Genomic DNA, 60,948 nt, shown 5'->3' with positions numbered 1-60,948 from the left:
TGGAAGCATTGATTAGGCTGGAATCACACATGTCGTTTTCTTGGCAGATTTTTGAGCCAAAGACAGAAGTGGATCCAGGAGGAAGGAGAAGTATATGGGTCCACTTTACCCTTCTGTCAGGATCAACTCATGGATTTGGCATAAAAAACTGCCATAAAACCTCAATGTGTGATTCCAGGCTTATGGCTTTCCATAGTTGGAGTGTATTTCCTAGAGCGGTTCCTTCCTTTCATAGGCGACATCCTCCGTGAGACGTTTATGATTATTGGCGCACACACTGCTCGCTCTATCTCCCGGCTGCGCTTTATTTGTCGGGACGTCCTCCCTGGTGCGTCCTCCCGCCATATCCCGTTTCTCGCCTCCATGCTCCCCGTCTTTCCCCTCATCTTCATCCTTCCCGAGGCCTCTGTGCCCCGTGTAGTACGGACGCAGCCTCAGTAGCTCCCGCCGTGCTAGAGTCCCCTCCTCCAGCAGCAGGCCTCATCTCTCCTCCCTCTACTGCCTAGTCCCCTCCTCCTCTCCAGGCCCAGTCTTTCTCCGCCATGTTAGTTTCTCCGGGTCCCGGCCTACTGATCAGGCCAATTCCTGGTATGATCGTTTGGTTCCGAGCTGGGCAACGTCCCCGGTGGCTGTACGTGTGATCGGCAGACACAGGCGGGGGTAAGTGGGTAGCGGGGGCGCTGAGTAGAATATAACGTGTATGTGTACCCAGTCACTTGTGTAGATGTGCAGCTATTGGCACAGGAGTGGACTTGGGTATATGTGTGTACTCTTACCCCGTAGGTCTGTGCCATCAGCAGAGCTCTGTGTATGTGGTGTCTATTTACATACATTGCAGTCCGGGTGGTTCTGGAGATGCCCAGCCTGTGTGTCTATGTATGATGGAGTATATGGGAATTGTGCTGCATTTGTGTTGTCACATGTATATTGCGGAGACAGGGCACAGCGGGCACTTAGCATGGCACTTTACATATTGCTTCTGGGTATTGTCAGTGTTTTATTATGGAAGCAGCTCTTCTAGTCGCTGTCAGGGTTGTGTGGCTGATCTGTCATACAGAGGGGCTGCCTCCTATCTGTCTACACCATCAATTGGTAATTGTGCCTCCTCTGTTATGTCCAGCTATACTACCTCCATTATGTGGAACTAAAAGATCTATCTATCTATCTTTTCTTTCAGTTGTTCTTAATCAAGTAACTTTTTGTTATTATTTTTATTCCACGTTTGTGGGAAAGCTAGGTGACAACCAATATTGCCACCGTTACAGGCTCCATAGGTGCTGTCACGCAACTGTCCCAGACATCTGAATGGCAATTCTGCCTAGTCATGAGGCCATATAGAAATGTGTCCCTATGTAACTAGGCATATGTGTGACAACTCTGTATTTATGGCCATCTTGGTTGTCAGCGTACCTTCCCAGAGAGAGAGAGAACTTAGAAACTCAGAGCTTCAAGCTAAAAAAGAAATCACACACTTGGGTTCCTTTGACTTCTAAGTATAAAAATGTAGGAGCCAAATTATATTTTTTGGTCACCAAAATAAGGCTTCTTCATATCTGCGTTGGGACTCCGGTCATGGGTTCCGCCGGACCTTCCCGTCAGGGGAACCCATGAACGGAAGCCAAACTCAAACAAACAGAAACAATAGGTAGGTTTCCGTTTGTTTGGATTCCCTTCATGGGTTCCCCTGACGGGAAGGTCCGGTGGAACCCATAAACGGAGTCCCAACGCAGATGTGAACGAAGCCTAAAAAGCAATATAACATGTAAACTATAGAAATATTTACACTAGACTGTGGACTGACTGACAGCAGCGTTTACATTAATCACTGGACTGAGTAGCGTTTGCAGTTGACTGTGGACTGACAAGCGGCAGCGTTTACGCTAGACTATGGACTGACAGGCTGCAGCATTTACGCTAGGCTGTGGACTGACCGGCGGCAGCGTTTACGCTAGACTGTGGACTGACCGGCGGCAGCGTTTACGCTAGACTGTGGACTGAGCGGCGGCAGCGTTTACGCTAGACTGTGGGCTGACCGGCGGCAGCGTTTACGCTAGACTGTGGGCTGACCGGCGGCAGCGTTTACGCTAGACTGTGGGCTGACCGGCGGCAGCGTTTACGCTAGACTGTGGGCTGACCGGCGGCAGCGTTTACGCTAGACTGTGGGCTGACCGGCGGCAGCGTTTACGCTAGACTGTGGGCTGACCGGCGGCAGCGTTTACGCTAGACTGTGGGCTGACCGGCGGCAGCGTTTACGCTAGACTGTGGGCTGACCGGCGGCAGCGTTTACGCCAGACTGTGGGCTGACCGGCGGCAGCGTTTACGCCAGACTGTGGGCTGACCGGCGGCAGCGTTTACGCCAGACTGTGGACTGACCGGCGGCAGCGTTTACGCTAGACTGTGGACTGACCGTGGATTATTGTTCTATATGACCCGACTTCAGCCTAACAAGGAGCGCCGCAGGTGCAGGGCGCTCAGTTGAACGCTTCTGTACCTTAGTTTCAGTGACAGTGGTGGTCTCAGCACTCTGACCCCAAACTTCTGATATTTCCTTGCCATACCAAAAGTTTAATAAAAGTGCAGTTAGGCCCCATGCACACGACCGTAAAAACTGCCGTAATTACGGGCCCATAGACTTCTATTGGCCACGGGTACCTCCCTGTTTGCTTACGGGAAGGTGCCCGTGCCGTTGAAAAAGATAGAACATGTCCTATTTCAGGCTGTAATTACGGCACGGGCAGCCCATAGAAGTCTATGGGGCTCCCGTAATTACGGGTGACTACGTGTGTGCACCCGTAATTACAGGAGCGTTGCTAGGCGACGTCAGTAAATAGTCACTGTCCAGGGTGCTGAAAGAGTTAAACGATCGTCAGTAACTCTTTCAGCACCCTGGACAGTGGCTACCGATCACAATATAGATAAACCTGTAAAAAAAAATAGAAGTTCATACTTACCCAGAACTCCCTGCTTCTTCCTCCAGTCCGGCCTCCTGGGATGACGTTACAGCCCATGTGACCGCTGCAGCCAATCACAGGCCAATCACTGGCTGCAGCGGTCACATGGACTGCCGCGTCATCCAGGGAGGTCGGGCTGGATGTGAAGAGAGGGACGCGTCACCAAGACAACGGCCGGGTAAGTATGAATTTCTTTTACTTTTATTACGGAAAGGGCTGTCCCTTCTCTCTATCCTGCACTGATAGAGAGAAGGGGCTGCCGATTAGTGCAGTGCAATTTTGCAGCCAAAAACGTGCCTGTAAATACGGGTGGAATAATGGTGACACCGGACCCGTATTTACGGGCACAGGTCCATAAATACTGGTGCAATACGGGTCGAATACGTGTGACCAAGGACCCGTATTTACGGGTATACAAAAATACGGTGGTGTGCATGAGGCCTTACTCTGTAATGTTTTAGATCTGTATTTCTGTAGCAGGCTATTTAAAAAAATAAATAAATAATAAAATCACTGACGCCTGTGGCTCCTGTCTAAAAATGTAGGAGCCAGCTTATATTTTTTGGTCGCATTTGCAATCATTTTGGTTCATACATCGTTTTTTTTTTGTCGGGCAGAAAAACCTGCCCAGTATTATGAATTGGCCGCTTTTATTTTCGCGTTTTTTTTTTTAGCTGCTTACTATAATTAAAAAAAAATATGCACAAAACGAGCGCCACAGGTGTTTTTGTTTTTTTGCCTTCCTTTGATTTCAAAGGGAGGTCAGAGGCAGAAACCGCTCAAAGAAAGAGCATGCAGCTTTTTTTTTTTCGTGAGCGGCCAAAATCCGTCCAGGAAAAAAAAAACTCTGAAATCAATAGGGGGCGTTTCTCGGCGCTGATTCTGACATGGCTTCCGCATCAAAATCAGTGCCAAAAAAAGCTGTGTGAACTGCACCTTAATGGAGTTGTCTAGTCTCAAAAAATAGGCCATCAATAGCTAATCGGTCATGGTCCGTCTCCTGGCACCCACGCCTATCTGCTTTAAATGGGCCGCAGCGCTGGTACAAGCGCTGCTTCCCCTCCATTCCTTATCTGCTCATACTGTGAGTGGCCGACACACTTGTAGCGGCCGTTCACAGTATTACAGCCTTCTATTCATTTCAATAGGAGTAGGCTGTACAACTGAGCCGCCGCCGCAAGTGTGTCGGCGATTCACAGTGCGAGCAGGAAAGGAAATGAAGGGGAAACAGCGCTGCGGCACCTTCAAAACAGCTAATCGCCAGGTGTGCTGGGAGTCGGACCTTGACTGATTAGCTATTGATGGCCTATCCTGAGGATAGGCCATCAATTCTTGGGGGACTAGACAACCCCTTTAAGTCTCGATTCCTGATATTGTTGAACAGAAATATTTGTGAGTAGATAAGAACTTCTAGTTATTTTTACATGTAATTTTATTAAGAACAAATAGCAACAATGAATTGTAAATAAGGACAGAGGAAAAGGAACATATATATGTCTGTATCTGTTCTGCTCCAGGCTCATAATTCGTTTGGTAAATAAAGCTTTGGATACAGGCACAGCCTGTTCTTCTGCAGCTTGTCGCCTGCTTTATTCACCATTACACTCACTGCTTTTACTGCTTGTGGACCCGTTTCCACAAAGTGGAACAAATTCTTTTTCGCATGCCATATAGTGTCACATCTCATAGGTTACATATCTGCTGGGGTGATCTGCCAATAATCTCATTTTCACAAGGCTGCCAAATCCTTGGCCAATATCTGATAGTCCCAGAGGTGTCCAACTTCCGCTTAAAGACTATTTAAACCTTTGATGTAAATGTTTTGTTTTTTTTTGGTTTGTGGTTTTTGGTAAAACAATGTATTCTGTGATTTTATGCAAACAATAGGTTTTTATTATAGAATTTTTTTACTTTTGAAGATAGTTTTTATGTATTCCATATACATAGAAGCTGTATCATGCCATCAAATCCATCAGGTCTAATGGACTGACAGCTTGGCAAAAAGCTGGTCCTGCGTGTCGCTCAGCTGTTATTGATCTTACCTAAGTTCATGAACTTAGATGTGATCAATAACAGGTGGATCCTGTGTGTCAGAGACATGCAGGATCCGCTGTCACCAAAGCAGACATGAGAGCAAGATACAGCTTCTAAGTATCCAGGATACATAGAAGCTGTGTCTCAAAAAGTAAAGACATTTTTTCATATAAAACAATTAAAAAGTTGTTTAAAATACCATAATATGTTTTATTGAAGAACAAAATGTGCACAAAGGTTTACATAGCCTTTAAAGTCATCAGTATGGTCAGTATTCATATAGTGGATCTCTGACTTCCTGCTATCTGCATCACAACATCACTGTCTTGACGGTGGCAGAACTCCTTTTCTACAGTCTACATGGCATGCATGCAGAAGCCATATATTTATAGCCAATGCCTGGATCAGATCCTATACTGTGAGATCAGGAAAGCAAGTTTTGATCTAGGCTATCCTGCTCTAACTGGAGTTGGCACTAGGTCTTATACTATTTGCTGTAGTAGATCTGTGACATAGGATAGAAATCTCCACAATGACTAATCAGTGATTCACAATGACTGACATCCTGTCATATAGTCTGATCACTATGCATCAATGTCAGGCCCCATGCACACAACCGTAGAATTCATCCGTAATTACGGACCCATTCATTTCTAATTCCCACGGACACCTTTCTGTATATTTACGGGAAGGTGTCTGTGCCGTAGAAAGGCTCCGCAAAAGATAGGACATGTCCTATTTTTTTTCTTTTTACAGACCGAGCTCTCATACTTTATATGGGCGCACGGCCCGCAAATGCGGGAGGCTGTATGCTGCCGTGTCCGTAATCGCAGACCGTGATTGCGGGCACGGTCATGTGCATGGGGCCTAAGTTTATTCTTTGCTTTCTGCTACTTCGCATTTGTTTCTGTCTTGTAGCCATACCCCATTATACAGCCCTTCATGAATAGTGTGTTGCCTCCACTTCTCTGTGGCTCTATCAGAGGGGAAAAAAATCAACCAATCAGATTCCAGCTTTTACTTTTCTACTGCACATTTGAAAAAGAAACAACAGACCTGATTGGTTGCTATGAGCATCTGTACTAGTATTTACACATGAGGCCCACTGTGGTGTTCTCTACTAAGGGCCTTTTTACACTGGCAGAATATCGGTTAAGCGTACGCTCGTATGAACACTCGTTCCATCACTGCCTGTGTAAACAGGGAAGTGATCAGCCGACAAACGAGCAAACGCTAATTTGTCAACTGATCGCATTGTATATGCCGCCTAAAAAGTTATTGTCTGTTGGCAGTACATTTCCCTGTATAAACTGGATGTGCTGCCTACAATGTGCAAATTGTATGAGTATAAACTATAAAGGATAGTATTAAAGAGAACCTTTCACCTCCCCATACATGTGCAGCTGAGTGCAGCATGTAATGGGGATGGCTGAACAAACCCTGGGGCACTTTACATTTTTTTTCTACCTCCCTCCGTTATTTAGATATCGGTGCCGTTATATTTGGCACCCAATATTTAAAGAGGCTCTGTCTACATAATATGATCGACGCTGTAATGTAGATAACAGCAGTGGTTTTTATTTTGAAAAACTATCATTTTTGTGCAAGTTCTGAATAATTTTAGATTTATGCTAATTCGTTTCTTAATGACCAACTGGGAGTGTTTTTGCTTTTGACCAACAGAGCGTTGTTAAGAGAAGTGTATGACGCTGACCAATCAGCATCATACACTTCTCATTGTTCCAGCCCAGCTTCTTTCACTGCACAATCACACTGTAACAATGAGAAGTGTAGGACGCTGATTGGTCACTGATTGGTCAGCCTCATACACTCCTCTGTACAAAGCCCAGTTGGTAAAAAGTAAAAACACGCCCAGTTGGTCATTAAGAAACTCATTAGCATAAATCTAAAATTGCTCATAACTTGCTCAAAAATGATCTTTTTACAAAATAAAAACCACTGTTATCTACATTACAGCGCCGATCACATTATGTAGGAGGTAGGGCACTTTTAATGTGGTGACAGAGCCTCTTTAAATAACCCCCTGAACTGTCAATGGGGCGTGTACTGGCAAGGGGTCTTGTTAATATGGCTGTGACACTGTCCAATCAGATATGGACAGTGTTACAGCAAGAGCGAGGAGAGAGAGTGTGTGCTCGCACACGCTCTCACTCTTCAGCTTTCAAGATCAGTCTTCTGCCAAACTGGCAAGGGGGCATGCCACTGCTACGGACAGCGTAAGAGCTGGGGAGAGGAGAGCGGACATGCGCGCTCTCATCTCCATCTCTTGCGAGAGATCAGTCTTGTACTTTGTCTGCCGAGCTGGCAAGGGGGCGTGTCTCTGCTACGGACAGTGCAAGCGCTCCCCAGCTCTTACACTGTCCGTAGCAGTGACACGCCCCCTAGCCAGTTCGGCAGAAGACTGATCTTGAAAGCTGAAGAGTGAGAGCGAGCGTGCACACTCTCTCCTCTATCCTTGCTCTTGCCGTAACACTGTCCATATCTGACTGTCACAACCATAGTAACACAACCCCTTGCCAGTACAAGCCCCATTGACAGTTCAGGGGGTTATTTTAAATATCGGGTGCCAAATATAACGGCACCGATATCTAAAGAACGGAGGGAGGTAGTAAAAAAATGTAAAGTGCCCCAGGGTTTATGCAGCCCTCCTCATTACATGCTGCACATGTATGGGGAGGTGAAAGGTTCTCTTTACCAGTCTTTTGTCCCCATACTCCTGTTATAATGCTGTTGTCATGGATCGGCGCCCTTTACAGGGCAGAAAATCCGCCTCTGTAAAACCACCTTTAGTTGTGGTCTATCTTCCCCTCAACATTTAGCTCTTAACTAGGGATGCACGATGCATTGAAACTTCGATACTGTTTCGATACCGTGCGCCCTCAAACAGTTCGATACCGTGATTTCATGTATTTCGATACTAAGCTGTGCGGCCGCACAGCTAAGTATAGTAGTACATAAATGTATGAGAGCGGGGCTGCGGCTGCGGCTGTGTGATACATTTGTAATACAGCTCCTGAGAAGAGCGCGCGCGGTCAGCATGATGTGATGCGACCAGCACTGCACTAATGAGTGCCGGCACTGAAGACCGAACATGGCAGGTGCACTGCAAAACACCCCCATGTTCTGTCTTCAGTGCCTGCGCTGCCGCTCATTAGTGCAGCGCCGGCCGCATCACCTTATGCTGACCGCGTGTGCACTTGTCAGGAGCGGGGCAATGACTGTATTACACAGCTGCAGCCCGGCTCTATAATGGCGGAGATGAGAGAAACCTCTCATCTCCGCCACTATTCTCCTGAATGCTGCGATCAAAGCGGACCGCAGCATTCAGAGGTAAATGAGAAGGGGGGATGCCCCTTTGGATCGCGTCATGGGGAATTCAGGGCCATACCATATATGGGCAGACAGCCCAGGATCCATTGAAGGACCCCAGGGCTCTCTGACCATATTTCCTGTTAGGGCATACTTAGTACACAGGCAGTTGTTAGGACATACCTATCAGTACACAGGCTAATGTACTGGCATATAGATATATGCCAGTACATTAAAGTTTAAAAATAAAAAAAATAAAGTAATGTTAAATAAAAACACACACATTACAATAACATGTCTCGATACATAAAATATACACATTCGGTATCGCCGCGACCGTAATAACACATTTATAGCGTCATTCATGTTTACGCTGTTATAAAATAAAAAACATTAATAGTAATTAACCCCATCATGTACCTCACACATTAACCCAATGTTGTTTATTATGTGAGGCACGTGGAGGTTCAAAATTCGTGCCTCACATCAGAAAACGGAAGAACTTTTGTTATTATTATTGCCAAAAGTATCATTTTGGTATCGAGTATCGCAATACTACACGAAATGTCGGTATCGAAGTCCAAATTCTGCTATCGTGACATCCCTAGTCTTAACATTACTAGGCCTCCTATCATATAGTTTTATGGTATGTGTGCGTTTGTATTACTTGTACAGTTTTCTGTTTGTCATCCTTTGTGACTTGACATTATTATTCTGTTGTACAGATGTTTTCTCATGCCCTGATGCCCACTATACCCGTATGAGAATTCAAGACTACTATGAGTGCTAGATAGCATATGCATTTTCCTGGCTTCTAACGGTCAGTGACAGTACAGAGAATGAAGAAAAAGATGAGTAGCTGCCATGCCTGCACGAAAATATAAGCAAGTAATTGCACCCACTAAACAGCCCCTCCAAAGTGCAGCTGGACGGCCCTAAATCAATCGATGATATCTGTTGTAAAATCTCAGTAGATCTGCAGAACTAAGTCACAAAAGAAGCCATGCTTATACTGTATAGAGAATCATCCGCTATATCTTTTACGGTCTAGCTTCTAGTTGCTCAGTGTTACTATATCAAGTGAATCCGCAGTGGGATTATTCTATTAAAGGGATTGTCGATCTCGGACAGGCCCTTTTGTGTGGACAGGTCCCCATCATTTTCCATGTCGTCGTAGAGGGAACGGATAGACAACTGATAATCACCCTGCAGGGGCAAGTGACTCATTTCTAGGCTCCCATTAAAATCAGTAAGGTTTCCATGTAACGGTCAGACACGCTGGGTCCTCCAAAATGAACTTTCCACACTGCCTAATAGAGGGGTGAGGTCCTGAATGAGGGACATACCCACACACCATTGCCTCCATATGCCTATACAGTGGAGTTTTCTCGTGACAGGTCTACTGTAAAAGGTAATCTGTTATCTCTTTTTAGGGGTTTATGTAGTCTGTCTAAGGGAAGGATACAGAATATGAAAGCTATTCATTTATTTGATGAGGTATACATTCTTGAGTTGCATTGTATCACAAGTATATATTGTTTTTCAGTTTATATGATTTAAAATCTACCATGTGATATTCAATAATACCATTAGTTTGCTCAAACCAACTGTGCTGTTTTGCTCAAAGTTGTATTCTTTGTGAGCATTTTAATATGCAGTGCATAATGGGATTACCTTGCATGACTTTCACTTTTTTTCATCTCGGTTTATGTGTTCCAGGCTTTGTGTGCAGCATCTACATTAAGTGGAGCCATGCATTAGAACTACCAGGTAAGTCTTCAGTTTCCATTCACTCTATGGCTGTAAATGTACAATTTAAAAAAAAAGATCAGTGTGACGCTCTTTTTGTGCAACGTGTGAGCGTCCAGTGCATTGCACAGAGGGGAACGGGGCATGTACGGACCTGAGTTCCGCTGCAATGTTTACATGCCGCGGCACTCAGGTCAGCAAGAGCACAGTATCGAGGGAGTTTTTTTTTTTTTTTAAGAAAACAAGTAAGGCTAAAAGAAAAAAAAAACTAATTCTTGTGAAACCCTTCAATATATTTTAAAAAAATGGGTAAATAACCCAGAATTCTTAATTCTGTTTTGGGGGCAAGACACCATCTTCCATATGTAATGTTCACAATACCCAACTAATGGTGGATTATCAAAATGCCAAATAGAATGAATTAAAATGTATTTTGAGGGTATAGATCTACAATTCCGAAAATGCAAGTAATGTCATAAAATGTCCTAGTCTTATTTCTTGTACTTTTATTACAGATACCGTTACATTTCCAGTCATGGGGGACATGAAGACTCCAGACTTTGATGATCTTCTTGCTGCTTTTGATATCCCTGATGCCACAAGTTTGGATTCCAAAGAAGCTATCCAGGCCACAAGTGATGAACAAGAAAACCATCTTAAAGCATCAGGAATGTGTTTGGATGAGAATCTGTCTTTGGCTCAGTCTGTGCCTGCCCCTGATGTTCCAGCAGTTAGTGTTATTGTGAAAAACACTAGCCGACAGGAGTCGTTTGAGGCATCTGAGAAAGAAGGAAATCATATGGGTCCAGCTTTACTACAGAATGGATTTCGTGGACCTGAATTGGGCACTGATCCACATGCTGTTGGACCAGGCTATGGAAAATTTGAACCAGGATTTATCAATGGGGACAACTCACGGGGTTACACAGATAAGATTGAGTCACACAAGGCTGAACCATTGCCAACTTTTAGCCAGTTTAGCCCTATTTCTAGCCCTGAGCCAGAAGATTCAAAAGATAATGTGGTACTTAACAAGCAGAAGGCAGTGGAATCTCCATATTTCCCACAGCCTTCCATGTATGTTCCTGAAGAAGAATGTATGGTAGACTCTCTTAGAAAGTCCTCTGAACCAGAGCTTAGTATGTTTGATGAATACTGTAAAAAGGAGCAGAAATCAGACTGCCTGGAAGCAGATAAGGATAGATCTGAGCAAACCCCAGGTATAGACAAAAACAGCAGTTTCCTCGGGTCACCCTTGGCATTTAGGGATGTCCAGGACAGCAGCCTTTCTGAGGAGAAAGTATTTTCAGGGCCAGGGGAACCTTTTAGTAACGCAGCTGGTACATCAACTCTGTGTTCCTCATCTGTGCCACCTCGGCAGCGTATAAAACCTGCACATTCAAAATTATCGTCTTGTGTTGCTGCTTTGGTGGCCTTGCAGGCCAAAAAAGTTGCAGTGGTCCCTAAAGAGGAATCTCTGAATATTTCTAAAGAAGTTAGTGTCCCATTGAAAGAAAGTATTAAGGGTAGTCCTAAGATGCCAAAGTCTCCTAAAAGTCCAATAAGTCCCCTGGAGGTGGTAAAGAAAATAATTAAAAACCCAGACAGCCCCATGAGTGTCTGTAGTGACACCAGTAGTAAAGACTCTCCTTCGGTTTGTGCTGGTTCTCCTCCTGCAATTCCCAAAGTGAGGATTAAAACTATAAAAATGTCATCGGGTGAGATCAAAAGAACGGTAACCAGTATTTTGCCAGAAGTTGAACAAGATGATCTGGTAAAATCTCCAGAGGATGTTTTAGGGGAAAATTCATCTGGGGAAGATATCAAACCACCTGTGCCCTTGGAAGAAGTGACTGACTCAGAAAAGGAAAAAACTAAAATCTCTGGAAAAAGTAAAACCACAACTAGCGTCCAAGGACAAAATGCTGCTAGCACTCAAGTATCAAATTCTAAAGGGGATAAAAAGAAAGGAGTGCAAGGTTCAGGCCTTCACAATCCTGGTAGTGGATCAGCGAAGTCCTCCAACAGCTCTCCGAACAAGAAGCAGTCAACAACTTCCACCAAGACTGCACCTAACTCATCCACCTTGCTCCCCAAGGCTGTTCACCTTGCTAACCTTAACCTGGTCCCGAATAGTGTCACTTCCACTGTTGCAGCAAAGACTACAACAGTAAGGCAGACACAAGGACAAGGGACACCTATGGCAGTGCCACTGGTACACCAAGTTAAAATGGCAGCTCCTGTTATCGTGGATGCTTTTAATAAACTTCTGCACAGTGCTAATCCTGTCCCAACATATACTCCGAATTTGAGTCCTCCTCCTGACAGCAACATTACACTGCCACCTGCAGGTTACAATTGCCTGGAGTGTGGAGATTCATTTGCCTTGGAGAAGAGCCTTGCACAGCATCATAGTAGACGAAGTATCCATATAGAAGTAATGTGCACTCAGTGCACTAAAACGGTTCAGTTCTACAACAAATGCAGTTTGCTAAGTCATGCCAGGGAACACAAGAGCAAAGGACTGATCATGCAGTGTTCACAGCTGATGATGAAGCCCATTTCTGCAGAACAGATGCTGGCCCCTCCACCTTTAATTGCCTCTGTTCTGGCAGCTCAGCCTTCATCTTCCAAACAACGAATAGTATCCCCAACAACTCCACTTGGAGTGTGGTCTGGGACTTCCTCGTATGCCCCACCAGCTATGCCACTTTATGCCGATCCATATGGACTTATACGTCATGGGTTCAAGTGTTTGGAGTGTAGCAAGCAGGTTGAGGACTATACCTGTCTAGCAGGACATTATCAGAGAGTGGCAGAGGAGAAAGACGGACTTGTAAGTGAGCCATCACTCCTATTTATCACAGTCTCTCAAATTCTAGGTTCAATTTTACTCCTTTAGGAAAGCCTACATGTGCTAGTTTTTTTTGTTAGAATATCATTGTCTCTAAACTTACCGGAGAACTACTTGTACATTTACTTTTTTAGCCTTTGGCTAACCGACCAACCCTTTCAAATATTTAAATCTGTGAACCAAAGTATTTGTGAGCTGGTGTAAGTGTGACTGTACTGCCAAGTGAAGCTATTAAATTAGCATATTCACCTATATAATGGTACTACTTTGAACAAGAAAAAAGTTGTTTCCTGGCGTATATACTATTTTTTGTATTACTTCAAAGCGTACCTAACTTTTCTGGTGACTATTCAGAATAAGCTGTCATATGTGTGTACATGAGAAATAACACTATTTCTGACCATTATTATAGGTTTTGTATATGCCATTTTTTTAGCAGTTTTCTCCTCTGCAGGCCCTAGCTCTAACTCCGTTTTCTCTGAGCCTAATGGCTATCATGCCTTCTATACACAGCACACCGAGAAGAGGAGAATCCTGCTATCCTATACTAGTCCTTCTCCATGAATTAGAATATTATCAAAAAGTTAATTTATTTCAGTAATTTAATTCAAAAAGTGAAAAAAAAATCTTCCTTATCATAAAGGAGATGTAATGCTCCATGCAATAAATGTCAATTTTATATTGATGATATTAACATTTCTTTGCAGAGTGTAAAAGATGCTCCAAATTATTTCAATGCATGTGAGTGGTCTATTTCCCAGAAGGATAAATGTTAATCTCTGTGGGGTAATGACCCCTCCTATCCGTTCCGTAGTTTGTTAAAGTTCCGTTCCTATGGCTGGGGACTACGAAACCTCACTTGCTTCTTTCTTATAATTAGGCAATCAATCCTTGCCTTCTCCCATGGAGCATTACATCTCCTTTATGATAAGGAAGATATTTTTTTTGTTGTAAACAGTCTTGTCCTGGTGTGTCATTTGTTTTGCACACTTTTTTTAAATATGTTACGAGTAAAGGTTAAATTTTAAACGAAACTCTAGTCCTATTCCAGTGATCTGATTACAAATTCTTGGAGAGTATAGAAAATATCAAGTCCTGCGGTGGAAGGCTTCAAAATATACCACTAACACCTCAACTTAACAGTTAATGAAAACCCCAAATTTAGTCTCTCATAAATTATTTTTAATACCGAAATGTTGGCCTACTGAAAAGTATGTATAGTATATGCCCACAATACTTAGTCTGGGCTCCTTTTGCAGGAATTACTGCATCAATGCGGCGTGGCATGGAGGCGATCAGCCTGTGGGGCACTGCTGAGGCGTTATGGAAGCCCAGGTTGCTTTGATAGCGGCCTTCAGCTCATCTGCATTGTTGGGTCTGGCGTCTCCTCTTCCTCTTGACAATACTCCGTAGATTCTATTTCGGAGTGCTGCAGTATAGCTGAGAATCCAGCACTGGTGTGACATATAAATCTTATCAGCAGCTGCCCAAAAGCCGTGTCCTAATTTGTAGACCTCTCTCTGTCTGTCTTTGTTTTGTTTAACTTTTTATATTTAATTTCTTTCCATAGACCTGCCAGGTTTGCCAGATGATGCTTCCTAATAAATGTAGTTATGGGGCTCACCAGCGCATTCACACCCACAAGTCTCCATACTGCTGCCCAGAGTGTGGCGTCCTGTGTCGATCTGCATATTTCCAAACCCATGTTAAAGAGAATTGCCTGCACTACACTCGCAAAGTGGCATTCCGGTAATATCCATCCTTCAATATTGTCTCAAATTTTCTGTGTTGAGAACTAAAATGCACCTCATACTTCTAACTAATGTCAAGAGAAGCTCGGCTGTCTATGATGGCCTGGTATATATTACAAGGGTAGTCATGTTTACAAAGCTCTGTAGTTAACAATAGTTGTCAAAAGCAACCAACTAGTTTTTGTTTATCCTCTGAGTCTGGAGAAGTACTTTGTTGCTGAGTAGGGGTACAACCTTAGTACGCACTGTCCACTTGGGTACTTTTTATAGTGTTGCAAAAAATAAAATTCAACCGATCACACAGCTAAAGGAATAAAAATGGGTTGAGTGTTCATGGGGTGAGGTGAGAACTTTGGCCCAGACAGCACTCCTTCTCTGAATATGGCAGTGGTGCATTTTGTCATATACCATGACGTTTATCCATGTACTCTTCCATCTCCTGCCTCAGGCAGCTTTACATATTGCATAATTTTGGTTATGTAATCGAGCAATTATAAATATACAAGTTGAGCGGTTCATAAATTTTGGTTATTATGGATGGTTTATTTTTTTACCTCCTGATACTTTGTAAGATAAATTGTCAACTCTCTTGCACTTCACTACATTACAAAAGTAATTTCAAAAGGCATAAATAACAGTCTACCACTCTGCATGCAACTGTTTGGCTTGAATTGTTGAAATTTAGGACTGGTGGTCTTGGGGCAAACTGACGAGTAGTTAAGATACCCTATCATACTTACAATGAGAGACCATTATGGCGCTTCATTCCAGTTTATCAGGTTGATCGGATAGACTATTTTTACTGATAATTAGGTAAACAAGTCAAGTTCAAATGTAATGCTGCAACTGCTGTATACATAAAATGAAAGCGGACTGCCATTAGGTCTACTAACCTATTTTGTAAGCCACTTTCCCTTCAGCAATGTGGCACATAAGAGTTTAGCGATAGGAAGACTTGTCTATGGCTGTCCACTCAATCCCAGATAGCTGCTTCCCTGCATCTCCCCCTAGGAAACGACTGCCTGCTCGAGAGAGTAATATGCTCAGCACATACTGTACTCTCCTGGGAGAACATAATTCTGTAGTAACCCCATGTTTTGCCTTGAATAAAATATGGTATGGGACCTTCTTGAAAGAGAGGGTATTATTGTTATTATTACTACTTGTTTATATCAATACTTCACCTTTTAGCTGGTGTGTATAATTATTATTGTTATTGTAGCCTAGCTGGGTTGCAATATTGATTATCTTGTACTATTTCATCAGGTGCATTCACTGTGGCGTGGTTTTTATGTCTCTGGGTTTGCTGAAAGTTCATATCCAGGACAAACATTGTGAGGTGTTCCACAAGTGCTCCTTCTGTCCCATGGCCTTCAAGAGCACAGAAAGTACGGCTGCTCACATCACTGCCCAGCATCCCACTGCAAGTCACAAGAATGCACAGTAAGTGGCCCTCACCGCTCAGGATTCCATTGACGGCGTTTTCCCATCTTGGACAATTTATGCCATAGCTTACTCTGCTCTCGCTGCCTCCCAGCCACTTCCTGGTTAGGTGGTCGGGAGTTATGGAAATGGCTGAGCTACGCGGTTTCCGTAACTCCCATAGAAGTGAATGGGAGTTACGGAAACAGCGTAGCACGGCGAGCGCTCGGCTGTTTCCGTAACACCCGACCACCTAACCAGAAAGTGGTCGGGAGGCAGCAGAGTTGAGTGAGCTAGAACGGGGTTTAGGGGGCCTCGTTCTAGAGATAGGTGCGGGTCCCAGAGGTGGAATCCGCATCCATCAGACTTTTATGGCATATCCTGTGGATATGACATAAATGTCTAAGATGTGAAAACCCCTCTACTGTACCCAAAATAATGTTGTTTTTACTGAATATATGTAACTATTTTAGTTCTCCTAGTTCCAGGTTATAAGAGTAAGGGTTGCTGCACATTCGCAAGCAGCATATTTTGTATTTTCGTATATAGTATGATTATGTAGTTAGCGCATGTATGCAGTATCTGTAATAAGAGTTTAGACAAAGATCTAGAATCATCATTCGCTATAGAACTAGAAGATACATTTATATTGGAGCGCTTTTCACTTATTTGTTCCTCTATTCTCTTTGTTGCAGAATAATCTATAAATGCTCGTGTGAGACGGTCTTCAATAAAAAGAGACTTTTGCACCAGCATTTCTACCAAAATACAAACAGTCTACTAGTCAGTGTCTTCAAGTGTCCAGAATGTCAGCTTGCATACATGCAGAAACAGCTACTGGTGCAGCATCTTAAGGTGAGACATGAAAATTATATGCTTGTGATTTCTATGTAAACGAGGACCTGCCACCTGTTTCTTTAGTGTATTTTGTGGCATATTTGTATTCCTTTTGTACTCAGTGGTGGTAAAGAGCTGAAAGCGCCCTAGGTAAGCGAAGAAAACAAAAATGCAGGTCTTTATGGGGGTGCTGCTGTAGTTCCTGCATGGGGTCTGTGCTGGTTGTCACTCAACCAGCAAGGATGTAAAGAGGAGCTGTTTTATTGATAAAACACAACAATAGCATTGTCAAATACCTCAAGATTTCAGATCTAACTGATGTCTTCATTTGGCAATTTGGAGTTGGTAGATATTGCTAATGGTATGTGTTCTGTAAATGGCTGGATTAGACAGTCTTATGTATGTACCCCACACCTACAAAGGTAAACATACCGTCATGCCAGTACACTCTATTAGAACTGTGCATGTGTGGGACTCTCAAACCAGGAGGAGAGGTGGCCATCCAATTTTAGTACGAAAAATAGAATGTTGTGATTGATCCTAATTTTGTTCAAAAACATTGTTTCAAGACCTACGTTAAAATCAGTAAGTAGCATCATAACTTGGGTTACCCCAACTAGAGCATATGTACAGGGCTTGAGGACCATCTCTATTCACCAGAGGGGAGAGCTACTATAAAGAGTGGTTAACACTCCCTGGTGGACTCAGCATGACCAGGTACTAAATTGTTGGCTGTTCATTTAAGTGGGTTCCTTGTAATACTAGGGTGTAGATTAAATGTGTGATGTTCGGCAGTCAAACCCGCAGTGATCAGCTGACCGCCAGGGCGTCTTGCTTTAGAGAAGGGGTTGTTTAGTCAGAACAATCTCTTTCAGTGTCTACTTCATAGATCTATTGCTTCTTCCCCCTATATTTAAAACGCAGAATGCAAAAGCATTGCAAAGGGTTAAATCCGCAGCAAGTTCGCTGCGTTTCTGCATCCAAGTCCGCATGCAACGCATTCAGATACACTGTGGCCGATTCGGGGATGGTAACACTCCGTTGTCAATTTATTAATACATTTCTAGGCGGAATAACAGAAACTGCACAATGCAAAGTTCCAAGAAAAGATGCTCCAGCATTATTGTTTCATGGGAAATACAAGTCTTTACTAAAAGAGACAAGTCTGGGGAGCTGATAGATCCTCTTCGAGGCTACGTTCACATCACATTTCTGCCCTATGTTTAGCATTACGTCGCTAAAGCTCCTGACGTACACGCTAAATGTGTCCATAGGGCTCCATTAACCTGACAGATGCCAAAAAAGTTTCCTTTTGGCCTCGATCGAGCTGGTATATGTCAATATACCCTTTTTTTTTTTTTTTTTTTTTTTTTTTTTAAAGATGGAATAGTTTAGTAGAATGCACTTTTTCCAATTAACCAGATCCAGCAAAAAAAAAAAAAAAACATACACTGGGTGGTATACTTTTTTTTTTTTTTAACATTGGGTACAATGGGTGACAGATGCCACTGTATGACATTCGTCACAGGCCTTCGTTAAACACATGCTTCGGGAAGATCCAGTGACGTTACTGTCCAGAATTTGACAGTTATGACTGGAGCTTCCCGATGCAGTTGAGGCCACCCTGCCTCTTCATTATTGGGATACTCTGGTATCCAAAAAGAGAAACCCTTCACCCGCACAACGGACCTATTGTTCCTTACCAACAGCATTGGTGCACGGCTGTGGCCTCGGGAAGCTACATCACTGGAGCTCCCCTGGGATAGCCCTAGTGATGTTACTGACCAGTTACGTCACTGGGGCTACCCCAGGGAAGCTCCAATGACGTAGCTTTCCCAGCCCGCCTGTCTCCCCATGACAGCTTTGTGGACACCGCCACCTGCACAACGGCCCTATCACTCCTTCCCAACAGCTGGGGTCCTTGACAGCTATGAAAGCCTTTGTATTGGCCCGGGGAAGCTACATCACTGGAGCTTCACTGGGGTAGTACCTGTAACATAACTGGCGAGTAATGGGGTACTGTGGCTTGCAGTATGATGAGGCACTGTATCTGACAATATGAGGCACTGTGGCTTTGGTACTGTACTGTGTCTCGCAATAGTCACATTGGATTAAAAAGGGGCATATCAGGCCATGCAAATGAGATGTTTATCAAAGAATTTCCAAAAAAGCGGTGCTACATAACCATATAACCTGATGTAACATTACCGATAGAAATGTTTTTTCTTCTTTTTATGCCTATAATTATGTGAGCGTCTTCCGGTCCGAAGGGTCCTGTAGTTTAAATAATACAGTACATTTCCAATGCTAAATGTAGCTATAGAAAAAGAAAACCAACAAACTAACCGGCTCGATTTCTTAATGTAAATGCTATATTGTCATCTAGTAAATCAGCTGCAGCATGAATCAATCTTAGAATATATATTCCAGGCAAAATTCTAATCATTTATCCCCAGACCATACATGCCTTCGTAGGGCCAAACTAGAGCACCAGAATCACAGCCAACCCAGGCGTCTATTAGCAAAAAATACCATGAGATTGCAAAGCAAAAACACTAAGTTCAGTACAGCTTATCTCAAGCTGCGGTGTAACTGCGGAACTCTAAAGGGTCTAGCTTCCACTAGAGTCACGATTCTGGTCTTTAAACGAGACCGGAATCGTGGCTCTTGCCCCATTTTAGCCGGATCTAGAGCCGGTTGAAGCGGGAGCTGTAGATACTGAACTGGCATCTTTCACTTCAGCCTGTGTGGAGGAGGAGAGGGGGCAGTGGGGACGTGCTGACAGCATAGAGGAGAGGAAGAGGGGTCTGTTGTCCTCCTGTTCCTGTATGGCTTCAGATGACCCCAGAGGGAGGGGTAACATGGACATCTGTTCATAATATTACCCCCTTTACCTATTAGAGCGTTTTTAACTCCTTGACCCAGATGTTTAAATATATGGTTTATTTCATAGTTTACTTTTGCACAATAAATGTGAGTTTTATAGAAAAAAAAAAGATGTATAGTTGTTTTTGTTTTTCTGTTTTGCTTTTTTTTTTCAATCTACGTTGCCGAATGGGGGCTTTCTTTTTGCCAGATAAGGTGTAGTTTTTATTAGCACATGCCTGTGACATATTTCATCTGGTTTCCTTAGAGTGTCCATGGCCTTCCAAAATGCCCAGAAGATTCCTCAGGCACTCCGAAAAAGTCAGATACCACTTCAGAAAAGAATGATGACTCCACTTCAGCGTCACATCACAAGCAGAAACTTGCAGGCTACACGTGTGGAGAGTGCTCCGAGTGGATTCTGGACAGGGAGACATATGTCTTCCATATGAAGAAAAGCCATGGCAGGGTAAGCATATGTTATTATTATAAGTTATTCGGGATAAACAATCACACAACCAAGCTTGCTGTTTTTATAAACTCCTTGCTAGCGGGACCTACACAATATAAGGCAGGTGGGTTTAATGTTATGGCTGATGTGCGTTAGTGTATATTTCATTAGCAGAACAGTGGATTTCCTCAGTATTACTGGACACAGGTTCTACTTTCATTTTAGCAGAGTGTGGTCCAAATCTCGCCTGCACTTTGAAATTTCCTTCTCTGAGGAACCAATTCTGAGGGGGAGGTGTTGATTCTATATGGCATCTGAATGGTAAAATTGAGCTTTGTGGTCAGAACTAGTCATGATTTTGAGGTGAGCGCATCTATTTGTCTGTTTTGAAGTTTTGTTGATTCGTGGGTCTATTGAATATAATGGGAGAATGGATTCCCCTATTTCTCTCATAAATTCACAAAAAGCATATCTTAAACTTGGTGAATTAATTCACCAATGCATCCAAATAGGCAGCAAAATGCAAATCTGGTGAAAAAAAATTGGCTCAACTTTTGCCTGGAGTCTGAACTTTACTTCATACAGAATATTAATCAACAATGTAACAAGATTTTCTTGCGGAATATGTAGTCGAGCTGAAGCAGGACACGGCTGTTAGTAAAGGGCTAATCTGCTAGAGGAGGACGACACAGCTACTTGTAAAGGGTTAATCTACTAGTGGAGGAGTAGGCGATAGATGAACCCTTTACAAGCAGCTAAGGCTTCATTCACTTGCGCGCTAGGGCTTCGTTTTGACAGAATCAATAGCATAGTCGACTATGCTATTGATTCCATCAAGACTGCGGAACCCTTGCAGAGTGTAGACAAACGGAAACCATTGGCATCAGATCCGTCACCATTGAAATCAATGGAAACGGAAACCTATTGTCCGGCGGAACGGAGCCATAGCACAGATGTCAACGGAGCCGTAGTTTCTCTCCCACTTTCTCCTCAGTGCCTACTGCTGGTTCTGTGTGTATGGAGTGAGAAACGGACAGGATTTACCTCTGATGCTGGATCTCGTGAGAGACGCTTCAGATTACCCAACAGCCTTGTCTAGCTGTTCTTTAATACACAGGAGTTTCATCTTACATTGCTGCTAATGTAACATCCAGCATTAAACAAAATAGCAGCAGAGATCTTCACTGTGTACTCATGCTGTGCGCTCCGTTTCCCCCTCACTCACACAATGGGCTCTTAAAGCACAGAAGCAGGAATTGTCATAAAGCTGTCAAAATCTGATGAGACTTTGACTGCTCATCTCCGCTCTTAAAGGGACGTTGTTTTCCTAATCATATATTTGAGAAATGCTTTATATTTTGGTCTCCTATTACTTTGAGGTTTTCCAGGTGCTAGGTCCTCTTTAAGTATACACAATAAGTCCCTTTTGTTCATAGTTTTGTCTTTTTTCTTATTTTGTTTTTTATTGCTTTGATAGATTATCTTATGGAGACTGTATATGTGTAGGTCATAGCTGCCTTTCATAAGATCTGTGCCAGATATATGATATTGATGGTGTTGTACAATGTTTGATATTTTGTACATCTTGATGGCCATGATGTGTATAAGGTTTTACTTCTCTTTGTTTATGATAACAATTTTAATTAAAAAAACGATTGAAAGTATACACATTAATAGGATGGTGCAGAAAAGAAGATTGCCAACCATGTCTTTAAAAAAAAATAGATGCGTCTGATTTAGTTTTTTAAGCTGGAGGATTTTGTATCTAATTATCATCATTTTACAGGTCACAGTAAGCTTTGCTAAAGTGTTTATAGTAGTATCTTCGCTATCTACATATATTACTCATCTTTAGGATTTATTTGTCTGTAAACATTTTTTACAAAAATAGGCCGTATTCCATCTGCAGGTAATGAGTGGTCCCAGTAGCGTCCTGGAGCCAGCAGAGCTCCATACTTTGGCTGTGTATTGTCGACTTTGAATACAGAAGGAGGTCTGTAAAAAAAAAAACTCAGTGCCGTTGGCACCACCATGAATCTGAAGATTCATGGTGGTGGTTGGCAGTTAAAGCAGGAGCTCTCAAGATAAATATTTCCGGTCACTGATCGATCCAGCGATGCTCTCCTAGTTTTTATTTTAGATATATTTGAGCATAAAACAAAATGGGTGCAAATAGCCTTTAACCCCTCGCTATCGCAGCCATTTTTTGTTTATTCCTCCCAGTCTTTCAAAAGCCATAACTTTTTTTTTTTTTTTTTCCATCCACATAGCTTTATAAGGGCTTGTTGTTTGTGGGATGAGTTGTAGTTTTTAATTACACAATTTAATGTACCGGGAAACTGAAAGGAGCACAAAGATGGCAGACCTGGGGTCAGTCATTGGGTCTTCAGGCTGCCATGACAACCATCGGCACCTTCATTCTAATGGCTTAGATGCCGCGGTCACCATTGACCATCTAAGTGGTTAAATTGCCAGGATTGGAGTTAAATGTCGTCCGCTCTATACCCATGCTCCCCTTTTCCGGCCATGACATACCAGTAATAAACTGCTGACCGATAAAGGGGAAGGCAAATGCTTCTGCACTGCACACTGCCTGTTCCACCCCTCTGCTCTGTGACTACTTTAGTGGTCTCCTGATTGGCCGCTAGTGCCGTCACTCAGAGCAGGGAGTGTCACTTGCGACCGCCACGTGAGGGGAATGAAACTGGCATGACCCTAATAAAAGGTATACAACCCCCTGCCTTCCTCTATATCGCTCTATCAGCAGTTTTGAGGCCTCAAAACTGCTGACAGATTCCCTTTTAAATGTCTTTATATAATTCCCATGTCTTGTTAGTTTTCTGAATTATTAAACTTTTGGGTTCTGAACCTAACCAAGTTTTTTTTTTTTTTTTTTTTCCTGCTTCTCTATTAGGTCGTGCCTGTTTCCTTTTTGTTTAGTAGTGTTTTGTGCTTAGTTGACAGGTTGCAATATGACTTCAAACGCCGGTAGGAATATACTGCTCCCTTTAGCAAGGTGACAACTGCATTCCACCGGTCACCTTGCAGTCACATTGACTGCAGGGTCTTATGATTAAAAGTGCAGAATCTGATTAAGAATAATATTGCAAGAAAAGGCAGCAATTTAGGTACGTGGGAAAGAGGTAACGTAAAATACAGATAAAAAAAAAATCATCACCAGAATGTTTTTTTGAGTCTGTTCTGTAAAGTTGGTAATCCTGAAGTCTGCTAGGCAACTTTTTCTGGTAATTTGGACTACATACATTAAATAAGTTGTGGTCATTGAGATATTATTTTTATTTTTTTTTAATAATTCCCCGTGTGCTGAATAACAATAAACATTGTGTTACAATTACATTTTCAGGAAAACTTGATCCTCACCCTAATATGTTCTTTTTCCTGTAGAGCATGAAGAGGTACCCATGCCGGCAATGTGAGCGTTCCTTCAACTCTACAACCAGCTTACGACGACATGCTAGAAACAACCATGATACAAAAAAAGAGTACACCTGTTGGTAAGCCTTAGAATTACATTCCCGTAACGGTTACGGTCTTTTGAACAGCGATGTCTTCACTGATTAATTCTAGTTTGTTTTAAAGAATAAGCTATTTTTTATTCAATGTTTATATAATGTTGTCTTTATCTCCAGCAAATTATGGAGAACATATTCATTTACTTTGGTGTCTGATTTAATGGAACTTACATTTCATAGGTATCTGTCTGGCTTTGTCGAGAGAGAGAGGGAGAATTGGAATTCACTTTTGTGTTTAAAAACGACATGTTAATAAGTACCAAAGCAACTTTTATAGGCCTCTCTTTTAACCTAGAAATACCTGACATATTCTGCTTGAGATTTTCTGGAAGTCAAATTCAAGAAATTTGGACATAGAAAAGCATTAACTCCTTCAGGACTGAGCCTGTTTTGACCTCCAGGACGAAGCCGATTTTTAAAAAAATCTGACGTGTTAATTTATGTGGTAATAACTTTGGAATTCTTTTACCTATCCAAGTGATTCTGAGATTTTCTCGTATTGTACTTTATCTTAGTGAAAAAATTTGGTCGATTTTTAAATTCAATATTTATTTGTAAAAAAAAAACACCAAGATTTAGAGAAAATTTGCAAAAATTAGCATTTTTCTAAATTTAAATGTATCTGCTTGTAAAACAGATATATACCACACAAAATAGTTACTAGTTAACATTTCCCATATGTCTACTTTATATTTGCATCGTTTTCTGAACATTATTTTATTTTTCTAGGACGTTACAAGGCTTAGAACTTTAGCAGCAATTTCTCATATTTTCAAGAAAATTTCAAAAGGCCATTTTTTCAGGGACCAGTTCTTTTCTGAAGTGGCTCTGAGGGCCTTCTATATTAGAAAGTCCCCATAAATCACACCATTTTCAAAACTGCACCCCTCAAAGTATTCAAAACAGCATTCACAAAGTGTTTTAACCCTTTAGGCGTTTCACAGGAATTAAAGCAATGTAGAGGTGAAATGTACAAATTTCATTTGTAAATTAAAAAAAAATTCTGTACCATAAAAGGTTTTACCAGAGAAACGCAACTCAATACTTATTGGCCAGATTCTGCAGTTTTTAGGAATATCCCACATGTGGCGCTAGTCTGCTAATGGACTGAAGCACAGGCCTCAGAAGCAAAGGAGCACATAGTGGATTTTGTGGCCTCCTTTTTTTTTTTTTATATATATATATATTTTAGGCACCATGTCATGTTTGAAGAGGTCTTGTGCCAAAACAGTAAATACCCCCCCCCCCCCAAAAAAAAATGACTCCATTTTGGAAACTACACCCCTCAAGGAATTTATGTAGGGTTATAGTTAGCATTTTGAACCCACAGTTTTTTTGCTAAATTTTATTTGAATTAGTCTGAAGATGAAAATGTACTTTTTTTTTTCTGAAAAAAAGTATACATTTTTACAAGGGATAAAGGAGAAAAAAACACCCCAACATATGTAAAGCAATTGCTCCCGATTTGTAGCAATACCCCATATGTGGTAATAAACTGCTGTTTGGACCCACAGCAGGGCTCAGAAGGGAAGGAGCACCATTTAGATTTTGGATTTCTGATTTTGCTGGAATAGTTTTCAGTGCCGTGTCGCATTTGCAATGCACTGGAGGGACCAAAACAGTGGAAACCCCCCAAAAGTGACCCCATTTTGGAAACTACACCCCACAAGGAATTTTTCTAGGGGTAAAGTTAGCATTTTGACCCCACAGTTGTTTTGCTGAATTCATTGGAATTAGCCTGTAAAGGTGAAAATCTACTTTTTTTTTTCTGAAAAAACGTAGACATTTTTGCAAGAAATAAAGGAGAAAAAGCACCGCAACACTTGTAAAACAATTTCTCCCGATTACGGAAATATGCCATATGTGGTAATAAACTGCTGTTTGGACCCACTGCGGGGCTTAGAAGGGAAGGAGCGCTATTTGGATTTTGGAGCTCAAATTTATCTGAAATGGTTTTCGGGTGTCATGTCGCATTTGCAAAGCCCATGAGAGGTCAAAACCGTGGAAACCACACAAAAGTGACCTCATTTGGGAAACGACACCACTTAAGGAATCTATTTAGGGGTATAGTGAGCATTTAGACCCCAGGTCTTTTTCAGAGTTTATTAGAATTAGGCCGTGAAAACTCATATCAACATTATTTCCACTAAAATGTAGAATTTTTTCAATTTCATAAAGGAGGAAGAAGCACCCCAACATTTGTAAAGGAATTTCTCCCGAATACGGCAATACCCCACATGTGGCCATAAATGTTTTTTCATTAGAAATTAACCCTTTCCGGGCTGATCGATTTTTATTTTTTTTTTTCGTTTTTCCCTCCCCGCTTTCCAAGAGCCATAACTTTTTTTTATTTTTCCGTCAATAGAGCGGTGTTGGAGCTTCATTTTTGCGGGACGAGCTGTAGATTTTATTGGCGATTTTGCCATTTTACATTCTTTATCTATTCTAAATTCTTTATTCTTTATTTTCACGCCGTTCACCCTGCAAGTTAAATGGTATATTGTAATAGTTTAGACTTTTACAGACACAGCGATAACAATTTTGTGTATTTTTTTTTTTTTTTTTTTTTACATTACTTTAGAGAAAAAATGCGAAAAGGTTTTTTTTTTTTTTACTTTAAATATTTATTTAATTTTTTTCACTAATAATAACAATTTACTTTGGTTTTTACACATTTTATTAGTCACCCTAGGGGACTTTAACCAGCAATCAGTAGATGGCTGGTACAATACACTGCAATAATGATGTATTGCAGTATATTGTCATTTTTACAGGCTCCCGTAACCGCGCGATTGCTGTTCCTGTCCGTTAGTCCCAGGTGTAATACACAACTAACATCCGCAGCGTATGGCACAGGCTCAGCGCGTGAGCACGCTCCATACATCACACCCACACCACGACATGCTATTAAGTTGTGGTGCGCGAAGGGGTTAATGCGCGGCGGATGGTGCAGAGTGAAAATGTTTCCACTGATATGCCATTTTAAAGGACTATATGTTATGCCCAGTTTGTGCCACTGAAGACAAATACCTCATAAAATATTAACCAGGTTCTCCCGGGTATGGCAATGCTATGGTGGACGTAAATTGCTGTTTGGGCACGCTGCAGGGCTCAGAAGGGAGGGAGCAGCTTTTGGCTTTTGGAGCGCAGATTTAGCTTGGTAGTAGTTCTGTTTGGCGTTTTGCGGGTATTTCAGTTTATAATGTGGTGGCATATGTAATCTGTGCGGAGTACATCAGGGCATAATAAGAGGGTATAATAATGGGTTAAATAAATAATCGCAGATATGTGGCCAGTGTCGCACTGATAAATGGCGCCCAATCTTTATCCGCTTTTGGAGCACTGCACATTTTGCATCGCCATATTGTGAGAGCCGGAACGTCTTTATTTTTTCTTCACCGGAGCTGTGTGAGGGCTTATTTGTTGCAGGACAATCTGTAGATTTCATTGGCACCATTTTGGGGTACATGCGATTTTTTTTTTTTTTTTTTTTTTTTTTTTTTATTTTTTTTAAAAAACATTTTAGCACTTTTTATTCCATTTTTTGGCAAGCAAGGTGACCAAAAAACACCAAATTCTGACAATGTTTTTTATTCTTTTGTTGTTTTTTTTACGGCGTTCACCCTGGGCTGTAAATGACAATTTAACTTTATTTTGCGGGTCGATACGGCAATACCAAGTGTGTATAATTTTTTTTATGTTTTGCAGCGTTTGCGCAATAAAATCACTTATTTATAAAAAATATATATTCTTTGTGTCCCCATATTCTGAGAGCCATAACTTTTTTGTTTTTCAGTCAAAAAAGCTGTGTAAGGGCTTGTTTTTTGTGGGACGGGTTGTCGTTTTTTATTGGTACTATTTTGGTGTACATGTGACTTTTTGATCACTTTTTATTGCATATTTTGGGAGGGGTGGTGACCAAAAAATAGTGATTCTAGCATTGTTTTTTTGCGGTGTTCACCGTGCGGGAAAAATAATATTATAGTTGGGGTCGTTACGAACGCGGTGATACCAAGTATGTGTGTCTTTTTTTTAAACGTGTTCAATTTTTCCCTATAATAAAAGACTTATTATAGGAAGAAAAAACACTTTTTTGTTTATGTAAGTTATCATTTTTATTTTTACACTTTTTCAAAACATTTTTATTATCTTTCTTTACTTGTCCCACTAAGAAACATTTAGGCTTGCAGCACTGATTGCTGCTAGAACACATTACACTACCTACGTCATTGTGGGTCATTGTACGTCAGCCTGCGGCTGGTCCTCATAGGCTTCCGTACATGGCAGCCCGGAGGCCATTATCTCGCCTCTGGTTTCCGTGACAAGTATCGCCAGTCCCCGCAAATGCATGGGGGCTGGCGATCTGCTCTAAACCTCTTAAATGCGGCGATTGCAATAGACCGCCGCATCTAAGGGGTTAATCGCCGAAATCCGCGGCGATGGGCTGCTGATCGGCAACACAGAGCAGGGCAGACACCCTGCACAGTTAACCGCTGCGCGGCAGTTAACTGTTAAAGCGCAAAGTTACTCCTCACCTGGACGTGCATTTATGCTAAGGTGCGGGAAGAGGTTAATTATTTCATCTTGATATCTTTACAAAAATGTCCTACATTATAAACAATTAGAATAGAGTTGATGTCTGCTGGCAAAAAGTCAATAGCTTGTTGTATAGGGTGAATATGATGGGTAGTTATTGCGCACAAGGTATTCCCAGTCAGTGACGTAAGGTAATTTAAGAGTAATATGGTTGCGATCTCAGTGTTTCGGCATACCCGTATGTGTTCATAGCTCTCCACTCCTATTACTGCCTCACGTGCCATTGGTTGCTGCTAGTCACATAACCTGTACCATTGGTCCTGTCCAACGACTCCAAACACAGCTGTTAACTAGGACCTAATACATAGTGGAGACCAAATATGGGACATGAAACACATCTTAAAAAAGCATTAGTGTACAGTGACTTTTGTATGCACACACTAAAACTACCAGCAAAAAAAAAAAAGAAATCCATTTCTATGTAGACAGGCACATGTATTGGCATGGCTTATAAGATTGGCCATACACATGACTGTCCATACTACGTATAAATGTGCATGTTAAGATCATCTTGGAATAAGATAGTAATAGTTAGATAAGCTGCTTCTAGACATGCATAGAAGCGCTTATCTGCTAGTGGAGCAATGGATAAGACATGTTGAAATAAAAAAATGACAGATGTTGGTGGACAGTCAGGCTGCCCATACACGTTAGGTATTCAGCTAGTACTGCCATCTTTTATCTGTGTATGACCCTGTATCCATTCTTTTCCATGGTCATTAAGTGGGGCTCTCAGAGGTTTGTAGTTCTGCACATAATATTGTTAATACTTTAAGCTACGCCTATTATCTGGTCTACATGCTGTGGAATGGAAAGCACATCGCTCTCGGTAATAACAGTATTATGTGCAGAAAGCACATGGAGTCCGTGTGATGCAGCTTTAGCCAATAACTGCAGAGCACTGATTAATGTCAGAGAGGGATTGCAGTTATGGCAACTAGTTCCGTACAGCCTAGTACAATTCAGCAGTAGTTATTGCCTGTTGAGCTATGGGCCTATAGTGTACAGACTTGCTTTTTGGCTTGTTTTTTCTTTTTTTTTTCTTTTCTCCCTTCTCACTCATTGGCCCAAATGGTGAACAAAAATGAACCACGAGCAATAGTTTGCTTAAAGAATAAATTACATATATTATGTCATCATTCTATATCTTTCAGCTATTGCACCGAGAAGCCTACTTTTGGAAAGCCGTCCCTGCTGGCCAATCACATCATTTTAATGCATGGCATCAAAAACCCTGAACTTACTCAGTTGCCCTCTTCAAAGTCAACCGGTTCGCCTGCAGAACGAGACAAGGAGCAGGTACAATTTTTTTTGCCCCATACTTTATTTGTACATTCAAATCACTGGGTGGGAATATTATGGAGGATTTCTACCCCAAATTAGTTTTTGTTCATTAGCATTTACAAATACCAAACTAGTTCCTCAACAATATTCAATAATCAAAATACATGAAATCCAGCTCTTCCATTCCCCCACCTCCACAGCCCTCCCTAGTGCACAGGAATAAAATGTATTTGGCCATATAGTAGTAAAATGGAAGCAATTGCCTAACATATTTTCTTTTTACGTAAAGCAATATTGGCATTTTCCGGTTTTGTTGTGGCAACCATTTTTTAAAAGTGACAACATGAAGTACGGTCATATTGGCTGTCACTATTGTATTAGTATAACAGGAAAGAAAAAAATTCAGCATGTTGTATCAATCTCAGCAAATGAAAGTAAACTTACTTTGTTGCTTATTCAGAAGTGAAAACCAATATGGCTGCATTTCCTGTTGGCTGTTCACAACAATGGAACATGGCCGCTTCTTTACTAGTAAATGGGCATTAGTACATTATGGGTGAACTTCCTCTGTCGTGTCAAATGAGAAGCATAAGATATAGTTTGCTAACTGAGACTTTATTTCTGCTCTCTAGGCTGCTGGTCCAAAGAAAGCTGTCAAAAAGGAACTTAAGGACTCCGATACAAAAGATGCGCCAGATGCTAAGAAGCTGAAAGTGACGTATAAATGTGCAAAGTGTGGCTTTACTGCAGACAGGAGTAAAGAATTTCTAGAGCACATACCTCAGCACAAGAGTGACAACTCAACGTGCCAGTGTGTTCACTGTGGCTTGTGTTACACCTCCCAAATATCACTCAACAGACATCTCTTTATAGTGCACAAGGTCAAGGATGAAGAGGAAGATGAGAGGAAAGCAACCCCTGACAGAGAAAAGCAGGTTCTAAGTTCAAAGTTGAAGCAGTCGTGGGAGTGTGCCCAATGTGATTTAACCTTTGATCTTCAGAGTGCGCATGCCGCTCATGTACGGACTCACAAAGAGAGCCCTAATAGCAGACAGAAAACGGTTTCCCCTAAGGCGTAATAAATATTGGACTTCTAAAGAACATGTTTGAAGCAAAAGCATATGTTAATGACTAAAAAGAGCGAAATTAAAAATATTTTTACTGAGAAACAGAGGGATGTTCATTTAAATTAAAAAATAGTAATTAAAGAATTAAGGTACTGTATTTGTTTATGTGGACTGTTAAACCTTCATTTAGGACACGTTTGCCCCTTTTACACGGAACGGCAAGGCTCAGCAGTATGAGGGAGACAGCAGAAAGAACAAAAATGAGAAATGTAAGTTTTTCAGTTTGTTTTTTTAAGTTCTTTATCAGAGGGTCTGCTCATCTGTATTCCCGTATCACAGTATTCATCATCAGTTTAGACACTGTCTTTTGTGAAAATGAAAGGGGTAAATGGTCCTTTTCAAATGATTTTTTTTTATTTTCTTCACCATTCTGTTCAGACTTAAATGATGCAGCATTTTGTACATTTCAGAAAAACAGTATTTAACTGTGCAGTCATATGCAAACCAACCATCGACCTAAAAGAACAGCAAATAGAGGAAGGAAAATAGGAGAAAGGCAATTCCCAGATAAATTAAGTGAGCACTGATAGGTGGAAATTGTATTATATCAAATTCTTGTTGCAGATTTACTTAGTAAATTCAAAGAGGATCTATCACCTCTCCTGACATGACTCTTTTAGTAAATACTTGTATTCTGCATAAAATAACAATTCTGGGGTAACTTTTCTTAGAACTCTGCATTGTGCCGTGCCTCAGTTATTCCTCCTGGAATGAATTAAAAGAAAAGTAAAAAATGGGTGTTACCATTCTCCTTGTCAATGGGGTTTGTTCCAATACTGTCTGACATTGTCAGCACTGATTTGACAGTGTCACTATGTAGAAACACACCCTATTGTCAAATGGGAATGGTAACATGCAGTTGTCCATTTATTCATACATTTCCAGGAGGGATAACCGAGAACTGTCACGACAGAGTTCTAAAAAGACATTCTCCAGAGTGTTGTTTTATGGGGGAATACAAAGTATTTACTAATAACAGTCATGTCATGAGAGCAGACGTCCTCTATAGCAGTTAAGACTTTAAAATAACAAACATCCCAGATGGAGCATGATGTTCACCAGTTCACTTCTATGTAAAGCTTTTAAGGGTTTTTACAAAGTGCACTATTCATTGCATTAAATTAATTACTAATTTTTTTAGTAACCCATTTTTGAAGGGGGTTTCCCATAATCATTATTATCCACAGGATAGGTGGTAAATATTTGATTGTGGGGGTCTGACCACTCGGACACCCACCGATCCCGACAACGGGCTTACCTTGCCGTTCCTGGGAGCACCATAGGAATGCAACGGTAATGCCCGTGCTCTATCACCGCTCCATTCATTTCTATTGGGCTGCCGGGCGCTTTCTTCGGTAGCCCCATAGAAATGAATGGAGTGGTGGTTGAGCATTCGCACTGCCGCTCCATTTCTATGGGGCTCCCAGGAACGGCAAAGTAAGCCCGTTCTCGTGATCGGTGGGGGTCCCAGCGGTCGGACTCCCACCGATCAGATATTTATCAACTACCCTGTAGATAGGTGATTAAATATTTCTTATGGGAAAACCCCTTAAAGTACCATTTCAATCCTGGATTTTAAAAAAATAATAATAATATCGTCAAATACTTCATGCTGTCACATTAAACCTGCTGTTTGTTCTACAGGCAGCCTGTTATAGAGCAGGAGGAGATAAGCAGATTACTGTATGTAGTTTTTTATGTGCAAAAAGATTCAGGATAACCTGTAATTTATTGCTCATTGTGGGCTAAACAGTCCAGTGGGCAGTCTCACTCATTGTAATGCTGCCCACTGGCCTCTTAAAGGCTGTGTACATCAACTTAGGTGTGATTGATATTATGGTTGTTCTGTGTGTTCCCGAGCCGTCAGTTCAGATGAACTGATGGAATCGGTTCGTAGTGAACGATACAGCCTCTATATATAGCGGATTCATAGAAGGTTTATCTGGAAAAACTAAGCAAAATTTGTAATAAAAGTCCATTTAAAAAAATAAATCGCCTAATACAGTGATCCCCAACCACCAGGCCGCTGCCCAATACCGTTGATCACTTCGTACTGGGCTGCGGTATCTGGTATCCGCCCCGGTGGCCGCAGGGAATTCCGAGCGCAAAGCTGCACCGGATTGTGGTGCAGTTTTTCGCCCGGAATGTCAACTGTGGAAAACTGCTTATCATTTGGCCGGCCTCCTGGGATGACTTTTTATCCCAGAAGACTGCTGCAGCCAATGATTGGCTGCAGCGGCGGTCACACGGGATTAAGTGTCATCCCAGGGGGCCGGCCCTCTGACGTCATCCAGGTCGACTGTTTCATCCCATGTGACCGCTGCTACAGCCTGTGATTGGCTGCAGCGGCAGTCACACGGGATGAAGCGTCATTCCAGCGGGCCGGCCCTCTTACGTCATCCAGGTCGGCTGTTTCATCCAATGTGAACGCTGCTACAGCCTGTGATTTGGCTGCAGCGGTCACATGGGATGAATAGTCATACCAGGAGGCCGACCTGGAGAAGAAACACAAACTTCTGAGTAAATAGAAGATTTTTTTTGTTGTTTCTGAGTTGCGTTTTTTACAACTGCTATTTGTTGTGGGTTTTACCTCCCCATTAAATTAAATGAGAAAAACCTGCAACAAATAAGCAGCATTTATGCAAATACAATGGATATCCTGCGCAATAAAACTCTGCACAGCATGTCCATTTCTGAGCGTTTTTTCCGCTGCCTATTCACGCAGTGTGTGGATGAGATTTGCTCTAGCTCATCCACTTTGCTGCTACTGTATTATGCGGCGCATTTTCTGCAACGAATTACGCAACGTGTGACCTAACCCGAAACCCCCCCCCCCCCTACCTGGTCTGTGGAAAAACTGTCTTGCGTGAAACTGGTCCGTGGTTAAAAAAAGTTTGGGGACCGCTGACTTAATACATTGATTTAATAAAAAAAAGGCAAAAGTGTATACAGCCCTTAAGCCCAGAGTTAGCAGGGAGTTAAAAAAATAACACGGGGTTATTTTGTATCTTTTTAGCACATCACTATAGATCATTCTGCCCGGCTCCTATAACATGCTTCTCACAGATCAGACTGCAAGTTTGACTTGACCGGTTCCCTTTAAAAGGACTGTCCACTCTGTCATGTGACCAAGGTGACTTTCACATGACTATGCAGAAAGAGAAGGGATTGTCCAAATGTTTTTTCATTTAATGTAAAATTATATCATGATTATAAAAATGGCTTATTGGGCCACTACTGATTTATGTTTGGCCCAGTATATAGCGAGAAGAACTACAGAGTAGAAACTGTAATTGTCCAATATCCAATGAAGCACTCCTTTTGTTTATGCAAAAATGTTTACTTGAAATGATGATGCAATAATGACAATACTTCATCCGGAGTCATATTGCTCTACCTAGCAAGAGGAATCGTCCTTTTCTTATCTAATTTATATAATCCATTATATTTCATGATGGCACCAGGAAGGGTGGAAGGTATAATGTGTTAGATTATGCAGCTTGCATTTATTAGACATGTATGTTAAACAGTTAGCGGGTTGAAACCCGTCATAAATTCATCAAGTCGGAGAGAAGAGTAAGGTGCCTCTAATGTGAAAGTCTGGCAGCATGTGCAGCGGTTCCGTCGGGCTCCGTCTTTTTGACGGAATCAATAGATTAGTCTACTACGCTATTGATTCCGTCAAAACGACGGAACCCATGCACAACTGAGACAAACGGAAACCATTGGCACCGGATCCGTCACCATTGGAATCAAACCTTTAGTTTGTGTCAGTCAGGGCCCCGTTTTGTTTTTTTGAGTGTTCGTTTGTCAAACTAACAACAGTAGCCATCCCAAAGTAACCCAATATTTAAATAGGTATGCTCACCTTTGAACATTTTACAACTAGATATAATCTTTATAAATGGTTGAGTAACGTTGTAAATACACTACATTACTTATCTTGTACCAGTCCTGAATTACAGACTGTATTATAGTCCAGAGCTGCATTCACCATTCTGATGACCACTTTTGGAAACAGTCCAGTCTCTAACTTGGAGCAGATTACAGTAAAGTACCTTCTTTAACCCCTTAAGCACTGAGCTATTTTTTGCTTTTTGCCTTCCAAGAGCCATAACTGTTTTATTTTTCTGTCAATGGACTGGTGTGAGGGCTTATTTTTCGCAGGAGTTGTCATTTCTAATGGCACCATTTAAAGTACCATATAATGTACTGAGAAACTAATGATAAATTATTTGCGGGCTGAAATTGGAAAAAACTGATTCCTACATTATTTGGGGTTTTTATTTTTATGGCTTTCACCGTGTGGTAAAAACGACAACTTAACTTCTGTGACTCAATATGATTATGGTGATGCCAAATTTATAGTTTTTTTTAAATATTTTACTGCTTTTGCAAAAAGAAACCTTATTAAAAAAAAATTGTTTTGTTTCATCACATTCTGTGAGCCAGAACTTCTTTATTTTTTCGTCGATTCAGCGGTGTGAGAGCTTATTTTTTTGCGGGATGTAGTTATTATTGGTACATACAACTTTTTGATCCCTTTTTTATTACATTTTTATTTATTTTTTTGAAGCTCAGGTGACCAAAAAACAGCAATTTTGGTGGTATAAACTTTTTGGTTTTTATGGCGTTCACTGTGTTTTATGAATGCAGCGATACCAATTTTGTTTATTTTCCACATTACTTTAGAGGGAAAAGGGTTTTTTTGAGTTTTATTTTTTTTATTTTTTTAATTTCCCTACTAATAACTTTATTAAACTTTTTTTTTTTATACAGTTTGTCTCCCTAGGGGGGGGGGGGCGTAACTGTCTGAGAGGGCCACCTCTTTTCAACACCTCAGATGCTGAGGTTGCGATTGACCACCGCATTTGAGGGGTTATACGGCCAGGAACAGCGTGATCGCTGTTCTTGGCCGTTAGCTGTGTATTACAGCTGACTGACACCTGATGGGTATGGAGCGAGCTCAGCCCGTGAGCGGCCTCCATACTTCCCTTTAACGCTTGTCACGTAAATGTACTTGGTAATGCGTTAAGGGGTTAGAGAACAGACTTCCTAGAATTCAAATCACCTGAGCAAGCTCTGAAGCCTGCAGAATTGTTAATGCAGTGCCGGAGAATAATAGAGGTTGTAACTAATAAGTCCAATATTCGTAAATATATTAAATTAACCTTTTTATAAAGATTAATTGGGGTATTCCCAAAATCATAAATTATCACCTATCCACAGGACACCCAGCAATCCTGAGAATGGGGTTCCAGAACCGCCAGATCCTCCACATGGCACTCCCCGCAGTGGGAGCTTGAATAGAGCTGCGGTCAAGCATGTCCCTCCATTCACTGTCCATGAGAATGACGGAAACCGCCGTAATCGGCTTTTTCAGTCATTCTCATAGACTTTGAATGGAGCACCAGCATGCATGCTTGACCTCCGCTCCATTTAATGTCCTCTCCACTGCGGTTGAGGAGTGAAGAGGATCTGGGGGTTCAGGACCCTCGTTTTTACGATCGGGGGTCCGAGTCATAGGGCTCCCAGTGTTCAAAAAATGATCACTTATCCTGTGGGTAGGTGATCATTTTAAAATTTGGGAATACCCCTTTAGTTGTTCGTGTAAGCTGTAAAATTGTGTTCAAAGGTGGACATACACGTTAAATAAACTTAATCCACGGAAGTTTCGGGCAATGGATCACACTTTCACCTGACTCTTGATTTACTGGTTGATTCTTGTAGTTTAGTCATATATGCTGGATTGTAATGACTAGAACATATCTGACAGCACAGACTTCATGTATGGAGAGGTGGAAGTTAATAGGTGGTAAAATAAATCCGATATAGGACTATAAAATGGCAGTATGGTATAACAATAACTTTCTGATGCCGGTATCTATAATGGTTCGACTGAAAGGTTGCTGGTTGCAGATCCTGACTTCTTTGGGCCTTTAAATTCAGCTTTTTTTTGTACATGATGGTAATTGTGTACAATGGTGGAATCTGCCGACAGTTTAATGGTGCCCATACACACAGCAGTTTGGTGTGCGGCCGTGAACCGGGCGGCATATACTGCATCTGATTTACTGCAAATTGCCACTGTTTTGATGTGCCTCACCCTCCGCTGAAAATCGCATTGCAAAACCGATGCAATTTGCAGTAAAACTGTGTGCAGTTCTGTCTGTACAGGTATCAGCCGCACGCCACACGACTGCTGCGTGTATGGGCACCCTTGCATTACTTGATCCATTCGAGTCTATAGATTTTTTTTTTTAAATAAATAACAGATTGCACCCCATATGAACACATGCTTGTCAAATAAATCCGGAGGGAGTTATTCATTGCAATTCCTGCAGTTGTGACGGTTAATGTATAAAATATCTTGCGTATAAAATTACTGCAGGCAAAATAAAAGCTTGGATGTGATTTGGTTTCTATAGGTTACTGCACCACATTTTGATGGCACTAGTTTTTATACATTAGGGTATGTTCACACGGCTTAGCAAAATACGTCTTATTGGAGCTGTTTTTCAATGGAGTCAATGAAAAACTGCTCCAAAAACGTCCTAAGAAATGACCTGCGCTTCTTTTTACGCGCCGTATTTTGAAAACAACACGTAAAATTACGCCTCGTGGGAACAGAACACCGTAAATCCCATTACAAACAATGGCCAGATGTTTGGAGGCGTAATGGTGCCGTATTTTCAGGCGTAATTCGAGGCATAAACGCCCCGAATTACGTCTGAAAACACATTGTGTGAACATACCCTAAGGCCTAGGGCACTGCAGCTTTCAGAGGTTTGATACTGTACATTGATAGGCTATAATCATCATAACTGTGCTAGTAACTCTTGGACATGTTTTGGTGTAGAAAGATACATTGTCTGTTCAAGTCTATGATTCAAAGGAAATTCTAGGCTATCTAGGTAACCATTTCCCCAACAAATAAAACTACAAATGTCCGTAAATTGTAATGACCTGGATGATCTATGCATATTACCTTTTCTAGCCACGAAGATTATATAGAATTGACTACCTTTTTGCTTTTCCATTGGGAGTTCCCATCTAGGCAAGCTAGACTTCTGATCCATTTTGTTCTCCTATTTGGGCAGGTCTTTCATAATAACCCAAAGTCTTTGACCAAATCTGCATGTGCACAGCATCGCTCTTACGTGAAGGTATCACACATCCTATTACTCATTTAATTTGTGTCAGGGGATAATGTGTAGAATGGTTAGTCCCAGGTGTCTTAACTCTCTACAATTAGGTGGCAAACAGTTGTTGCCATTGATGGCTATGTATGATGTAATGCCCATGCTGGCTCAGTTTAGGAGTAGTCTAGCAACCTGACTCGAGTGGTGACCGATGGCAAAATTTGTAATCGGAGCATTTTCATTTGCCTGTTTTCTGTATCATTTAAATGTCAAATCTGAATCCAGGCATTGCATAGCGTGTTCTTGTATTTCCTAAGCCAGTATATGCAACATTACTTTCCATGTTGTCTGCAATGTGCTGCTGACTCCACCTTGTCCCCATGAGAAAGAGGTCCCTAATAGTATTCTGCCCACGTTCTAGACTAGCCTATTATCACCCAGTTTTCATTGTTCTTATGACTTATTGAAGATGGTTATTATTGTATTTAAATGTAGTCATATTGACTATGTATACATATATAAATATAAATAAATATATACTTTCACAACCCTTTTTTTTTTTTTTTATGGTGCTGTCTCACTTGTCATATATACATTATTATACAATATTTCAATGTTTTTATATGTACATATGTGCATGACTATGTATATAGAATACGATAGTTTATGTATTTGTGTGTGCATACATATATACAATCATTTCACCGATCCATAAACTGCCTTTATTTTCCATATTCTTGTAAACTGTGCACAATTTACTTCTATTAATATATAATATACACCACATGCAGCATTCAACAAACGTACATCACTTTGTTGTGATATTTGCTGGGTTTTGTACGACTTGGAATGCTAAAGCTTTAAAATGTTAAGGTCAGATACATTAGGAAGCTGTGCCCTCATTGTCTAGGAGCCATTCATGAACCCGTGTGAAGGCAGCTTAGTAAAGCAAATACGTGCACACAACTGTAGGGCTCTTCTACTTTTTTTTTTTTGTGTCGGCCAATCTTAGTCAACAGACGTCAGGGAAATAATCTAATAGCAAGTATTTTGATTTCTAACAAATTACTGCACATCAATCTGAGCACGCCGTAAGAATCCCCATCCATTACATTAAATCTCCTAAAACCTATTTTAAATTGACATTTTTCCTAAATGACATGGTATCTATCGTAGATGTCCGAAGATAAAAAATGCTTGAAGTCCATAGATTCTATATTGCAAACACTGTCAAATTTCCTTTTTAAATTAAAAACTGAATAGGAACCAGGTTAGAAATAATCCTAACAGTAAACCTATTTATGATAAAGCTGTGAATCACTACAGTCCTTTTATGTTTTCCAGTATTCCTGTTTGGTGGCCACATTTCTTTTGTTCACAGCTTATTAATATATTTCAGGGCAACAAAATCAATGTAACTGCCTGATATGTCTACATGTGAGACCGTTTTAGGGCACCTGTCACCAGGACCCTTTAGACCAGAGCACTTCTAATTTATCCCATCAAATCTGAACTAGCGAGTTTGATGACTCTTCCTGTCGCCTATGGAAAAATGTAATGAGGTCTTTCCTGGTTCACTCTAAATGACATGTAATGGAAACCTATAGCTTAGCATTCACTCCTATTCTGCCAGGACAAGTTGGATGTATGTCATGGCTCAATAGGAGAATGTGTTGGACATGCATTTGTGAATGCGTCAGTATTAGGTCCAATCCCCACACTGCCATACATATCATGCTGCTAAGTGGCACTGCACCTTCTCTAGCATTATTACATGTATTATCTGGAGTATGATTTGATTTCTTGCTGAGCCAAGTTTTCATCTACTGTTTAGGCTTCGTTCACATCTCGTCGGGGTTCCGTTCATGGGTTCCTTTAGACCTTTCCGTCAGGGCAACCCATGAACGGAAACCATAGCTTTCCGTTTGCATTACAATTTATTTCAATGGTAACTCTTCCATTGCTAATGGTTTCCGTTTGTCTCCGTTCCATAAGGTTTTCATTTTTTTGGTGCAATCAATAGTGTAGTGGAAACCTTGCGGAGTGGAGACAAATGGAAACCATTTGCAACGGAAGCATTACCATTGAAATCGATGGTAATGCAAACGGAAAGCTATGGTTTCCGTTCATGGGTTCCCCAGACGCAGATGTGAACAAAGCCTTACTTTGTTAAAGTAAGTCCTATAATTTAATGAAAAAAAAGAGAAATCATTGCTATTTATCGTGTTGCCTCTACAGATTAGGATTTTGTCTCCTTGTGTTTTGATACAGATAAATATGAATATTTCTATCCTCTTTTCTAACAATGTGCAGATTATGTACATAGTAACCTGTCCGTAGATTTCTGTTATGAGAAGGTCCTCTTACATTTGTTGAATCTGAGGATTGTATGTATGTTTGCTTCAGAATATTTCAAATAAAATACTTAAAACAGGAAGCCTGAGTGGCTGTCTATGTTTGAATGGAAATGCACTCCGATATTGCATAGGTATATTTACAAACTGCACATTAAAAGGCCTCATGTATACGGCTGCATGCGTTATGCACATTATCAAATTGTATTGTCAACGGTTTTGAAGTCTGTATGCTTCAGTATTGTGAGGCGTGTATCACTGCATACCCTAGAAGCTCTGAAACTAGTGGCTTATTCTTCAACTTTTCTCTTACACGGACTCCACTAACAAAAAAAGGCATATATTAATAAGATGGTATTCATGTCTCCATAACAATGCAGTACCACCATATTTATAGATCAGTGTCTCATTGATCCCAAATACGGTTGTGTGCCAAAGCTTTCGGCCACTTTCACACGGCAGTATTTTGGTCAGTAGTCTGCTTCAGTAGTAGTAAGCCAAAACCAGGAGTGGATCCAAACAAGAGGTGCAAATCTTTCCATTGTAGGTTCAACTCCTGGTTTTGTCTTACAAATACTGTTGAAAAATAGGCAAGTAAGGCTCTGTTCACATCTGCATTGGGGTCCCGTTCTGACGTTCCGTCTGAGCGGGACCCTGAACAGACATCAACTGACACGAACGGAAACCAGAGGATTGCGTTTCCATCACCATTGATTTCAATGGTGACGGATCCGGTGCCCACGGTTTCCGTTTGTGTCTGTTGTGTACTGGACCCGTCGTGTTGCCGGAAGCAATAGCGTATTGCTTCCGGCAAAACTACGGGTCCGGTGCACAACAGACACAAACGGAAACCGTGGGCACTGGATCCGTCACCATTGAAATCAATGGTGATGGAAACGCAATCCTCTGATTTCCATTCGTGTCTGTTCAGGATCTCGTTCTGACAGAAAGCTCAGACGAAACGTCAGAACGGGACCCCAATGCAGATGTGAACGAAGCCTAAGAAAGTGGTATAAGGCTAGATAATTTGTGGTGTCATGATTAATGCAAGTAGATAATGGAGACCCGCTCCAATATATTTCTCTTTTGACCTTTGTTGGAGTGAGATTTACACAGCGGTCTATTGTGCAAAACGGACATTGTCTATTGATAGGGCACTGCCTATCATTATTTTATTATGCATTTAAAGGGGGCCTACAAGAAGACAAATTTTAAATCTGCTACTTCTTTGCTGACGTATGATCACTTGAAGTTGCAAGCCCACCTTCTTGTGTGAATCCAGAAAATACACATTGTGTGTGTGTGTGTGTGACACGTGTATGTATAATATATATAATGTGTGTGTGTGTGTGTGTGTGTGTGTGTGTGTGTGTGTGTATATGTATATATATATAATATATACACACACCGCATTCCAAATTATTATGCAAATGTTATTTTTCGCTGATTTTCCTAAATATTCGATGCAAATGACAGTCAGTATAATCTTCAAGCCATCAACCGTTGGAGTATAATGCAAATTTTATTGTACAAATCTCCTAATGATAACAGATTATTTTTTTTAGAAGTAAAAAACTCAAAATGCACTGTTTCAAATTGTTATGCACAACAGAGATCAAAACATTTTAAAGGTTGTAAAGAGAACTAAAATGGTAATTTGTTGAATTTGCAGCATCAGGAGGTCATATTTACAGAAATCAAAAGCTCTTTCAATCAAAAAAAACTTCACAGGCCAAGTTACATGTTAACATAGGACCCCTTCTTTGATATCACCTTCACAATTCTTGCATCCATTGAATTTGTGAGTATTTGGACAGTTTCTGCTTGAATATCTTTGCAGGATGTCAGAATAACCTCCCAGAGCTTCTGTTTTGATGTGAACTGCCTCCCACCCTCATAGATATTTTGCTTGAGGATGCTCCAAAGGTTCTCAATAGGGTTGAGGTCAGGGGAACATGGGGGCCATACCATGAGTTTCTCTCCTTTTATGCCCATAGCAGCCAATGACAGAGGTATTCTTTGCAGCATGAGATGGTGCATTGTCATGCATGAAGATAATTTTGCTACGGAAGGCACGGTTCTTCTTTTTGGACCACGGAAGAAAGTGGTCAGTCATAAACTCTACGTACTTTGCAGAGGTCATTTTCACACCGTCAGGGACCCTAAAGGGGCCTACCAGCTCTCTCCCCATGAGTCCAGCACAAAACATGACTCTGCCACCTCCTTGCTGACGTCGCAGCCTTGTTTGGACATGGTGGCCATTCACGAACCATCCACTACTCCATGCATCTGGACCATCCAGGGTTGCACGGCACTCATCAGTAAACAACACGGTTTGAAAATTAGTCTTCATGTATTTCTGAGCCCACTGCAACCGTTTCTGCATGTGAGCATTGTTTAGGGGTGGCCGAATAATAGCTTTATGCACACTTGCAAACCTCTGGAGGATCCTACACCTTGAGGTTCGCGGGACTCCAGAGGCACCAGCGGCTTCAAATACCTGCTTGCTGCTTTGCAATGGCATTTTAGCAGCTGCTCTCTTAATCCTATTAATTTGTCTGACAGAAACCTTCCTCATTATGCCTTTATCTGAACGAACCCGTCTGTGCTCTGAATCAGCCACAAATCTTTTCACAGTACGATGATCACACTTGTTTTTTTTTTAAATATCCAATGTTTTCATACCTTGTCCAAGGTATTGCACTATTTCACGCTTTTCGGCAGCAGAGAGATCCTTTTTCTTTCCCATATTGCTTGAAACCTGTGGCCTGCTTAATAATGTGGAACGTCCTTCTTAAGTAGTTTTCCTTTGATTGGGCACATCTGGCAAACTAATTATCATAGGTGTCTGAGATTGATTACAATGATCCAAAGAGCCCTAAGACACAATACCATCCATGAGTTTAATTGATAAACTAATAATTAAATGTTTATGACACTTAAATCCAATGTGCATAATAATTTGGAACACGGTGTGTGTGTATATATGTGTGTGTGTGTGTGTGTGTGTGTGTATATATATATATATATATATATATATATATATATATATATATATATATATACACACGATAGATTGATATGGAAGAAAATCCCACAGCACTCCGTGTTAGCGAAAAAATGGTGGTTTATTAAGCCAGCACAAGCTGCAACGTTTCCATCCTGCTATAGGACCTTTATCAAGCATGCTTGATAAAGGTCCTATAGCATGACGGAAACGTTGCAGCTTGTGCTGGCTTAATAAACCACCATTTTTTTCACTAACACGGAATGCTGTGGGATTTTCTTCCATATCTATCCATATCCCCTGGGTCGGGATTACCTGCTTGCACCTGAGACCATCTTGGAATTGCATTTTGAGTGCTGCTGCTTTTCTATTTGTATATATGTGTATATGTATATATATATATATATATATATATATATATATATTTTATACACTCAACATTGAAATTGCAACACCAAGAAGGGCACGCCGTTAGGTAATGCAAATCGAGGAAGTAGCAGGTGTCGCTAAGATCTGCAAATGATCAAATTTTCAAGCACCTAGCTCCAATCTGTGGCATGTGGGAGGGACATGAAAACTAGATTGAAACCAACATTTTTTAGCCACATTAAACTTCGGATCGGATCAAATGGTGTGGAATGATTGTGCGATGCCTCGTGTTCGTTGTAGTGACAGTTATCGCCATTTATTGCAAACTGAGAGGGACAGAGAGACATTGGTTTATCACTCTGGCAGATCGCTACGCTCCTAGGCCAAGATGTTAGCCCTGTTCAACGTTGTGTGTCCCGGAGGTTGGGAGAACAACAACGAACGGGAAAGGACAGCGAGAGGTGTGCAAAGCCAAACCTCTGCACCGACAAATCGTCTGATTGGAAGAATGTTACGTTGTGATCCATTCTGTACTGAAAGTGAAATTGGACGCCACATTAGGGCAGCAACCAGTGTTGACATCAGAAGGCGTTTGCACGATATTGGGCTATGAACCAGACGTCCAGCTACTGGTGTTCCATTAACTACACGCCACTGCACTCAAAGGCTATCATGGTGCACAGCAAGACGGCAATGGAGGTCAACCCTTTTTAGCGACGAGTACCGCTTTTGTCTCAGATGCAATGATAGCCGTAGATTGGTCTGGAGACCACGTGGGCAATGCCATGAAGAGGCCTTCACAAGGGGATGTCACACCAGTCCTACTCCCGAGATTATGATGTGGGGTGGCATAATGTACGGTAGCCGGACCCCTTTAGTTTTCATTTAAGGTACACTAACCGTTCGGCATGTCTATCGATCCTGTGATTTCCGCAATTCCAAAACTTTTCCTTCTTGCTGTTGCAATTTCAATGTTGAGTGTAGTTCTGTTTTTGTTTTTTTTCCAAAGGTTAACCTAAACTATAAATACATGTTTTTAGCTTGTTTTGAACTGCCATAAAGCCTGTATCGGCAACAATCTGATTTGTATGTGGGTAGCCCAACTGTTTGCAGAGGTGTTTGGCAAAGACGTTAAGCTTGGGTAGTCATGCATATTTATTTCAACAGGAAGATAAGCCAATTGACCCTGTGATTTTCACAATTCCATAACCTTTCCTTCCTGGTGTTGAAATTTCAATGTTGACGAGTATGTGTGTGTGTATGTATGTATGTATGTAGGTGTGTGTGGGTGTATATATATATATATATATGTGTTCCAGTTCTTTACATTGACACAGTTTTAGTACAGAAAATAAAGTGAAATGGTTCAAACGCAACAATAGTCTGAATTTCTGATTTTAACCAAAAGGCTTTTTTCAGGTAAGACATCAAGGACAGCTGCTCTGCATCACAGAAGCAAATTATGGTTTGAAATTGGATGCAACCTATTCTTCCAGGTGTCTCAACTTTTGGAGATTACTTTCAAACCCTCTGATTTTATATAACCAGTGTTGGAACAGACTGCGTTACAACACCCTCTAGGGCAGGATTTGGACAGTTTTGCTCTTCAGGACAGAGCACATTGATAACCTAATAACAAGAAAAAGGCAATTAACAAAAGGAGACAGAGAGACTATTACAACCCTTAGAAGTGTAGGTCTGTCCTACAGAGTACTTGCCAAGAAACCCAAGGTGGCAGTTAGTATGGTTTCCTATACCATCAAAAGGCACTTGGAAACTCTTACAGGAAGAGGTCTGGCAGACCGAAGGCCACTACAAAATCAGATGATAAGTTTTTGAGAGTCAACAGCTTGCGTGAGCGGAGTCTCACAGCACAAAATCTCAAGCCCAGCTTAATGCAGCAAAATGTCGCGTTCTGCCACTGCTAAGATTGCAAAATATGAAAAAAAGACTTGCCTGGGCCAAGCAGCGCCTCCAGTGGACTACTGAAGAGTGGAAGAAGGTCTTATGGACTAATCAAAAATGTGACATCTTTAGTACATTACGCAGGGTTTTTGTATGTCATCGAGTACATGAAAGGATGCTTCCTCAGTGTGTGACACCAACTGTCAAATATGGAGGAGGAAGTGTGATGGTCTGGGGCTCTTTTTCTGGATCCAGAATTGGCAACTTGCACAGTGCTACGGGCACACTAGTACTACCACAGCATTGCAGGGTCGGCATCAGAACCCGGGCAAGCGCCGGAGCCCACTATCTTTGGGGGGGGGGGGGGCACTTGGTCACTGCCGTCGTCACTGTCCATATATGGACAGTGATGTCAGGAGGAGAGGAGTTCCAGGCAAAGCGCTAGTGGCTCTGCTCTGGGAATCCATCTCCGGGAAAGCCCCTGACATCGCTGTCCATATATGGACAGTGTTGTCAGGAGCAGAGCAGAGTGCTAGAAGCGCTCTGCCCGGGACTTTGGCTCTGGGGTTGCCCCTGACATCACTAGCCGTATATGGACATTGATGTCAGGGACTTCCCCAGAGCTTGAGTACGGGAGCAGAGCCTTTACTAGCGCTCTGCCTGGGACTTCAGCTCTGCTCCAGACATCACTATCCATATATTGACAGTGATGTCAGGAGCAGAGCAAGTGCCCCAGAAAGAGTGCTAGTGACGTCAGGGGTTTCTCCTGAAGTGGAATCCCCAGCCAAAGCATCGGCAATTCTCTGGCTGGGTATTCCACTCCTAGAGGGAACCTCAAAGGCCCTACCTACATGGAGGGAGGCTGTGTGGTGCTACCTGGGAGGTAAGGGCTGTGTGGTGCTACCTGGGAGGTGGGGGCTGTGTGGCGCTACCTGGGAGGTGGGGGCTGTGTGGCGCTACCAGGGAGGGGGGGCTGTGTGGCGCTACCAGGGAGGGGGGGCTGTGTGGTGCTATCTACAGAGGGTACTACATTTATGGGGGTACAAACTGGGGGCCTAACTTATATATGGGGGAATAAACGGGGCCTAACGTCGATTTTACTGCCGCCGTGAGTTCCCCCGCGAAGGGGCCTACTAAGTCTGTGTCGCCCAAGGGTTCACATAAACTTGTAACCGGCCCTGCCCTCTGGTGTACGACTAATTGGTCAGGGGTTCATATTACAGCAGGACAAAGAACCAAGAAGTATGTTTTGGATATCTCAGAACTACCTGAGAAGACCAGAAGAAGCCAGTAGGCTTCAAAGAATGGAAAGGCCTCATTCACACGAGAGGGTCCGAGTGTCGGCCGGGAAAATCTGCCGTTTTTGGCCGATTTTCCCGGCCAGTATGTATCCGGTTTGCATCCATTCCGATTCCGTTCCGGGCCGTGTTGCCGTTTTTACCGGCCGATTTGCATCTGTTTTTTTCCCTGTCCGTTTTAAAATCGGATGAATTTCATTTAAATTTGTTGCCACACACAGCCCTTTGTAGATAATGCCACCCAGCCCCCTGTTGGTAATGCCACCCAGCCCCCTGCAGGTAATGCCACCCAGCTCCCTGCAGGTAATGCCACCCAGCCCCCTGCAGGTAATGCCACCCAACACCCTGCAGGTAATGCCACCCAGCACCCTGCAGGTAATGCCACCCAGCCCCCTGTAGGTGATGCCACCCTGCCCGTTGTAGGTGATGCCACCGTGCCCCCTGCAGGTGATGCCACCCAGCCCCCTGCAGGTGATGCCACCCAGCTCCCTGTAGGTAATGCCACCCTGCCCCTTGTAGGTGATGCCACCCTGCCCCCTGTAGGTGATGCCACCCAGCCCCCTGTAGGTGATGCCACCCAGCCCCCTGTAGGTTGCACCCATCCCCCCCCTTCCAGGAGAAGTCACTGACTTCAATGTCCATATATGGACAGTGTAGTCACGGACTTCTCCTGGAGAGGAATTCCCTGCCACAGGAATTCCGCTTCAGAAGTGAGTGACGTCACTGTGTCCATATATGGACAGTGTAGTCACTCACTTCTCCTGTAGCGGCATCCCCGGCCAAAGAGTCGGGGATTCCGCTGCAGAAGTGAGTGACTTCGCTGTGTCCATATATGGACAGTGTAGTCACTCACTTCTCCTGTAGCGGCATCCCCGGCCATAGAGTCGGGGATTCCGCTGCAGAAGTGAGTGACTTCGCTGTGTCCATATATGGACAGTGTAGTCACTCCTCCTGCAGCGGAATCCCCGGCCATAGAGTCGGGGATTCCGCTGCAGAAGTGAGTGACTTTGCTGTGTCCATATATGGACAGTGTAGTCACTCACTTCTCCTGTAGCGGCATCCCCGGCCATAGAGTCGGGGATTCCGCTGCAGAAGTGAGTGACGTCGCTGTGTCCATATATGGAAAGTGTAGTCACTCACTTCTCCTGTAGCGGCATCCCCGGCCATAGAGTCGGGGATTCCGCTGCAGAAGTGAGTGACTTCGCTGTGTCCATATATGGACAGTCTAGTCACTCACTTCTCCTGTAGCGGCATCCCCGGCCATAGAGTCGGGGATTCCGCTTCAGAAGTGAGTGACTTCACTGTGTCCATATATGGACAGGGTAGTCACTCACTTCTCCTGTAGCGGAATCCCCAATCCCCGGCCGGGGATTGGGGATTCCGACTCCTACAGGGAGCAAAAAAAGACCCTCCTCCTCCTCACATGCACTCTGCACTGTGAGGAGGAGGAGGAGAGAGCGCGAGCGACGGTAGACCCGGCCATCACTCTGGACACATTCCGGTGATGGCTGTGTATTACCCGGCCCCATAGACTTCTATGGGAGCTGGGCGGCCGGGTACCCGGCCGAAAATAGGGCATGTCCCATTTTTTGACGGACGGTTTTCCCGGCCCGTCAAAAAATCGGTCGTGTGAATAGACCCATTAGGGGTCTATTGTTCCTAATGCAGCCGGGTGCCGGCCAATTTATGAACGGCCGGGAAACCCTGTCGTGTGAATTCCGCCTTAGGGTATGTTCACACACAAAATAAAAAACGTCTCAAAATATGGAGCTGTTTTCAAGAGAAAACAGCTCCTGATTTTCAGACTTTTTTTTAAGCCACTCGTGTTTTTCGCTGCGTTTTTTACGGCTATTTTTGGAGCTGTTTTTATATAGAGTCAATGAAAAACAGCTCCAAAAACGTCTCAAGAAGTAACATGCACTTCTTTATCGCGGCCGTTTTTGTACGCAGCAGTTTCGAAGAAAAAAAACGGCCCGTCGGAACAGAACGCCGTTTTTCCCATTGAAATCAATGGGCAGATGTTTGGAGGCGTTCTGCTTCCGATTTCTTGGCGGTTTTTCGTACGTTTACGGCCCGGAAAAACGGCCGAAGATAAGCCGTGTTATCATACCCTTAGGCCGGATTCACACGAGTGTGTCCAGTCCGTGATATACGATCCGCACTTTGGCCGCATTTCCCGGACTGAACACACTGCAGGGAGACAGGCTCTTAGCATCATAGTGATCTATGACGCTAGGAGTCACTGCCTTGCTGCGGAACTACTGTCCCGTACTGAAAACATGATTACAGTACGGGACCGTTTACCCGCAGCGAGGCAGGGACTCCTGGCAGCGTACATAACAATGACGCTAGGAGCCCGGCTCCCTGCAGTGTGATCGGTCCGGGAAACACTGCCGGCATACGGTCTGTATATCACGGACCGAACACACTCGTGTGAATCCGGCTTTAAAGGAAAGGTGTAAAAAAAAATATATATATATATATATATATATATATATATTATTTTGTGTTTTTATTTATCTTAATATTATATTGAATTAATTTTTTTTATATTACTTTTTATTTTTTTAACCACTTTTTAAATGGGTCTGCCATTTTTTATTGCTTCTGTGTATGTGTCTCTTCACGACACATACGTAGATGCAATGCGGCAGCTACAGGGCATAGCAGATAGGGACGGGAGACGTTCCCATCTCCTAAGCTTCTGGCCGTTCTAACTCTGAAATGCGCATGCTCTGTGACATGTGCAGTTCACAGTGACCAGAGTAGAAGCTGGTTTGTAGGGGGAAAGCCGGCAGCATAGCAGGTAAGGGGTGCATGTGGGGGAGGGGGGTGCGCACGTATGGGGGGGTGTTCGTTGGGGGTGCTTGTGTGATGGTTTGCGTGGGTGCTTGTGGGGGGTTGTGGTGGTTTGCGGGTGTGTGTGTGGTGGTTTGTGGGGTGTTGTCTGTCCGTGTTTAGGGGGTGCATGCAGGGTGCTTGTGGGTTTTTGGGTAGGTGTTTGGGGGTGCATGCAGGGTGCTTGTGGGTTTGGGGTGGGTGCGTGTGTTGGAGGGAGGTTGTGTGTGTATGGGGGAGGGGGGTTGCGGAGCGGCTGCATGTGTGGGGGAGGTTTGTGGGGGGGGGCTCCATGATGCGCCAGAATTATTAATTATTATTAATTGACTGTTCGATGACGTCCATTAGTAATGCGGGGCTCAGTGTTAGCCAGTAAAAAGGCCAACACTAACTCCCATTATTACCAGCAGCAGACTAGCATTACCAGGGTGGGAAGGGCCATGGTTTTTGTCTCTTACCAGCCTCGTAATATCAGCCCGCAGCCGCCCAGTACCCGATCGTCACAACAGATGGTCCAGTGCTGGATTGTACATGTCTCTTCCCAGCACCCATGTAGCGGTGGGTACTGGGGTAATAATGAGGGGGTTAGTGCTATCCTTTTTACTGGCTAACACTAAGCCCCACCTTAGTAATTGACGTAGTCAAACAGACAACTGCCATTATCAAGGCGCTAATAAAGTATTAACAAAACAGACCTAACTTTTTCATACTGAAGTTCAGACTTCGGCCTCCATTGGCTTACTTTCCATGGTTCCTGGATCACTCCCACACCTCAAAAAGAGTGTCTTTCGGCATTTTTTGACCGCAGCAAGAACAGTGATTCCTCGTCATTGGAAGTCCAGCACTGTACCTTCCTTGAAGGAATGGGTAACGGAGGTGAACGGAATTATGAGGATGAAGGAGTTGATGTCTGCTGATCAGGGTAAATCTGAGCTCTTTGTCCGCACTTGGGCAGTGTGGTCTGGATTCCGGGGTGGTAATGATCTACCTCTCTGGCTGGATGGCCTCTTTTGAACACCTATATAAGCTTACCTTTTGCGTGCTAGGTCTGTATGTGTTTCCCTTTGTTGTCTTGTGTTTGTGTTAGTCTAAAGTATAATGTGCACTTATATGCGACAATTCTTATCCAACTGTGGGGACTGGCTTCCCTAAATTATGCACTATTTTTGCTGCACTTATGGTACTGTTATTCTCATTGCATTCTTATTTAGTTTTTGCTTACTGATTGGGAGGCTACCTCCTACTGTTGTTTCTATGTCTTTGTATATTTTATGCGATTTTGAAGTAGTTATATTGCACTGCGTGTGAACTTTGCAAATGTATGAAACCATGTGTATGCTGTTATGTTTTTTATATTTTCAAAATAAAAATCTTTGATAAAAAAAAAAAAACTGACCTAAGAAAATATTTTTATTGAAATAAAATCTCCCCCACAAAAGACTCGCTAACCATTTTATTTTTTTTTAAAACGTAGATCATCGCAGTAGTCCACCAAATCTATGACGTAGTCCAATAAAAGGTAGGCCTCAAGCACACTTCAGTGAAATGCTTCAGTGTGCTATCCGTTTTTTTAATGGATAGCACACTGACCTATTCATTTCTATGGGGCCATGCACACTTCAGTTTTTTTAACGGAACCGTGTGGCCTTTCTGACAAAAATAGAACAGGTCCTATTCCTTTCCGTTCTTTGTGGAACAGTCTCGACCATTCCATTAATTTAGTCCGTTGAAACAATGGACCGCACACGGAAGCCATCCATGTGCAGTCCGTGTTTCACAGATCTGTGATTTCCGGCCGTATGACGAGCAACAGATGTGTGCATGAGGCCTTAGTAATATGAAAAATAAAAATACTTCTACTCGCCTACAGCAGACATCTATCTTCTCCCTGCGCCACAATGTAAAGTTAGGGGCCAATGAAAAATAATTCCCTTAGGGCATGTTTACATGGCGCGAAGAAAAAATTACGTGTGAACGTGTCAAATACACTAGCTTTTCGTGTGAAGCGGTTTTTAAAATACAGGGTTTTTGACGCAATTTCATGGGTTTTGTGTGCGCTTTTTGCCCGTTTTTTGGCGTGTAGTTAGGACATCCACTGACTCTGGGAACATTTGGTGCATTTTGCGCACCAAAGAATTGATCCAACGCTTTTTTACGCAATAAGTTTTTTAAAAAAAGAGCGTAGTATGTACTAATGGCTCGCTTTCCCATTGATGTAAATGGGAAGCTTAATCAAGCATTTTTTTACGTTTTTTTCGTGTTTTTTTACGCATTTTGTGTAAGCTTTTTACATGTTTTTTTGCCGCATAATTAGGACTCCCATTGACTAAGGGAACATTTGGCCCATTTACGTGCCAAGAATTGACTCGACACTTCTTTACGCAACGTGTTTTTTAAAAACGCTTGCGGGAAAAAAGCACATTGTATGTACTAACAGTGCGCGTTCCCATTTTATGTAAATGAAAAGCTTAAACTTTTTTGACGCATTTTTCAGCACGTAAAATGCTCCAAAAACACGTCAAATACACGCCCTGTGAACCTGTCAACTGATAATTCATTCACCACAGTGTCTTCCCTCTTGACTTTCATCATTCTCAGCCTTTTGGTGTGTTCTATAGCTTCTGCCAGCTGCATTGTAAAAACACTCCAAAAATGGACCTGGACACTTTTTAGCAATTTGAAGACACCTTTTACTGGCTTATAGCCAAAAATAGGGATAGGGGGTGAGTCTCCCTGCCACATCTACAGTGGCTGTGAGTCAGGTTGCTTTGCCTTAGTCCCCTTGCTGTAATTCTGGGAAGTGCTCCCTTTGGTGGCCAGCATAGGAAAACATGTCAAATTATTATTTAATTTTTAATACCTCCCACCTTGTGGAAGAAAAAAGAGAATACACATAAAAACTAAAAAAAATATAATAAAAATAAGTAACTTTTTTTTTTTTCATTTGCGACACATTCCTTTTAAACCCCATTGAGCTTGTTTGGGATGAACTGGACAGAAGGGTGAAAGCAAAGCAACTTTATAGTGCAGCACATTTGTGGGAACTTCTGCAACAATGTTGGAAAAAAAATTCTGAACAATATCTGAATGCAATTGTAGAAAGATTGAGATTGTCTATCAGCTAGAGGTGGATACTTTGAAGAGTCAAAAATCTAGATTTAATCTCTTGAAACAAAGTTAATCCATTATTTTTTATTCATTTTAGGCCTAATTCACATGAACGTGTCCGTTTTGCATCCGCAAAAAAACGGACACGTGTGGCATCAGTTGTTGATTGTTTATGTACACATTTCTCTGTTTTTTTTTTTCACTTAATTTCTTATGAACTTCTGCGTGAATCACAGACAGCAGAAGGATGTGTGTCCGTGATATTCACGCACCCATTGACTTCATGGTCGGGGCACTGGGGCGGCTGCATTCTGGTATTATGTGTTATATCAAATCCAGAGTCAGCGCAGCCGTCTACTAGGAAATTTTCCAGCACTTCATGATTTCCTCTGCTAACAAGCTTTATGGAGATGCTGATTTCATTTTCCAGCAGGACTTGGCACCTGCCCACACTGCCAAAAGTGCCAATACCTGGTGTAATAACCACAGTATCACTGGGCTTGATTGGCCAACAAACTCACCTGACCTAAACCCCATAGAGAATCTTTGGAGTATTGTCAAGAGGAAGATAAGACCCCAGACCCAACAATGCAGACGAGCTGAAGGCCGCTATCAAAGCAACCTGGGCTTCCATAACACCTCAGCAGTGCCACAGGCTGATCGCCTCCATGCCACGCCTCATTGATGCAATAATTCATGCAAAAGGAGCCCCGACCAAGTATTGAGTGCATATACTGTATATACTTTTCAGTAGGACTACATTTCAGTATTAAATGTAATTTTTTAAATTGGGTTTATATAATATTCTAATTTTCTGGGAGACTAAATTTTGGGTTTTCATTAACTGTTAGCCATAATCATCAACATTAAAATAAAGAAATGCTGGAAATAGATCACTCTGTGTGTAATGGATCAATATAATATGAGTTTCACTTTTTTATTGAAATAAATTAACTTTTTGATGATATTCTAATTCATTAAAAAGGACTAGTGCATAACACATTTCAAGCTAGGAAGGAAATGGATATTGGATTTGTCACACAAGGTACCCATGACAACACTGCGCCTGCACAGAAATCGGAGCATGAAATGCTGTTGTCAGAATCTCCCAGTTGCAGCCTTAGGGCTCATTCAGACGAGCGTAAAACACGCAGAGCACACTTGATTTGAATGGGGCTATTCACACATGGGGCTAGTCCCTTGCGTGAAAACTCACTGCATGTCCTATATTGATGCGTTTTCACGCACCTACACGCCCATTGAAATCAATGGCTGCGTGAAAACCACGCACAGCACACTGATGCACATCCGTGTGCTGCGCATTATTTGCATTATTTGCGCATCAATTCCATTTAAAAAAATGTGCTTTACGAGTGCGTGAAAAACACATGCCACTCGTAAAGCACAGATGCAATAATGCAACGCACACAAACCAGATTTACGCTCGTAAATCTGACACACTGTGAATTTAGCTTTAGGGTGGATTTACACGAACGTGATATATGTCTGTCCAACGAGCGTGATTTTCACGAGCGTCGCACGGACCTATATTAGCCTATGGGACCGTGCAGACAGTCCGTAATTTTCACGCAGCGTGTGTCCGCTGCGTGAAACGCACGGCATGTCCTATATTTCTGCGCTGTTCACGCATCACGCACCCATTGAAGTCAATGGGTGCGTGAAAATCACGCGCACCACATGGAAGCACTTCCGCGCAGCCGCCATCATTATGACACTCTGTTTGTATGTTTGTAAACAGAAAAGCACGTGGTGCTTTTCTGTTTTCATTCATACTTCTTACTGCTGTTGCGCGAATCACGCGCGTCCCACTGAAGTGCTTCCATGTGGTGCGCGTGATTTTCACGCACCTAATGATGGCGGCTGCGCGGAAATCACGCAGCCGCGCATCATACGGGGCTGACACACGGAGCTGTTAAGTCCCTTTTGCGCGCGCAAAACACACACGCTCGTGTAAACCTTCTCTTAGTCTATGGGCCTGTAACTTCAAGTGAACAGTTATCCAGGGGAGTAACTAGAATTCAAATGACCCTATGATGTTAACCCATTAGTGACCGCCAATACGGCTTTTCATGGCGGCCACTAACCGGCTTTATTCCGATGTATACGCCTTTTCACAGTGCACCATCGGAATAAATAACCAACGCCGGGAGCAGTTAAATCTCCCTGCTCGAACATGCGAGATGGATATCAGTATGTCGACTATGGTATTCATCGCGTCAAAACGACGGAACCCTTGCACACGGAGACAAACTGAAACCATTAGCACCAGATCCGTCACCATTGAAATCAATGGTGATGGAAACGGAAACCTACGGTTTCAGTTTGTGTCCGTCACTGCTCCGTTCCGACGGAAAGCTTCGTCGGAACAGAGCCCTGACGCAGATGTGAATATAGCCTAACTTGATACCACCTCTTGGTTGGCTGACCACATTTTTTTGCAGCAAAACTTTGGCGCAACTGAAACTACACTACCGTTCAAAAGTTTGGGGTCACCCAGGCAATTTTGTGTTTTCCATGAAAACTCACACTTAAATTTATCAAATGAGTTGCAAAGTGACTAGAAAATATAGTCAAGACATTGACAAGGTTAGAAATAATGATTTTTATTTGAAATAATAATTTTCTCCTTCAAACGCTTTCGTCAAAGAATGCTCCATTTGCAGCAATTACAGCATTGCAGACCTTTGGCATTCTAGCTGTTAATTTGCTGAGGTAATCGGGAGAAATTTCACCCCATGCTTCCAGAAGCCCCTCCCACAAGTTGGATTGGCTTGATGGGCACTTCTTGCGTACCATACGGTCAAGCTGCTCCCACAACAGCTCTATGGGGTTGAGATCTGGTGACTGCGCTGGCCACTCCATTACAGATAGAATACCAGCTGCCTGCTTCTGCCCTAAATAGTTCTTGCATAATTTGGAGGTGTGCTTTGGGTCATTGTCCTGTTGTTGGATGAAATTGGCTCCAATCAAGAGCTGTCCACAGGGTATGGCATGGCGTTTCAAAATGGAGTGATAGCCTTCCTTATTCAAAATCCCTTTTACCTTGTACAAATCTCCCACTTTACCAGCAGCAAAGCAACCCCAGACCATCACATTACCTCCACCATGCTTGACAGATGGCGTCAGGCACTCTTCCAGCATCTTTTCAGTTGTTCTGCATCTCACAAATGTTCTTCTGTGTGATCCAAACACCTCAAACTTCGATTCGTCTGTCCATAACACTTGTTTCCAATCTTCCTCTGTCCAATGTCTGTGTGCTTTTGCCCATATTAATCTTTTCCTTTTATTAGCCAGTCTCAGATATGGCTTTTTCATTGCCACTCTGCCCTGAAGGCCAGCATCCCGGAGTCGCCTCTTCACTGTAGACGTTGACACTGGCGTTTTGCGGGTACTATTTAATGAAGCTGCCATTTTAGGACTTGTGAGGCGTCTATTTCTCAAACTAGAGACTCTAATGTACTTGTTGCTCAGTTGTGCAGCGGTGGGCTCCCACTTCTCTTTCTACTCTGGTTAGAGCCTGTTTGTGCTGTCCTCTGAAGGGAGTAGTACACACCGTTGTAGGAAATCTTCAGTTTCTTGGCAATTTCTCGCATGGAATAGCCTTCATTTCTAAGAACAAGAATAGACTGTCGAGTTTCACATGAAAGCTCTATTTTTCTAGCCATTTTGAGAGTTTAATCGAACCCACAAATGTAATGCTCCAGATTCTCAACTAGCTCAAAGGAAGGTCAGTTTTATAGCTCCTCTAAACAGCAAAACTGTTTACAGCGGTGCTAACATAATTGCACAAGGGTTTTCAAGTGTTTTCTAATCACCCATTAGCCTTCTAACACAGTTAGCAAACACAATGTACCATTAGAACACTGGAGTGATGGTTGCTGGAAATGGGCCTCTATACACCTATGTAGATATTGCATTAAAAACCAGACGTTTGCAGCTAGAATAGTCATTTTGTAATGTCCGTGGCTGCGGGCTGTCAGCTCCAGCCTCCCGCTGACAGCCGCAGCCACGAGTCGGCAAGCGCTGGCCCCAGCCTCCTCCTCAGGAGACGCCAGCGCTTGCATCCACTCACCTCCGCCGGAGCCCTTGGGTGCGCGCGCACGCTCGTCCCCGCTCTTAAAGGGGCAGCGCGCGCACCGGACATCTTGAACGACCTTTGACCCATGAGTACCCTGGGCTATAAGAGGGGTCCAGCCCCCTAGTTCGATGCCTGAGCGTTGTTAGTTTTCCCAGTCTGTCTTGCAAATGGTCCCTTAGTGTTTCCCGTTCCTGTTGTTACCCGTACCTTGTTCCCCGTTCCTGTTTCCCGTGCTTTGCCCTAGTATCTAGTCGTGCCACGACCTGTGTCGTCTGCCACGTCCGGAGGAATCTGCCACGTCCTGTGTCATCTGCCACGTCCGGAGGAATCCGCTACTTTCTGTGTCATCTGCCACGTCCGGAGTAATCTGCCACGTCCTGTGTCATCTGCCACGTCTGGAGGAATCCGCCACGTCCTGTGTCATCTGCCACGTCCGGAGGAATCCGCCACGTCCTGTGTCATCTGCCACGTCCAGAGGAATCCGCCACGTCCTGTGTCATCTGCCACGTCCGGAGGAATCCGCCACGTCCTGTGTCATCTGCCACGTCCGGAGGAATCCGCCACGTCCGGAGGAATCCACCACGTCCTGTGTTATCTGCCACATCCGGAGGAATCCGCCACGTCTGGCGCAACTTGCGGCTCCTGTGTCATCCGCCACGTTTGGCGCCATCTGCTGCACCCATCTCATCTGTGCCAGAGCTGCGGCCACCATCTGGACTATTCAGGTACCCTTGTGCGGGACATTGTATTTCTGGGGTGTCCTGTTGTTTGGCCTGCTGCCTCCCCGCTGCGGCGGTACGGCCTAGTGGGTCCACTAACCCGCTCCGTGACAGTACGCTCAGGCCATGGACCCCGCTGGTCAACCTGAGACGTTGACTACACAAGCCATGCTGGCTGAGATGGAGGATCTCCAGTCACGACAAGACAAGCTCCTCCTGTCGGTGAACGCCATAGCCCATCGGCTGCTTGCTCCGTCCACAGTCATCACCGCACCCGTTCCTGCGGTTCCGCCTGCTACACCTCCTGTCTGTACCGGTACCAACCCCCTGTGTTTCTTGCCGCTACCTCCACGCTATGACGGAGATCCAAGGTCCTGCAGGGGATTTTTGAATCAGTGCCTGATCCATTTCAGACTACATGCCAGGTCCTTCTGCTCGGATGACGTCCGGATCGCCTTTATAATCTCTCTCCTTACCGGCAAAGCCCTGGCATGGGCCAATCTTCTGTGGGAACATCAGGGACCTGAGACCCGGGACTTGCAGTGCTTCTTACGGACCTTCCGCTCGATCTTTGAGGAACCTGGGAGAGTTTTTTCGGCTGCTGCATCCTTGCTGACCCTACACCAGGGAGAACTCTCCGTGGGCGAGTATGCCATTCAGTTCCGTATCCTGGCTGCTGAATTGACCTGGAACAACGAGGCTTTGGTGGCTACATTCTGGCAGGGACTGTCTTCAGGGATCAAGGACGAGCTGGCTGCTCGCGATCTGCCATCTACCCTGGACGATCTTATCCTACTCACCTCCTGCGTCGACATGAGGATCCGGGAACGTTCCCAAGAGGTTCTCCGGGAGAGAGAACTTTCTAGGCTGGATTCTGCTGTCCCGCAATCCTCCTCTGTCGTCCCACCAGAGTACCCGATGCAGAGTAATTATGTTAAATTGTCTACCCAGGAGAAACACAGACGCACTTCTGGACTTTGTTTGTATTGCGGCCATGGAGGCCATATTGTGCGTCTGTGCCCCCAGAGGCCGGAGAGACCCCATTGCCTAGGATTGGTTGTAGAGACAACACTAGGTGGAACAGAATCTAACAGAGGATTCGCTTCCAAATTGACTATTCCTGTGACCCTGGTATCCGGCGACAGGACGCATCAAGTCTCTGCCTATCTTGACTCTGGCTCTGCTGCAAATTTCATCCAGAAAGAGCTTGTGGATCATCTTCAGCTGCCCAAAATTCCCCTGGAGACATCTTTGGCTGTGGCCTCAGTTAATGGACTGCCTCTGCCTGATCCCATTATCTCTAAAACCAAGCCGTTGAAGCTCCAGGTTGTAGTACTTCACTCTGAATTTATTTCGTTCCTTGTTTTGCCCAAGGCCATCAATCCTGTTCTGCTGGGCCTGCCTTGGCTTCGACTTCATGCCCCAGTCCTGGACTGGAATTCTGGAGAGGTTCTCCAATGGGGCTCCAAGTGCCATGGTCGTTGTCTGTTGCAGATCCATCCTGTCAAGCCTTCTCTGCCTCAGTCGCTGTCGGGACTGCTTCCCCATTTTGCTCAGTATACAGATGTTTTCAGCAAAAAGGAGGCTGAGACGCTGCCTCCACATCGCACCTATGACTGCCCCATTGAACTGGTTCCTAATGCCTCTCTTCCCCGTGGACGGGTATATCCTCTCTCCTTGCCTGAGTCTCTATCCATGTCGGCCTATATAAAGGAGAATCTGTAGAGGGGTTTTATACGAAAATCTTCCTCCCCGGCCGGGGCTGGATTCTTCTTCGTTAATAAGAAGAATGGATCCCTTCGTCCCTACATTGACTACAGGGCCTCAACCTGATCACAGTCAAGAACAAATACCCGTTGCCACTCATCTCTGAGCTATTTGATCGCATACGAGGCGCCAAAATTTTTTCTAAGCTAGACCTGCGTGGGGCTTACAATCTAGTCCGGATTCGCCGGGGTGACGAATGGAAGACGGCATTTAACACCCGGGACGGGCACTACGAATACCTGGTGATGCCCTTCGGACTGTGTAACGCTCCAACAGTGTTTCAGGAGTTCGTTAACGACATCTTCCAAGATTTACTCTATGTCTGTGTTGTTGTTTATCTCGATGATATTTTGATTTTCTCCCCAGATCAGACGACTCATCGGAGGCATGTTCGTCAGGTTCTACTACGATTGAGGGAGAATCATTTATACGCCAAGCTGGAGAAGTGCGTCTTTGAGAAGAGTTCTCTGCCCTTCCTGGGCTACATCATCTCGGATCAAGGCCTCAAGATGGATCCTGAGAAAGTGAAGGCTGTCCTGGAGTGGCCACGTCTCCAAGGCTTAAGGGCCATACAGCGGTTCCTGGGATTCGCCAATTTCTACCGCCAGTTTATTCCTAACTTCTCTTCTCTGACGTCTCCCATCTCGACCCTTACCAAGAAGGGTGTGAACGCCAAAGTGTGGACTCCAGAGGCAGAGTCTGCATTTAATAGCCTGAAGAGTGCCTTCACTTCAGCCTCAATCCTCCATCATCCTGACGTATCTCGGCAGTTCTCACTGGAAGTGGACGCTTCCTCTGTCGGTGCAGGTGCACTTCTGTTCCAGAGGAGCTCCAAAGGAAAGGCTGTAGTATGTGGCTACTACTCTAGACTGTTTTCTTCTGCTGAGCGCAATTACTCCATTGGAGATCGGGAGCTGCTGGCCATCAAATTGGCTCTGGAGGAGTGGAGACATCTTCTGGAGGGCGCTGCTCACCCCATCCTGATCTTCACCGACCACAAGAACCTCACTTACCTTCAGTCCGCTCAAAGACTTAATCCTCGTCAAGCCAGGTGGTCCCTGTTCTTCACCCGTTTTCTGTTTGCGCTCCACTACCGTCCCGCGGACAAGAATGTGAGGGCAGATGCCCTGTCCAGATCGTTTGAGACGGAAGACACGGTGGAGTCCCTCCAGACCATCATAGACCCGTCCTGCATCGTCACTGCTAATCCTCTGCAGGTTAGAGACATCCCTCCTGGGAGGACTTTTGTTCGGTTGGCGGACAGGAGAAGAATTCTCCGCTGGGGACATAGTTCTAAACTTGCTGGGCACGCCGGTGTCCGTAAAACCCGAGACCTGATCGCTCGTCACTTTTGGTGGTCCACGCTACATAAGGATGTTCTGGACTTTGTCTCTTCTTGCACGGTGTGTGCCTCTAACAAAGTGACTCACAGCAAGCCTGCCGGCCTGCTTCAACCTCTGCCTGTACCCAATGCCCCCTGACAGCACATTGCGATGGACTTCGTCACAGACCTTCCCCCCTCAGCAGGATGTAACACTGTCTGGGTGGTGGTGGACCA

At 43.1% G+C, this 60,948-nt stretch overlaps 1 protein-coding gene across 2 annotated transcripts; it reads left to right on the top strand.

The window, feature by feature from the left end:
• The first annotated feature begins 229 nt into the window (after positions 1-229).
• Positions 230-30,826, top strand: ZNF592 (zinc finger protein 592). Of its 2 annotated transcripts, XM_075857650.1 has the most exons (10): positions 241-660; positions 10,035-10,085; positions 10,580-12,900; positions 14,489-14,667; positions 15,936-16,112; positions 16,787-16,946; positions 20,062-20,262; positions 23,650-23,759; positions 29,528-29,672; positions 30,290-30,826. In XM_075857650.1, exons 3-10 carry the CDS (start codon positions 10,600-10,602, stop codon positions 30,734-30,736), a joined length of 3,720 nt encoding a protein of 1,239 aa, XP_075713765.1. In that variant the 5' UTR covers positions 241-660; positions 10,035-10,085; positions 10,580-10,599; the 3' UTR covers positions 30,737-30,826. The 2 variants fall into 2 exon arrangements, with proteins under 2 accessions (XP_075713767.1, XP_075713765.1); XM_075857652.1 differs by lacking the exons at positions 23,650-23,759; positions 29,528-29,672; positions 30,290-30,826 and adding an exon at positions 20,470-20,584 and having other exon boundaries at positions 230-660.
• The last annotated feature ends 30,122 nt before the right edge of the window (positions 30,827-60,948 follow it).

The sequence above is a fragment of the Rhinoderma darwinii genome, chromosome 3 (assembly GCF_050947455.1).
Source record: "Rhinoderma darwinii isolate aRhiDar2 chromosome 3, aRhiDar2.hap1, whole genome shotgun sequence".
In the NCBI taxonomy this organism is placed as follows: Eukaryota; Metazoa; Chordata; class Amphibia; order Anura; family Rhinodermatidae; genus Rhinoderma; species Rhinoderma darwinii.
Note: the sequence above shows the minus strand (reverse complement) of the source record. Positions and strands in the feature narration are given on the sequence as shown.

Bases quoted from the DNA above. Each gene is read 5' to 3' on its own strand.
- ZNF592 (XM_075857650.1), top strand. From the start codon at position 10,600: ATGGGGGACATGAAGACTCCAGACTTTGATGATCTTCTTGCTGCTTTT. The intron at 16,113-16,786 runs GTAAGTGGCCCT...TCTTTGTTGCAG, and splicing joins GCAAGTCACAAGAATGCACA to AATAATCTATAAATGCTCGT. The intron at 20,263-23,649 runs GTAAGCATATGT...TTTTTCCTGTAG, and splicing joins TGAAGAAAAGCCATGGCAGG to AGCATGAAGAGGTACCCATG.